The sequence below is a fragment of the Citrus sinensis genome, chromosome 8, assembly GCF_022201045.2.
Source record: "Citrus sinensis cultivar Valencia sweet orange chromosome 8, DVS_A1.0, whole genome shotgun sequence".
NCBI classification, from domain to species: domain Eukaryota; kingdom Viridiplantae; phylum Streptophyta; class Magnoliopsida; order Sapindales; family Rutaceae; genus Citrus; species Citrus sinensis.
Genome location: NC_068563.1, coordinates 8,891,257 through 8,963,345, shown reverse-complemented (window position 1 = coordinate 8,963,345; position 72,089 = coordinate 8,891,257). Strand labels below are relative to the sequence as shown.

At 34.7% G+C, this 72,089-nt stretch overlaps 4 protein-coding genes and 1 non-coding gene across 5 annotated transcripts; 3 read left to right on the top strand and 2 right to left on the bottom strand.

The window, feature by feature from the left end:
* Positions 1-9,408: 9,408 nt before the first annotated feature.
* LOC127899280 (vinorine synthase-like) lies at positions 9,409-10,671 on the bottom strand. Its single transcript, XM_052432626.1, has one exon. It carries the CDS (start codon positions 10,669-10,671, stop codon positions 9,409-9,411), a length of 1,263 nt encoding a protein of 420 aa, XP_052288586.1.
* A 28,525-nt stretch (positions 10,672-39,196) lies between these two features.
* On the top strand, positions 39,197-40,022 carry LOC127899279 (uncharacterized). The gene is made up of 2 exons (XM_052432625.1): positions 39,197-39,326; positions 39,448-40,022. The coding sequence occupies exons 1-2, from the start codon at positions 39,197-39,199 to the stop codon at positions 40,020-40,022; spliced, it is 705 nt and encodes a 234-aa protein (XP_052288585.1).
* A 31-nt stretch (positions 40,023-40,053) lies between these two features.
* Positions 40,054-41,202, top strand: LOC127899278 (uncharacterized). Its single transcript, XM_052432624.1, has one exon. It carries the CDS (start codon positions 40,054-40,056, stop codon positions 41,200-41,202), a length of 1,149 nt encoding a protein of 382 aa, XP_052288584.1.
* An 8,236-nt stretch (positions 41,203-49,438) lies between these two features.
* Positions 49,439-49,542, bottom strand: LOC127899552 (small nucleolar RNA R71). Its single transcript, XR_008051430.1, has one exon. It is a non-coding gene; the product is annotated as a small nucleolar RNA R71 (small nucleolar RNA).
* Positions 49,543-69,324: 19,782 nt separating this feature from the next.
* LOC102630081 (geraniol 8-hydroxylase-like) lies at positions 69,325-71,202 on the top strand. The gene is made up of 2 exons (XM_006487631.4): positions 69,325-70,272; positions 70,350-71,202. Exons 1-2 carry the CDS (start codon positions 69,379-69,381, stop codon positions 70,941-70,943), a joined length of 1,488 nt encoding a protein of 495 aa, XP_006487694.2. The 5' UTR covers positions 69,325-69,378; the 3' UTR covers positions 70,944-71,202.
* Positions 71,203-72,089: the final 887 nt, after the last annotated feature.

The following is a 72,089-nucleotide window of genomic DNA, read 5'->3' as shown; positions in this document are numbered from 1 at the left end:
TCCGATGACCATGATTTACTCCATGTATCTATAAAAAGGGGGCCTCCCCCCCTAATTGGATATCTCTAAATTCATTTTTGGGATCCATTTTCTGTAATTCCTTCTCCATCTTATATTTTCTTTGTATTTTAATAAATTCCCATTTTGCCCCTAGTTCAATTATGAGTGGCTAATTTTCTTTCAAGCTTGGGTTGAAGGTGAAGTCTCAACATGTGTCATGGGCTTAATTTGGTAAATTTATTTTCTCTTCCCCTCTAGTTTTTGTGGATGTTTTGACTTCTCGTCGACAAATAATAATAATCTTGTCTAGATACCGCCTTGGTTACACCAGCTCTCTAGTATAAGGTTATTATTATTTGGCACGATAAGCCCTTAGCACCATATTGATTAGAGCGTGGTTCATGAGGTGTGGATTCCCCCCTCATGATTTAATTGGCATTAATACGGATTATTTAGCCCATGATGCATGTTGATACGGATCCAGATACCCAAGTATGTCAATTTAATAGATTTTCTCTTCAATTTATTCTCTCCATTGCAATTCCAATTTTAGAATTTATTCTCGCCATTTTAATTTAAGTATTAGCATATTCCAAATCATTTCCACCATAAATCCAACTACCCATTTACAAAATTAATTCTATATATAATTAAAATCCACCTCCTCGTGGGATCGACACTCGTCACCATTAGTCTATACTACAATAGATTCGTGCGCTTGCGAGTACATTAAAATTTGCACAACACCAGGCAGCTGATGCATTGACCCCTAAACCACCACAACAAACTCCTATCCAGCCTATCCGCACCAGTCCAAGGCAACCCAGCAAACAAAAAAGCAGTACATCTGCGGGTACTGCTACAGCAACCCCAGCCACAACTCCTATCACCAGCCCTGCAGCGAAAAGGACAAAGCCATTGCCAGCCACCTCCCCAAAGGCGTCACCAAAGGATAAGCTACGCAGTGCCTCCAAGAAGCGCTGATAGCATCAACATCATGGGCTGCAGTCCCCACCACAGGGGAGTACTTTTCTCACTATTTGCCTTCTTGTTCTTAAAAAAAAAAGGGAATTGTTTTGTTTTCTTGTGTGTTTATTTTTGTTTGCTTGTGAGGACACAGCACCTCTCAAGTTTGGAAGGATTGTTTCCGAATGCATGTGTTTTATGTATGTGTTTATGTTTGTGTCGTGTGAAGCTCTATTATCTATTATTTGTGTATGGATTTGAAAACCTAATGAAGATAAATTGAGTGCTATTCAGTATTTATGAGAATGCCATGTAGAGATAGTTATAGATAGAAGTGAATTCTGTCCCAACACTTAGCCCGTGATTGAGTTGTATAAGAATGCTAGAGCAAAACCAAAAGAATAGAAAAAAAAGTCTTAAATTTTGAAGGGAGAAGCATGTTGATTGACTGTGATATTTATGAAATAAAACTCTGCTCCAATGGCTTAAGTGCTGAGTAACCAGATCTGAGTATGCACCCCATATGCAGAAATGTGTAAAAAGGCAGTGAGAGTTATGAGCAATGCTGTAGCATATATATGTTCTAAATAATAATAATAATAATAATATATAATATATATGTCCTCTATCTAAGGCATTGAGTGGCCAGGTCTGTTCATGAGCCCTATGTTCAGCCTTGAGTCAAAGATATCTTGAGATAAGACTATACCACAGATATTGTTGCAGCAACTCTGATCTGGGCATGGTTTGAGTAATTGGGTGTCATCATTACAAGTGATAGACATTCACATGAAAAATAAATGTTACAGTGAGGAGGTTGATTACCCCCAAGTTATCCATATTAAAGCTATCACAGTTTGAATATGTGGAGTTTATGCTATCCCTTGTAAGAATGAAGTATATCACTGCTGAAATTTCGGCAATTCTTTGATAATGTTACAGCATATCGGGAATTCAATCACAAAGGCAGCACACACACACTATGGACAGAAATAAGCTTAAGTCTAGAACTGATCTACTATGGGCATTTTGTATGATTGGGATTATGATCTGAAGGTGGAAGAATCTTTACAAGTTTGATAAAAGAGCTGAAATTGTGTGCATGTTTGCTTGTGGAAAATATTAGTATGTGTCATTACTTGAGGACAAGCAATAGTTTAAGTTTGGGGGTGTGATAACTCTAGGAAATGAGAGTTATTACATCTATTCTAGACTTGAATAAAGGTCATTTAGAGAGCAAATAATGTGTTTTGATTACATTTTGGTGACCTTTTGCATAAACATTCATTTTAGTTGAGTTTTAACAAGTTTTGCTTGAATCATAGTAATTTGTGCTAAAAACAGGTTTTAATTTGTAGGTTTTAAATTCATGAAAGGATGCGGAGACAGTAGATGGGAAAGAGGAGGAAAGAAGATGGTCACAAAAGAAAGAAAGCACAATCAGAAATAATACAAGTGCTGTTGAGGATGTTAGAGCAACCATTGCTGCAGCAATTTGGGAGTAACGCGGGAGAAAATATAGGCGCAGTCAGCAATTAAATCACGATCTATATGTTTCCTAATTTAAACACATGCACGCTCATGGGTTTCGGCTTTAACCTAATTTGCAATATATAAAGGAGGCATGCACCACATAGCAAGCAGCAGAGAATTATTATCATCAAAAGACAATTACAAAGGCGAGAAGAAGAAGAAGATTAAGGAGTGTTGTTCGGCATCATCGAAGAATCGAGAAGGATCCTTAGACTTTCATCGTGCTTAATTCATATTATCTTTCGTCCTTTGATTGATTGAATGTATTCTATGATCAGTATCATTATGCTTACTTTTCTCATTCAGAATACGAACTAAATTTAAGTGTAGTTGAGTGACAAATAATCCAATGGGTTCTTGACTGTTCTTATATGTTGTTATGATAATGTTGTAGCATTATACTCTAATAGTTTTTATGAACATAATTGTTATTTCGGTTGACCACCCATTTAATGGTTTCAGTTAAGATAGAGCAGCAAAAGGGCATGTCTTAGCGGACATTATTGGAGTATTACTTGATCTTAAGTTGAGTTTCCTGGATTAGGTCATCTTAAATCCCATAAGGGCAATACTTGAATTAAGATTTGTGATATCCTAGACATAGGTGTTCACCTTGCAGGGTAGAGAGATTAAAGTTCATAAAGCCATACATTAAATTTATGAGCAACTAGTCATTGTTAGTAGATTTAAAAGTATGAGATTCCCAACATGCGATAGCTGCGGAAGCAGATTTGTTCTACCCAGTGCTGCAGCACTTATTATAACAACTGGTGCTAATTCGGTAATCAACAGTCACACCATTAGGAGAGCTTGATCATTCAACTATTACCTTCTCAATTCGATCTTAAACACAATTAACTTCGTTTATTTCGTACAAGTATTATTTTATTTCTATCTCTTATAATTATTGGTTACGGAAGAATAATTTGACAAGTGTTTGTTTCGATCTTTAGTTGGTTGCATTATTGTGATTGCTTTAGCACTTTGAGTAACATTAATCCCTGTGGAGACGATCTTGAATACTCATTACTTTATTACTTGTTGTGTATACTTGCACTTTGGCATTGGTAATAAATGATTATATAAATTAACCAACAGGGGTATTAAAAATTTTTAGATTTGAAAACATTTACATAAACTGATTTTGTTATGAAAATCAAATAATTGTTTTAAAGAACTATATAAACACATGTACTAATGCAAACTACCATTAAATTGCACTAAAACATATCAGTTATTCTCTAAGTAGTATTGATTTAAGCCTAAAAGTCTCATGATAACTCTCATTTCATAGAGTTATCAAAGGGCCATAAATTGTTCCTCATACTCAACAACAGACTTCGTTCCTTCAATAAATTTCAGAAAGTCAGCCTCCATCTGGTGTTAAAGCTGCTTAGGAAAGTACTTCTCTTGAGAAACTTCTAAAAACAACTCCCAAGTGATAGGTACATCTCTTAACCCAAACCCTAAAGGACAAATGAGGCTGAAAACACCCTCTGATCATCGTTGCAACCTATAGCCACAATTATCTTCTCCATTTGTTTTAGCAATGCCTGTACAACTATAAGATCAGCCATCCCCTGAAAGATAAGTGGTCCTAATTTCTTAAATCGCTCTAAGCTCATCAAAGCTCCCTAATCTCTTCTAGCATCTTGTCTCTTAGCTGACACATTCCCATATGCCTTAACTCTACCTATATCCATATCTTGAATCAACTTACTTTATTGTTCCATTAACCTAACCATTGGGCGCATTATAAGATTACTTTCGTTGGCCATCTCACGCAAGGTGGAGTCAGTGTCATCAACGACACCTAAAGCATTTCTCAAGCTAGAGACATTCTTAGCACCTCCCTTACGTGACATCATTGACTAAACAACGAAGAATTAGAATTTAAAAAATCCATTAAATTAGTCGGAAACATAGGTCATAAATAAAGATCACACTCACGCACAAAGTACTAAATAAGAAGAGAAAAATTTGATAACAAAAATTTAAAATTGTCAACAAGATTAAACAAGTATTTCATACTATACTGATACTAGAAATCCTTTATCAAAGTAATTATCATATAGTCATAAGTCACTAAAAGGTCAAAAGGGTCTAAATCAAATTTCTTATTATAGACGATTACTCCCCATCACAAAGATCTACTCTCTCTAATAACTCAAGGTAAACAATACCATTTATGTAACTGATTGTGCTTAGACAAAACTAGCCTCAAACAAAGTCTATAAAATCCTAAACCTATGGCTCTGATACCGTAATTGAATCACCCCAAATCTAACACGTGCGGAGCACATGGTAAAAGAGGTCACTCATAAATTAAAATGCCTCAAATTTTATTTAAATAAATCCATGAACCCATATGTCTAATACTAAATATTTTCTCCTGAAGACAGAAACATGACAAAAGTCTTAAAATTCCCCAATTATGAGCTCATAAAATAAACAAACATTAAGGAAACATGAGTTTATCCTTGTTGAATACTGGAGAATGCATATTTATAAATGGTAAAATTATCAATTTGTGCTTCAAGTCCCACTAACATTTCTACTTTTATGTGTTTAAATCCTCTAAACTTTAATTGTGTGTTTTTATTATAATTTAAGTATTTTATGTACTTTATGAGTTTTTTTTCCATTTCATGATAAACGAGAAGTCATACAGCAAAACAGATGCCATTTTTTAACTCGGAATGATTGAAAACCTTAGTAGAAGCATAAAAGGGTATTTGGTACTGTTCACATATATATTACTATTCATGTATACTATATTGTTCATGTATATGATACTATTTACATATATGGTATGATAATGTGGCATTGATCGATGACGTGGCATCGACTAATGACATAGCAGCATTCTATTAAACCAATGATATGGCGGTGACTAATGATGTGACGTTGACTAATGATGTGACAACATATTATTGGACTGAAATACTAATGTAGTGTTGATTGATGATGTGTTCCCGTGGCGCAATCCTGAGTATCTGAATTGTTTTCAATCGATGACCATAATTTACTCATTGTATCTATAAATAGGGGAGAGCTTGAATTTAACTCCCTTAATCCATTTTTTATCTCTATTTTTTATAATTCTCTCTCCATCTTGTATTTTCTACATATTGTTTGTAATTACCATTTTACTCCTAGTTCAATTATGAGTGGCTAATTTAGTTTCAAGCTTGGGTTCAAGGTGAAGCCTCAACATGTTCAATGGGATTAATTTTGTAAGTTTGTTTACTCTCTCTCTATGATTTAAGTGATTGTTTTGACTTGTGTCGACAGACAATGTATCTTAACTAGATTTTGCACCGTATACCGGCTCCCTAGTTGCACATCGTTACTCTTTGGCACGATGAGCACTTAACACCATATTTATTAGAGAGAAAATTTCTCTCTAGTATTTTGTCGATCGTCTTGACTCAATGTCGACCGAGAGTACATCTAAGCTATTTAGTGGACGTTCTTGCCATGTTACTAATTGAAGGATTATTATCGTCTGGCACAATGTGTTCTTCACACCACAATTAGTGGAAGATCATTACCCTCTGGCACACAGAGGGCTTGATACCATGTTTATTAGATCGAGGATTATGAGTGGAAATATCTCCTCATAAATTAATTAGAAATAAAAAGAAATATTAAGCCCGTGGTGAAATGTTGAGTGTGAATCTAGAGACTCAAGAGCCTTATTTGCATAGATTCATCTTTGATTTAATTCCGCCATTTTATTTTAAATCTTAAGATAAAGAAATCACTTCCAATCAACTCACATACACACTTAGAAAATTAACCCTACACATAATTAAACCTACCTTCTTGTGGGATCGACACTCATCACCATAAATCTATTCTACAATAGTTTCGTGTGCTTGCAAATACAACAAAATTTGCACAACAATGCTTCTCTTATTCAACTAGCAAAAGTAAACGAATCTCTAACTCCAAAGATAAGCACACCTCTTAACAAGGTACTTAATCTGTAAAACTTAATGATGAGGGGTGAGTAGTCAATTCGGTAAATAAAAGCATTCCTAACAAGGTACTCATCACCAGAAATCTATTCTACAATAGTTTCGTGTGCTTGCGAATACAACAAAATTTGCACAACAATGCTTCTCTTATTCAACTAGCAAAAGTAAACGAATCTCTAACTCCAAAGATAAGCACACCTCTTAACAAGGTACTTAATCTGTAAAACTTAATGATGAGGGGTGAGTAGTCAATTCGGTAAATAAAAGCATTCCTAACACACTAGGCTTATCGGGTACCAAAGATATTACAAGCCTTCTTTTTATTAAAATAAATATTATAAGTCATAAATCTCATAAAATGACATTACAACAAGATTACATAAATTCATAGCAATTCAGAATATCCAAAAACATAATCAATCATGGAAGCAAATCATATAGCATATATGTAGAAAACAAGAGGTTATCTCATGTCATATAGTGCCATCTATACTCCTAGTGACTAGCCAGAAACAGAATCAGAATTGGAATATAATGTGCACACTCAGCACAGAAACCAATACGAGTCTAGAACATATTTATCATATAATACGATTAGAATCAAACTCAGAATAACTACTAACATGACCCAAAATATTTAAATTTATTTTCCATATGTAACGACTTGCACATATAACTTTGTACTGTGCCTGGCACTCTGCGGCACTTTGGCTCTCGAGAGGTGGCGGCCATATAGTCCCAAGAGGTGTCCCCCAAACAATCATAAATAATCTCGATCGTAAATGTGAACAAAATATTTATATCGAATTCATAAAAATCAACAATGATTTAGGCTTGCAAAATAAATTCCATTGTAATATTTATAGACAAATTCATAAAAGATAATCATGTAACAAAATAAATTACATATTTAAAGGCATTTCTAACATTTTATTAAAACTAAAAATAACAAAATTTTCATATTTGAAAACATTTACATAAACTAATTTTGTTTTAAATCATTTTTTTTTCAAAGAACGATATAAACACATATACTTATAATAGTATCAAAATAATCATACATATCCAGTATATTAGAAACAAAGTTAATTACCTCGATAAAAGCAATGATCTAAACACACTCTAAGCCTCTAACAACACCTTAAACAAATAAAAGATAAAACTATTAACAACTTATTCTATGAATTTGATTTTCTAATTCATACCCATACAAGTCTGATTCGTAGAATTTTAACTCTTAATCTAAAAATTAGAATGACATAATATTTTACAAAACTATTCTGGACAGCTATGGGTACCTCCCATAAATTTTTCAAGAGGATTCAACACCAAAATCATTTTCAAAACTATTTGTTTCTTGATAAATTCAAAACTATCTCATAGTTCCTTAATTGAATAGTATGGGTTCCGAGATCTATAAATTTATGTTTTGTTTATCAATAATACATGAATTTACCGTTACTATGTTAATTTACTTGTTTTACTATCTATTTACAATTCTTATGCCTTATTTTTTTTATTTTATGTTTTATTTTACATTTACTCTTGTTTACAAACCTTATGTTATATTGATAAGTTTTTTAATTTTATTCACTAATGATATATAAATTTACCACTCCAATGTTAATTTACTTATTTTACTTTTCATTTAAAAGTTTTATATTCCATTTACATTGTTTATGTTTTATTTTACACTTAATGTTAATTTATAAGTTTTATGTTATATAAATATATATATATGTATATATATATATATATATATATGTATGTATATGTATAATTTTTTTATTTGCCGATAATACACCAATTTACCACTCTTGTATTTATTTACTTGTTTTACCTTCTACTTATAAGTCTTATTTTCTATATACACATTTTATGTTTTATTTTATACTAAATATCAATTTACAAGTTTTATATTACATCTACAAGTTTTTATTTTGTTTATCAGTGATACATTAATTTACTACTCTTATGTTAATTTAATAGTTTTATCTTCCATTTACAAGTCTTATGTTCCATTTACACAATTTTTGTTTTATTTTTCACTTAATGTTGATTTACATATCTTATATTTCATTTACACAATTTATATTTAATTATGGTATTGATGCCGTAATTTTAATTACAGTATTATAGAATGATCATTTTTTAAATTATCAAATGATTTTTTAGGAAGGTGTACAATGCACATTTCATGGTACAAATATAGTCCGGCCCGCCAATTACCGTTTTCCTTTTACCAATTTATTATATACGTATTTAGTCATTTTGAAAGTGATTAGTAAGACAAATGCCCATTCAATAGTAATAAAAATTTGATTGATTACTGAATTTTAATATATATACACACATATATATACTTATATGTACACACACACGCGCGTATAAAGTAAAAGAGTTGGCAATATCTAAATTTATTTTGTTGTCACTTATCTCGCCAGGATTTAAACATGGGTAATGAGTCAAATAACGCTAACTGTTTGAAAACAGTCCGCCAGTTCAAACTAATTTTTTCTTTTAGTAGAACCTTTGAAAATGAACCGACTAGCCATCCTATAGTTGAAAATTAATCCATCACAATTCACGTTTTTTTTTAATGGTTTTATTGGCTAAAAAAATACATAAATTATATACCGTAACTTTTAAAATCAATAAAAAAAAAAACAGGGATCCGGAGACGTTATCCCTTTTATTTTTTCACTACACCAACCTTTATTTCATTGCAGCATATCATGCTGCCATCTTCAAAATCTACCATCACCATCAACTTCTTAGTATTAGCCACTGGCTAGCCAGTAGCATCGATCGTGATTCATCAGGAACACAAAAAATTCAGAATCGACAAACATCAAATAATAATGCTCGGATTCGGCGAAGCAAAGGCCAAAAACTGAGGATCATGCTCCAATACAGACATTTCTTTTTAATCTAATGTCACCCATGCCTCCACTGCATTATCATAATCAGCACTTCCTATTTCCTTAAAAATTGTCAAGTTTCGGAAAGAACCAAATTCTCCAGAAATGCCGCTCCAAATTGGATTCCCCCACCCAAAATCAACTTCATTGAATCCAAATTTGAGCCAACTGGAAGATATGATGGCATTTAAATTTTTGTGGGTAGAAACCTCTTCTATTTTTTTTATATACTCACACACTTTTGGAAAACTTTCATCACCATGCAATATTTTCAAGTACTCACGATTGATACTCCCCACAGCTTGCTTCATACGTGCCACCAATTCATGCAGCTCCATTTCTGCTGCATGCTCCATGTTATAAGCTGCGCTTGCGAACAGAAAGAGGTTCCCGACACTAAAAGTCGATAATCTTGGCTCTGTTAATCTTCGAAGGTTCACCGCTTGATGTAATACAAACCGTGAATTTGCTGTTGATCTTGGAGCCAGCATGACCGACTTCAGAATGAATGCTGACAATGCTTCAATGCGCGTTGGATTGGAGACACGTTCGCCTTTGCATTCAGACCTTAGGGATGCTATGGCCTTCGCGTTAAACACAAATCTTCTTGTCTTGGACTTGGCTTCTCTGAACCAAATCTTTTCCATTACGGATAAATGGTGATTTGGTGAAGGGTTTTGAGGAGGGAAAATGATTGATGACTCAGATAAGTTTTTGTACGTCACTGCTTCATGGCAAGCTCCACGAGAATTTGCAGCCCAACTTCTGAGAAAACCACTTGTTGTGGCACCATCAATGATCTTATGTGAGAGGCACAAGCCAAGTGCTATGCCACCACAATCAAATATGTTCAATTGTACAGCTGCTTGGGGCACTTGATCTGGATTTGGTTGGTAACTGAATGGAGGATACGGGAGACATTGGTCCAATAGTTCCATTGGAGGATTTTGAAGAAACTCAAATAAATGAGTGTTCACTCGGGTTTCAATATGTGGAACTCCCTCATCGTAATCGTTGATGATGAGATTGTCTCTCACTCTTCCTGCAAAAGGGTAAAGGCGGTCTAGGGTTTTTGAGAGTGACTCCTTGAGTTGAGTTGAGATTTGGGTACCCTTTAGATGTGTATTTCTCATGGGGTAAAATAGTATCAGTGGAGAAAAAGTTGTGGGAGTGAGTTGATCTAAAAGAGAAATTTTGAATGGTTTTAAAAGATGAACATCGAGTGAAGATGGCCTCACAACTTCTTTTGAGACAATACTAATTTCCATACTGGTAATGTGAAAACTAAGAGAGAGGTTTTAGTTGTGTACTTATAAACAGAGAAGTGCCTGTGTTTTAGTCTCCTTTGCTTCAATAACAATAAATGGATATATATAGGTAACTTCTTAAATGGAGATAGCGTTTGGCCAATTTAATTTCCATGGGGGTTGTGCGGGGGCAGTCAGAATCAAAATTTTTGGTTGACGGTTAATTTGTAGTACTAATTTGAATCCAAAAATTAAAAAAAAAAAACATTGCAACAAAAATAGCATAAATATGATTTAAATCTTAAAACATATAAAAATATAAATAAAATAATTGATATCTAATTATATATAATTATATCATCTAATTCATATATACATTAAAAGGGAAATTTACGATTCTTTCATCTCTCCAAAATCATCTATCATTGATTCTTGTGAGCAAATCACCATCCATTTAATAGATTAAATTGTCATATAAATGATCTCAAAATATTTCAGAGTCGCTATTGGTAATTTCTCAATGTATTTACATTTCGCCCAATTCTAAAATGACATTTTAAAAGTAATTTATAATTTGGGGATGCCATAGCCCTTAGACATGCATGTCGTTCTGCCTGACAGCACAATCTTCTTTGAATGAAATGTAGACTAACTCATATGGTACTAAAAGCAAATAAAAACTAGCCGTGAACCAAGCTCGGCACTAAACTACATCGGCTTGTAGAGATCTCAACCCAAAGAGTAATTTTAGAACCTGGATTAGCCTCAGTTGATTATCTGTCATTTATGTATAACAAGTCAGACGGGCATCAAGTTTGTTTGTCAAGGAACTTAACTCTGTTATTTTGTAGGCTGAGCCGAGCGGGCCACTCAACTGCTGGTCCACGGCAACCCAAAAATATAAAAGCATGCATGGATGACGTGACCAAGAACAAATAAATTTTCAGAATATAAGTTCACTTCTTCAGATCTGTAATCTTATAGAAATAAACTAACTTGAAAATCTCTTGAGGTTATCTTTGTTAGGAAATTGGTGGGTGCAGCAGGACCACAGCTAAAATAAAATTAGAAATAAAATAAAGAACAAGCACAATAGAGGACACCGAAAATTACGTGGTTCGGCTTTTGGCCTACATCCACGGGCGAAGACAGAAGGAAATATTTTACTAGTGAAATAAGGATTACAAGTATTGTAAGATTTTAGCTCACTACCCAAAACCCCAATACACCCAATCTCTCACTCACTAGACACGCAAGAGTTTATTAAACTCTTGAAAACTCTCAACACTCAAAGAAAGAAAGATTTCTCTCGATGGAATTAAATTCAAATGAATTAGGGAGCTCTTCCTTTTATAGCTAAAAAATGGCTATTAAATTAATATATATATTTATATATTTCAAATGTAGTTACCAACTTCTTCTTTTTCTCCATTTGGATGGCACCATTTTTCTTTGGCCGGCTGCACCATTTTCTTCTTTCAAATGTCAAACCCTTCTAGATGCAGCCATGCCAAACACTTCTAGATGCAGCCAACTTTGACAATCTTGACTGTATCATAACATCTCATAATGCTCCAGAAAATGAATGAAGCACCTATGTATCATTCAATTCATCCATGTGTACTACTAAATAAGAATTTAATAATGTAGCACCAAGGAAACCGTAAGACTATTTGTAGTTCGAATGGCAAGAAATTTCAGATTCGGCCCGAATCTGCAAAGATCTGTAAAATCATTGATAGTAAAAGCTCTCTTCAATTTTCACAATGGATGTAGACATAATTATGGCCAAATTGTTAGAAAAATATGCTCTTTAAAAGCATATGTGTTTATTTAATTGTAATAAATAATTTTTCTGATTAATAAAATAAATGAGGTATTTTATTCAAGTATCATAGTTGCATTAATATTTTGAGTAAAGTCCATTTAATCATATTATATGTATTTATGTGATCACCATATAGATTCACAGAAGACATAAATACAAGTTATCTTATAATTAAATAAATTAAGTTCGCAGTTGATAAATAAAGTTGGGCACTTTATTTAGGTATAGACTGTAATAAATTCATTGAATGATTTGTCTTAATCATGTATGAATTTATTGATGTAGTACGACTACATTGAACAGGATCACATATGAGATTTAATTAACTTTGTAATAACTGTCAGACTTATTAAATCTCATAGGTATTGATTTTACTGTAATTTTAATTTTGAGTTAGTTATAATTTCATGATTGTAATTGTTATTCCATTTAAGTTACCGATGGGCACGACACATACTTGTAGTCAAGATTACCCAGTATCTTGGTGGGAGCAATTATGAGTATTGAAGTTATAGATTAACAATATAGAATTTGTACAACACATCTCTTGATGGGTTTTCGGCGCTTGATCATAGAATTCTCTGGTCAAAGTGTGTCAAACCAGTAAGTATCAAGGAGTAATTAAATTGATTGGACAGTTGAGATATCGATTTAATTAATGAAGTGGTACAAATAATTATTCAGTAAAGAGATCAATGTGGCTTGGGATGAATTATTATTCGAGTATACAATTATGATTATGGAGGTCAGTTCCAATCTTATAGTGGAGTAGAGTTGGAATTAAATGATTAGACTTGTTCATTTACAGGCTTGATTGTTTTAGCCACTATTGTATGTTCCTAAATGATCCCTGGGTTAGCTCATTTAATTGATTGTACCACTACTGGACCTAAAAACAGAAAACTGGCATATTAGGTGATAAACCTAATTATAATATTTGTTAAGACCTTATGTGTTATATTTATGTGCAAATGGAGCCTTGTGTTATTTTACAAGTGGTTACACATGATCTCCACTTTCACGTAAGTGGAGAGATAATATTAAATTCAAAATATTTATTATTTTGAATTATAATAAAAGGATAATACATATCTAGGGTTTTACAAGAAATTTTATATAAGTGTATTTTTCTCAAGAAGAAAAGTTACATGATTCCAAAATACCCATTTTGAGAAAAACACTACAAAAGAAGTCGGTTGTTTTGGAAGTAGTGAAACGGATGCCCACACGTCCAGTGCTGATCAAATTTGAGTCATAGCTGGAAGATTATTTGGTGACGGATCGTGATCTCGGTGATGGATCGTGATCTAACAGGAGTGGTAGTGACGGATCGTGATCTAACATGAGTCGTGGTGATGGATCATTATTTGGAATCCTAAATTACTTTAGCAAAAAAGCAAAGTCGGATTGTCAATGTATGATTTTCTACATTACGGATTCTTATGTATTGTATGAGATCCGTCCTAAAAAGTTTTATAAGAAAAACTAATTTTTAACCAACAGATATAGACATAATTATGGCCAAACATTGTAATCTCTTGGTTAGTATTGATTTTTGATTGCTTCTCTTGGTTAGAATTGATTTTTCATTGCTTCTTTGTATAATTGCTTCTTGTGTTTTTATTAGATACTAATCATGGTCAACAAGATTAGGGTTCACACACTGCTACAAAAATGACCTTTACTGACACTTTGTAAAAAGTGTCAGTAATGGTATACATTTGGATCATTTTTTTCATTTAACAAATATTTATCATAAATCACTGGTACTAAGGTGTCAGTAGCATAAAACTCAGTAATTACTTATACTTTAGTATCAGTGATAAAAACAAATATAATTCTAATTATGTTTTTACTTGGACTCGAACTCAATATCTCCGAAGTTAAAATTTTAATTTCAAACTACAAACCACTTGTGTGCATATTTTCTTTGTTTGGTTAAACCGTATATAATTAGCTACAAACCCTTTGCTATAATTTAACACAAAATTTTTGATCTCCCTCCACCAAAATGTGTTCCCTCTCAAACAAACTAAAATCCAAATCCCTAAAATTCCAAGTGCCTAAATCCCTAACTCTCCCTAAGTGCTAACCAGCGGCAGCCCCTCTCTAAGGCCTTACCAGCACACACGATGACAACGGCACACGCAGCCCGTGCGAGGGCAGCCCAGCAGGTCGCACCACACACTGCAGTAGCTCGCTCGCTTTCACTCTCTCTCTGAAGGCACACACAGCAGCGGCAACCCCTCTCTTTCACGCTCGTTTAGTCGCTCTCACTTTCTCCGTCTCTGGTCACCATCTCACCCTCCAGTCTAAATTATTGCCGTTGCAGCCGCGTTCAGCCGTAGCTATCGCGCTGGGCGCCTGAGACAGTGAGTTGAGATTCCACTTTTTAATTTTTTCATTAATTTTTTGTCTGAATTAGATTAGTCAAATACTCAAATTAATTGAGTTGTGAGTAATATTGTAATAATTTAATTTGCCCCGCATCCCCTGAAGAAGGTAAGCAACTCCATTTTTAGGGTTCGTGTAGTAGTTGTCTTGCCTTAATCGCCTTAGTAATCATAAGGTCGATTTTCTCAAGAAGGGCAACTTCGATCTTTTGGCATTTTCAGTGCTTCTTCCGAATCTCTCTTCACTGTAGCTTGCTTCTGCATGTGATTTGAGGGCCAAGAATTTATCTTAAGGGCGAATCATATTATGTTTCAATTCTCTGTTTGACCCTTTTAACTTTTGAATTTCAACATTATGTGTTTAGTGTTCCGTCAGTTGTTTTATCAAATACATAGGCCTCTGGGCTTTAGACACTAGTGTTCAAAATTGCCATCTAGTTTTTATGGTATCTTTGAGCAGGGGTTTCGCTTCATTTGCTTGAATATATAAAAGATCAGTTTTCATTGTCATGGATCAAAAAAAAAAACAAGGCTTTGGCCAATGGTACCTCAGGAGGTCAAAGCCAAGGCTTCCAAAGACAATGTTCCCACGATCGATGTGACTCAGTTTGGCTACTTTAAGGTTTTGGGTAAGGGCCATTTGCTTGAGAACCAACTCGTTGTGGTGAAGTGTTTCCAAAACAGCCAAGAAGAAAATTAAAAAAGCTGGTGGGTCTGTTGTGTTTACTGCTTAGGTTTATTGTTATTGCTTTTATAAATTTTTTTCTGATATTTTGGTTTCAGCTTTTGAGTATTTGACTATATAGTTTTGGATATTATCATCGGAAACTTTTTGCTTTATATTAAGACCTATTATTGATTAATAATAATAATAATAATAATAATATTTTACAGAAAATGTTTTAATTTCTTTCTTCCATTCAGCACTCGTAGTATTTATTTGATTTGATATCTGTCATGGTGTGTTGATTATGCGGATGATAAGATACTACCTTGCTCCTTTACTTATGCTTGATTCCTTATACTAGAAACATACCTCTAGTAGAGTTGCCATTTATCTACTTTATTGTTGTAAAATCTGTTATAAAATGTATAAGCAATCATTCATTTGAACTCTCTTTATACGCTTAAAATCTGAATTCATGTATGAGGTGTTAGTGTCAATGTTGTTGATCATTTCAATAAGTAGTGCCAATTTATAATGACCTTGGTGCATTTCTATTCAGTTAGTAAACTTTTGTCATTTAAGTTGTTTATTTGTTTAACAAATGTATAACTAGTTTCTACAAATTTACTTTGTGTATAATAGATGATTCAAAATCTTGGCATAGAGGAAAGTGAAGTTTCTGAGGTAAATAGGGTACTTTACAAAAACTATACCACATTAATAGCTGGTCTAAGATACATTATATATGTAAGTTTAAATGCACTATTATTTATATACATATCCTTGCAAAAAAAAAAACCAATAAAAGCAGTTTCATAAACTGATGTAAATGCTGTTATTATTGTTAATTTGCAGGCTATCTGCTATGACTTCAACAATGATGACTATCATAGGTAACATTATTTTCCTTTCTAATTCATCTGAAAGTGTTAATTTGCAGGGGTTGTTTCTACTATAGAACAACAACAAGACAGCCCCTGTAAATTTCTAGTGGCTGTTTTCACTGCACAACAGCCCCTACAGATTTCCCGGGGCTGTTTTGTTGCTATTCTAAAGTCAAAACAACTCCTATAATTTTTTTGGGCTATTTTGCAATGAAAATACTTTTGAGGATTGTTGAGGAAGGAGGGGAATGAGAGCAGTAGTTTTTTAGAAGGCTTGATGAGAGTTTCATAAATTTGACAAGTTTTATGAGATTAAAGTGAAAGAAGTTTATACTAAGGCTGAAAGTTTGAGTGGGCAAATGGATGTTTTGATTGCAGATTTCTGTTGTTTGATTATAAAAAATAGGAAGTTTTTAATTAGATTGACTTAGATGTTTTGTTTTCTGTGACTTGTAGCAGGTTATCCAACATGGCTTCTTCAGACAACTTAAGCTAAGGTTCTTTATTTCTATAACTTTCAGTATTATTGTAATCTTATTTCTTATTGTTTTATTAGTTGTTGAAACATCCTTCAATTGCTCTGTTTAACTACTCACAATCAATTTGTTTTCCATAATCTATTTCCATACTAATTGATTTTATGTTGTTGTAGGTGGGAAAAAAATGAAGCTGCAGATGGATGTTGAGTGATGTTCTTGTGCTTCTTTTTGGTGGAAACTAAATTAGTACTTTGTGGTTGTTGAAAACTTAATTTAGTACTTATATTTTTCTTTTCCAGATAGTGGTGTAGTTGAATCATGTGAATTTGAGTGATGTATTTGGGATGTTTATTATGTGAATTATATTGCGACATTTTATATATTTAATATATTTTTAGCTTTCTTTTGGTTGTAAAACATTCAAGAAAAATATAATTAGAATAAAAAATATTTATTAACCAATCCTGCATAACATTATTAAATACTGACACTAAATATTTAAATTGACATGAATAATTTTTGATATTATCGAACTAGCTTGTTATTGATACTATAGTCACATAAATCACTGACATATAAATAGTATCATCAAATATTAACACTATCGTATCATTATTTTGGTGATACTATAGTGACATGAATTACTGATACAAAAATCACTGACACTAAAAATTAATGTCAGTGTGTTCTGGCTTGAGCATTACTGACATAATTAACAAGTGTCAGGAAAAGTACTTACTGACACTAATTTAGTGTCAGTAAAGCCCATTTTTGTAGTAGTGACAGGACTTGATTTAGGGGATTATTAGCTTATATCATTCTTGGAAATTCCTGAATCAAATCCTTTGTTGTTCATATATATACATACATACACACATATTCTCTATTAAGGACATCCTCATTTTAACAAAATAAAGATGCCATTAACAGACAAAACAATAAAGTTTCATTAGAGAAGGGTTATATATATATGAGCTATGTTTTATAGCAATAAGGAGTTATGTTTTTTCTTTTTTTTTCTTTTTTTCCTTGGCTATAACTTTATTTTTTTATGATCTATATACTAATTTTGTGGAAGGTACAATTGACAATGGATCAATGGATAGGTGTAGGGATATTTTCAATACTTTGTCTAGTCTATAAATTTTTGAAATAACAAAATAAAAGTAAACTCACATTGCTTATGAGAATATTTGCGCGATCTCATTTATTTCTCAAAATACCAAGAAATAACCTCAACACTCAGACAAAGTTTGAAACAAAAATTTATTAGAAAACAGCTCTACCTCAAAGCTTTTCAAAGAACACATGTCTAAATAGGATATAAATAAACATACTCAAATGATACAATTGCTACTATGAATAGAATTTAAAATAAGATACATATTTAATAAGATATTCTTATGTTGGTATCCAATTTGACATGGAATTATAGGGTTTCTTTGATCTGCATCACTAAATAAGGATAAAATTTATCAGATCACGTTTCGTCATTTTTGAAAACCTTGGTGTTTCCATGGATTTCCACAAAAAGTCAGGTGCCCTGGAGATAAACTCTCTTTAGATAGAGTTGGTAAAATTTGACACAAACACAAACACGATTAAATCGGTGTAGGTGGAGATAAAATTTACCAGACCACTTTTTGTCATTTTTGAAAACCTTGATGTTTCCATGAATTTCCACAAACTGTCAGGTGGGTTGGAGATAAACTCTCTTTAGATAGAGTTGGTATAATTTGACATAAACACAAACATGATTAAATCGGTGGAGGTATTCAAATTTGACACAATTATTAGATGGATTGTATTTGTGATAAAACACAATTAATAATCACATCAAGTTTGAGTTTAGCGCTTTTGACAGAATAACTCATTTATGACATGATTAATTATTAAGTTACATGTATTATCTCGTTTTAAATTTTATCTACCAGATAAATGTTACATTCATCATACTTTAAAATTATTTATTTATATTTAAAATATAATTGATTACATTTAAGAAGGTAGTACTACATAACTTTTAGAAAACACAATAAAAATATATGAGCCAACTTGAATTGTCACCTACAGATAATAATACACTTCTAGAGGTGGTAGTACACAATTTCAAGAAGATATAATAAATTGTAGGTGTTCAAATTTGACACAAGCACAAGCACGATTAAATTTGTGTAGATGTTCAAATTTAGCACAATTATTAGACGGATTATATTTGTGACAACTCGATTAATAATCATGTCAAGTTCAAGTTTAGAATTTTTGACACACTAATTCATTTATGACATGATTAATTATTCAATTACATATATTATCTCATATTATTTGTCATTCTTTAAAAATTATATATTTATATTTAACATAAAATTGATTAGATTTAAGAAGGTAGTAATATAATTTTTTTAGAAAAATAATAAAACATATTAAAATATGAGCCACCTTGAATTGCCACTTGTGGATAATAATACTCTTGTAGAGGTGGTAGTATAAAACTTCTAGAAAATATAATAAATTGTAAGTGTTCAAATTTGACATGAATAGGAATACGATTAAATCTGTATAAAGTTATTAGATGGATTGTAGTTGTGAAACTAGATTAATAATCATGTCAAGTTTGAGTGTAGAATTTATGATGCAATAGCTCATTTATGACATGATTAATTATTCAATTACATATATTATGCTGTTTTAGATTTTATTTAATAGATATATTTTACATTCATCATACTTTAAAAATATTTTATTTATATTTGAAATAAAATTATTAGAGTGGAAGAAGGTAGTACTACAAAATTTTTAGATAACATATTAAAAATATGAGCCAACTTGAATTGCCACTGATGGATAATAATACTCTTCTAGAGATAGTAATACACAATTTCTAGAAGATATAATAAATTGTAAGTGTTCTAATTTGACACAGCAGGAACACGATTAAATCAGTGTAGTTGTTTAAATTTGACATAATCATTAGATGGATTGTATTTGTGACAATAGTTTAAGTTTAAAATTTTCTAACACAATAACTCATTTATGACATGATTAATTAGTCAATTAAATATATTATGTCGTTTTATATCTTATTTAATAGATACATGTTACAATCGTCATAGTTTAAAAACTATTTATTTATATTTAAAACATAATTGATTAGATTTTAAGAAGACAGTATTACAAAATTTTTGAAAATATAATAAAAATATATTAAAAATATGAGCCAACATAAATTGCCGCCTATGGATAATAACACCCTTTTAGAGGTAATAGTACACAGTTTCTAGAAGATATAACGAAAACGTGTAAAAAATTTAGCCCACTTAAATTGCCACCTATAGATAATAATACACTTCTAGAGGTAGTACTACAAAATTTCAAGAAATGTAATAAAAGCATGTTAAAAATATGATTTGTGAAGAAAATAAACTAATATATTTTTAAATGGGTAGGAAGAATATGACACAATAATAAATTATTTTACAAATATTCCCTACTATATTTTCATCGATTCAAAAGTAAAACAGTTCAGTAATGCTCGTTTCAAACATTCAGTGGTAAATTTTATGCCTTTTTGGAAACCTGAATGGTTTTTTGAACATTAGGCGGCCAAAATGTATCCTTTAAAACCATGATCATCTTTCTGTAATTTGAATATTTGAAAGGTTACAATGCAATCATTGCCCACCAGCACCGTGGATCCGGATTGGTTTGGCTGCCTGTCTTAACAACACTGAAAAAATCTTCCAAAAGTATGCAACTTACCTATAATGTGTAGAGTCCAAATTGCCTTTTTGAAAGATGAATTTAATTAAGAATTTTCATAAACATCAGATTTGCATCAATCAGAGTTTCATAGACCAAGTTACTCAAATGACCAATAAGAAAGTGGCGCGTAAATCCTGAACATAATTATTTGTCTTACAAAAACCTAGCGAAAGCAAGTTCCAGCTACTATATAAGAAAGTGAAGGATTGTGTTGATGAGAGTTTCAAATAAAGAGAAATCAAAATATTGACTTCAAAGATTGATTCGTTAATTAGCTTCATACTATGGCTTGTAATCACATTGGTTTGGGTGAAGGCTTTAAGTTTCATTTCCAGAGGAAGTCTTAAACAGCTTCCACCAGGACCGAGGCCTTATCCGGTGATCGGAAACCTACTGGAACTGGGTGACAAACCTCACAAGTCACTGCTCGAGCTCGCCAAGATTCATGGCCCCATAATGAGTCTAAAACTTGCCAGGTGACCACAGTAGTGGTTTTTTCTCCAAGCATGGTCAAAACTATCCTTCTAGACCATGATTCATCATTCTGTAATCGAACAGTTCCTCATGCAATGTCGTCCCACGAGCACCGTGAATTCAGTTTGGCCTGGATGCCAGTCTCAAGGCCGTGGAAAAATATTCGAAAAATATGCAACATGCTTATTTTCACTACTCAGAAACTCGATACCAATCAAGACCTCCAGCGCAAGAAAAGCAAATAACTTCTTGCTTATGTTGAAGAAAATTGCCGTGCGAGTAAAGGAATAGATTTTGGCCAAGCTGATTTCAATGCTTCACTTAACTTGTTATCCAACACAATCTGTTCTATTGATATGGTTGATCCCAATGACAGAGAGTTTAAAGATATAGATTGGGGTATCATGAAAAAAACAAGAAAGCCTAACTTGTCCGACCGTGCTCCTCTTCTCAATATTATCCAAAAAAAAAAAAAAGTGTGGAGATTGACAGAAAATATATCAAGCACTTGTAATGGAGCTAGGCAAGCGGCGGCAGAAATTGATAGGGTAGGAAAACTAGATATCATTCTAGTATTAGACCAAGCTAACGCGATTAAGTTAGGCCTTAATTGAAGCGGCATGATTAGATCTCGTTCTAAACAAACGAATCAATGAAATTTTTAATAAAGCATAAAGCGAGATTAGATTATGCTTTAATCCAAATGACTCTACAAGAGAGATTTTGATAGATAATCCCAGGAAGAATTATAAAAAGGGGATTTTTTTGAATAATTGAATCTGAGTTATGAAAATAATTACAACACCTCTTTATTTATAATGAAGGAAACCTACTTCCCGAAGTTAACTAAAAAAGGAAAACTAAATCAAAATTCTAATAGAGATAAAATACTAAATCACATATCATAATAGACTCCAATTAAAATAGAAAGCCCTAGAATAATAAAAATTCTAAAATCCTAAATTAACATAAATTAAATCCTACATCATTCTCCCTATCTTAAAAGAAACTCATCCTCGAGTTTGAATACAATCTGGAGGATGAAACGTGTAGTGTAAGACAAAATCATCTTGTAATTCGAACTTATTGTGTTTCTCATCAATAATTCTTGAAAATTTGAAGAATCCATACTTCAACAACTTCTTTCACTTGTACATTCTTCGATTTGATGATGACCTCCAAGAACGAGCAATGATCAAATAACTCTTACCTTTTCTCAGTTGTCGTTCAATGCGCTCTCCAATAAGTTTCATCTTTCCAATCAAAACTTCTTTAAGTACAATCTTCTTGTCTTCAATGTGAATAGATCGAACCATTTCAATCATTTAAGCTTCTTCAACTTGATTTTGCTGCACAACCTCGATCGTACTATTTGCCTCAATGCTTAAATCAAGAGTAGGTTGTTCTTCTTCGTTAAAAATCTCAAATAGATCAATAACATCGTCATCTTCAATGCTTGTCTTGTCTGATAAGGAAATATCATGCACATTCTGGCAAAAATTGTCAGGTTGAAACTTTAAATCAATAATAAATTATACCTTTTCTTTTGTCATCTCACGTGAGTCTTCTTTTAGACACCTTCATAGAGACACGCCATTCCTTGATTAAATCTTGGACTTCGTCAAGTTTCTCAATCACATCATCAAAGTTTCTTTGTCGTTGTGACTCAATTTGCGGTTCGATGTACTTGGCTATATCAATTACATGCTATAAATTGTAGATAGTGTATGTAGGCATCCTTTCTTGAACATGTAAATCGAGCCCTTTCACAAATCTTGTAATTGTTTCCTCTTCAAGCTCATAATAATATTTACATCCATAAAATTGTTCAAACTCATAAGCATAAGTAGAAACGGATCTCATACCTTGTTTTAGTAAACAATAATCAAGAGGGATAAACCCAGATCGCAAAGTACGCTTCATACATCTCCATGATCGAATTTTGCATTTGCCTTGGTTAAGTCGAGAAATTAGCAACTCATCCCGCAATTCTGAAATACTTATGCTTAATATACTAGCAGCAAGCAATACTTGCTCTTCTTTATGAGTGCACCAAAATATAAACTAGTGCTCAACCTTGTCCAACCAATTAAGAAATTTGTTTGGATGAGTGTATGCAAATAATTCCGACACATGATAATTAAGAGGGCAAAGATGGTAGTTTGTCATTTATTGTAAAGTTTTCACACAAAGGCAAAATTGTAAATAATGTTCAACTCTCGAGGTGGGTGTGGCTGTGATTCAGAGTGAAGATGGTAAGAGAGGGTGGTTTTAAAAAAGTTGGGGGCTAAGCTAAAAATTGAATAAAATTATTGGGTGAAACGGTAGTAAAGTAAAAGTTTAGGTTTCCAGTGACGGTGGCCGGAAATTAAGTAAGGATGAGTGGATCTAAAAGATTTACAATCGATGAGTATAATGGTGACTGTGGATTGGCCAAATTTACGCGGTTTGGCCAGAGAAATGTTTCCAAATGGTGGTGGCTTATGGAGATGTGGCTTTCAGTTTATGGCGGTTTTACAGCGGCGGATGGCTGGGTTTATGGTCGCCGGTTGGTAAGGATTATAGTGGTGGATAAATTGATGGAAAGGGGAGGTGGTTCGGTGGCAGTGCGTGAACTCACAGGTTAATGTTTCTTACTGTGGCTAAGGGTGGCGATCCTGGGCTGAAGTTGATCGATTTTTGGTTAGCAAAGGCCAGCGAGTTCGGTGGAGGAGTTGGCTGGCAGCGATCGCAACTAAATCGTGGTGGATTGAGTGGTGAAGCTTATAGGTTTGGATGATTTTTGCAATGGATGTAGGCGGCATTGAGGGCAGCAATGGCTGGGGTTTGGCTGACGGCAGCTAGAGACTTTAGAGATTGTGTTGGCCGACAATGAACTGTTGCTGGAAAGATGGCAACGACGGTTGCATGGCAGCGACTAGGGTTTTCAATTTTGAGAATTTTCTTATTTTTGGTTTTTTTTTGTTGGTCTTTTCAGTGGTGGATTTGGTATAAATGGATATGGGTACCTAGGAAAGCTGTGTGAATTGCATAGAATCGCTCTGATACCAACTAATAGAGCAAGGCAAGCGGAAGTGGAAATTGATAGGGTAAGAAACCTAAATATAGTTCTAGTACTAGACCAAGCCAACACAATTAAATTACGCCCTAATCAAGGCGTGATTAGATCTCATTCTAACCAAACAACTCAATGAGATTTTTAATAGCGCATAAATCGAGATTAGATGACGCTCTAATCCAAAGAGAATTAAAAAAGAGGGATTTTATTGAATTAAAATTTTGATAGATAATCCCAAAGAGTATTAAGAAAGGGGGATTTGATTGAATAATTGTATCTGAGTTATGAAAATAATTACAAGACCTCTCTATTTATAATAAAGGAAACCTACTTCCTTAAGTTAACTGAAAGAGGGAAACTTAATCAAAATTCTAATAGAAGTAAAATACTAAATCACAAACCATAATAGACTCCAATCAAAATAGAAAGTCCTAAAATAATAAAAATTCTAAAATACCAAGTTTACCTAAATTAAAGTCCTAGATCAACTTGTTTCTAGTAATATTTCTTCTTAATTTCTAGTACAAATTACACGTTGACAGAAAACATATTAAGCACTTGTATTTGGTAATATTTCTCTTTCTTTCTCTTTTTCCTTTTCTTAAATTCTAGTATAAATTACAATTTAATTAACAAAGTTTGTATAACAGGATTTGTTTGTTGCAGGTCTAACACAACTTCAGTTACAATGGAATGGGCAATGGCGGAACCACTCCAAAATCCAAAGGCTTTATCTAAAGTAAAACTAGAGCTAGAAGAAACAGTTTGCAAAAGGCAAAGCAGTTGATGTTGGAAAAAATAGCATAACATGCTAATTTGAGAGCACATTTTGAGTGGGTCCCACTTAACGAAAGTGAAAAATATTGTGAGGTTCGGATTCTACTCCGTTGATACTTCAATAGTATAATTTTATTTTCTCAAAATGGTGCTTGGGTGAATGAGAAATTGTCTCTCAAAGTTCACCCTTGAAGTTGAAAATTTGAAAGGAAATGAGTCTTATCCCACATGGGAAAAAGAAGCCTAGGAATAAGTGTTTAAATATAAACACTTAACCATGCATGAGTAAGAATTATAAGGATAGAGGCTCTCTCCACACGCGCGTGCGCAGGGGGGGTGCGAATCAAAGCCCGATTTGGTTGAACTCGTGTGCGCCCGCGCGTCCTACGTACGTCAGCCCAAAATCATCCATGCAAGCTAGGCACGTTTTTAATTCCTTTTGACTTTTTTATTATAACAGTTCATGTGAATTCAAAGAATTGGTAACAACTTTTACAATTATTTTTAGCTGTTATTCACGTTTTTTTTTAATTCAATTTTGAAATCAATTCGTTAAATTGATTTGGCTGTTATAACAATTAATTAAAATGTATTGAATTCGAAAATTCAATACAAAAGCTGTTACATCCTCCCTTGAGTATAAAAAGGCACCTTCACTTCTGTTTTTTCCACTTGCAAAAACGAGCACAAAGCACACTTGTTTTCCCTTCATTCTTCTTCGTCTTTCTCTGATCGAGTTCACTGTTGTGGTTCGCCGGAATTTCCAGCCTGTGCTTGACTGGAAGTTCGTACCCGTTGCATCCTGGGAAACAGATACCATTAGACCTTAAGCACTCCGAATAAGTGGTAAATCTGTTTTAAGGAGACTGTTTTTGTGCAGGCCTTGGGTTCCTTTTTTTTATTTCAATTCGATTTCTTCTTCTTCTGTTCTTCATTTATTGTTTCTGATTGCTAGTTTACACTATTGTTTAAATTAGCTAACATATAATTTGTTATCTCACTGTTTGGTTTTCTTACAATCTTAAAACAGAATTTACACCCTGACATTGAGATGGCAACTGATACCGTTGATGACATTCCGTATGTCCTTGTTGCTGCACCATCTGTTGTGAAGGAACCAGCCTCTGTGGCAATTCCTGTCAATCATGCGGAAAGGCCTGAAAAATTCAATGGCCAGAATTTCAAACGGTGGCAGCAAAAGATGTTCTTTTACTTGACCACATTGAACCTTGCGAGGTTTTTGACCGAGGATGCTCCTAAGCCCAAAGAGGGTGAAACGGATATTCAAGTTGCAAGTGCAATTGATGCATGGCACCATTCGGATTTTTTGTGTAAAAATTATGTAATGAATGGCCTTAGTGACTCCTTGTATAATGTATACATAGGAAAGAAAACAGCCAAGGAGCTATGGGAATCCTTAGACCGAAAATATAAAACCGAGGATGCGGGTACCAAAAAGTTTGTTGTTGGTCGCTTCCTAGATTTTAAAATGGTGGATTCTAAAACAGTAATAAGTCAAGTACAAGAACTTCAAATTATATTATCTGAAATCCTTGCGGAAGGGATGCATCTAAGTGAAACTTTTCAAGTTGCCGCAATTATTGAAAAATTGCCTCCTGCTTTGAAAGATTTCAAAAGCTATTTGAAGCATAAACGAAAGGAGATGAATATTGAAGGGCTGGTTGTTAAGCTCAGAATTAAGGAAGACAACAGAAATGGAGAAAGAAGAGGGGCTATTTCTATGGCAAAGGCAAAATTTGTTGAACATGGACCTAAAGATAAAAAAAAAAAATTGGGCCCTAAAGGAGGAATTTCCAAGAAACAAACAAAGTTTCAAGGAAAATGTTATAATTGTGATAAGATGGGTCACAAGGCTTTGGATTGTAGATTGCCTAAAAATAAGCGAGAGGCGAATGTGGTGGAAAACATCACTCAACGTGTTTCAGACATAAACCTCTCTGCAGTGGTTTCAGAAGTGAATCTGGTTGGCTCTAATCCAAGAGAATGGTGGATAGATACAGGAGCAACTAGACATGTTTGCTCGGACAAAGGGTTGTTCACTTCATTTGAAGCTGTTAGCAATGGAGAGAAGCTATTCATGGGGAATTCGGCTACGTCTGAGATTGAGGGTCAAGGGAAGGTGATTTTGAAGATGACTTCTGGGAAAGAACTGACTCTGAACAATGTGCTTTATGTGCCAGAAATTCGGAAGAACTTGGTGTCTGGATCGCTGCTGAATAAACATGGTTTCCGAATGGTGTTTGAGTCAGATAGGGTAGTTTTGTCTAAAAATGGGATGTATGTGGGAAAGGGTTATGTTGATGATGGGCTATTTAAGCTCAATGTAATGACTTTGAAACCAACAATTAATAATAAAGCTACATCTTCTGCTTATTTGCTTGAGTCTTCTAATCTTTGGCATGGTAGATTAGGACATGTTAATTTTAATTCTTTGCGTAAATTAATTAACATGAAGCATATTCCCAATTTCCAAATTGATTTGAAACATAAGTGTGAAACTTGTGTTGAGGCAAAACTAACTAGGTCATCTTTCCAAATAATTAAAAGATACACCCAACCACTTGATTTAATACATAGTGATATTTGTGACTTTAAATCTATTCAAACTAGAGGTGGTAATAAATATTTTATTACCTTTATAGATGATTGCACAAAATATTGCTATGTATATTTGTTGAAAAGCAAAGATGAAGCTTTGGAAAAGTTTATTCTCTACAAAAATGAAGTTGAGAATCAACTTAATAGAAAAATCAAAGAATTAAGGAGTGACCGTGGTGGTGAGTATGTTGTTCCGTTTATATCACTATGTAAACAAAGTGGAATCATACATCAAGTCACGGCTCCATATTCACCTCAATCTAATGGGATTGCGGAACGAAAGAATCGAACTTTAAAGGAAATGATGAATGCAATGTTGATAAGTTCTAGGTTACCCCAGAATATGTGGGGAGAAGCTGTTTTGTCAGCTAATTATTTATTAAGTAAGATACCCCGAAAGCAAGAAGATAAAACCCCGTATGACTTATGGAAAGGTAGATCACCTTCATATAAATTCTTACGAGTGTAGGGGTGTCTTGCTAAAGTAGTGGTTCCTTTAAATAAAAAAGTGAAAATAGGACCAAAAACTGTTGACTGCATTTTCATTGGTTATGCACAAAACCGTAGTGCATATCGATTTTTGGTGCATGAGTCTAAAGTTCCAGATGTCCACAAAAATACGATAATAGAATCAAGAAATGCATCATTTTTCGAACATGTGTTTCCTTGCAATTCTAGAGTGGAATCGAGAGAATTGGAACAACTTCATGAAACAACACTTGAAAATGAAGAAAATGATCAAGCACCAGAAGAAGAACAAGAACAAGAAATTGAGGTTAGACGTAGTAAAAGAGCTAGAATAGAAAAGTCTTTTGGTCCAGACTTTCTGACGTATTTGCTAGAAAATGAACCTCAAAGCTTCAAAGAAGCTGTAACTTCAGCTGAAGGCACTTTATGGAAAGAAGCCATTAACAGTGAAGTTGAATCCATTTTACAAAATCATACTTGGGAGCTAGTAGATCTTCCTCCAGGATGTAAACCTTTGGGGTATAAGTGGATTTTCAAAAGGAAAATGAAAGCCGATGGATCAATCGATAAGTACAAGGCTAGGCTTGTAATTAAAGGTTATAGGCAACGAGAAGGCCTTGATTATTTTGATACTTATTCTCCTGTTACGAGAATAAATTCCATACGGATGATAATAGCAATTGCATCTTTGCGCAATCTCGAGATACATCAAATGGATGTAAAGACGGCTTTTCTAAATGGAGATTTAGATGAAGAAATCTACATGGATTAACCTGAAGGTTTTATAGCTCCAGGACAAGAAAAGAAAGTTTGTAAATTGGTTAAGTCATTATATGGCCTGAAACAAGCACCGAAACAGTGGCATGAGAAATTTGATCATACGATGATCACAAGTGGCTTTAAGATCAACGAGTGTGACAAATGTGTTTATGTCAAAGAAACATAAAATGGCTATGTCATTTTATGTTTATATGTTGATGACATGCTCATTGTTGGGAGTAATGATGACATGATTAAATCAACCAAGAATATGTTGAAGTCTAAGTTTGACATGAAAGACATGGGTCTTGCAGATGTCATTTTGGGAATTAAAATCTCAAGGGTTTCTAATGGACTTATTTTAAGTCAAACTCATTATGTAGATAAAATTCTTGGGAAATTTAATAAAGAGGATAATACTATGTCTAAAACTCCATTAGATACTAGTATTCATCTATCGAAAAACAGAGGAGAGGGTATTTCTCAAGTTGAATATGCTAGAATAATAGGTAGTCTGATGTATTTAACAAATTGTTCCAGACCAGACCTAGCCTATACTGTACGCAAACTTAGTAGATATACGAGTAATCCGAGAACTGATCACTGGAAAGCTATCGTAAGAGTACTTAGGTATCTTCGATATACTCGTAATTATGGACTGCACTATATTAGGTATCCAGAAGTATTAGAAGGATTTAGTGATGCTCACTGGATATCAGATGTAAAAGATTCAAAATCTACTAGCGGCTATGTGTTTACACTAGCAGGTGCAGCTGTATCATGGAGATCTTCTAAACAGACAATAATTGCTAGATCTGCAATGGAATCTGAATTCATTGCATTAGATAAATGTGGTGAAGAAGCAGAATGGCTACGCAATTTTTTAGAAGGTATTCCAAAATGGCCAAAGCCTGTGCCTACGATTTGTATACATTGCGATAGTCAATCAGCTATCAGTAGGGCACAAAGCAATATATATAATGGTAAGTCTAGACACATACGTCGTAGACATAATACCATTAGACAACTTATTTCTACTGGAGTTATTTCTATTGACTATGTAAGGTCAAAGGATAACATAGCGGATCCGCTAACTAAAGGGTTAAATAGAGAGCTAGTAGAAAAATCATCGAGAGGGATGAGATTAAAACCTATAGATTGATTAGTCAATAACGAAGGAAAACCAAACCTAGTAGACTGGAAATCCCAAGATCTAGGCTCAATTGGACAACCTATTTATTAAAGACTAAAGATGGATCACTGTGGGGGTTATTCTCTTGAGAGGATTACCTCATTAACCATTCCTATGATGAAACAGTGATGCCCGTGGGGAATAAGGTTGAGCTAGGCTCTTAATGATTCTTATGCGTCGAAAATTCGAGCGGAGTAATGCGGGTTACTCTTAATTAAGATATCACCTATGTGAGAGAGAAGTGGAGCCGCTTCAAAGGGAGCTATAAAGGGTTCAACTCTTAGAAACTCTTGCAGAACCAGGCAGATGTTCAAGGCCAAAACGAACATAATCATGAGAACTCAACAGTGTTAGGAGAAATACCTATGTGTAGTATAGGATCGTTTACACTAATGGCAGAACAGTTCAAAGACATCGCGTCTACTGATCAGCTAGTAAAGTAATTATACTATTACAAGGGAAGGTTCAAAGGATAACACCTACCTATCCTGTGCTAGGTATCAATCCAATAAACTCGATCATTAAGAGTCAAAAATGGTTTTGATGTCAAAATTTAGCGGTTTTCTTGTTTTACTGCCAATTTTCATTCATGTGGGGGATTGTTGGAAAAAATAGCATAACATGCTAATTTGAGAGCACATTTTGAGTGGGTCCCACTTAACGAAAGTGAAAAATATTGTGAGGTTCGGATTCTACTCCGTTGATACTTCAATAGTATAATTTTATTTTCTCAAAATGGTGCTTGGGTGAATGAGAAATTGTCTCTCAAAGTTCACCCTTGAAGTTGAAAATTTGAAAGGAAATGAGTCTTATCCCACATGGGAAAAAGAAGCCTAGGAATAAGTGTTTAAATATAAACACTTAACCATGTATGAGTAAGAATTATAAGGATAGAGGCTCTCTCCACACGCGCGTGCGCAGGGGGGGTGCGAATCAAAGCCCGATTTGGTTGAACTCGTGTGCGCCCGCGCGTCCTGCGTACACGAATGTCAGCCCAAAATTATCCATGCAAGCTAGGCACGTTTTTAATTCCTTTTGAATTTTTTATTGTAACAGTTCATGTGAATTCAAAGAATTGGTAACAGCTTTTACAATTATTTTTAGCTGTTATTCACGTTTTTTTTAATTCAATTTTGAAATCAATTCGTTAAATTGATTTGGCTGTTATAACAATTAATTAAAATGTATTGAATTCGAAAATTCAATACAAAAGCTGTTACATCCTCCCTTGAGTATAAAAAGGCACCTTCACTTTTGTTTTTTCCACTTGCAAAAACGAGCACAAAGCACACTTGTTTTCCCTTCATTCTTCTTCGTCTTTCTCTGATTGAGTTCACTGTTGTGGTTCGCCGGAATTTCTAGCCTGTGCTTGACTGGAAGTTCGTACCCGTTGCATCCTGGGAAACAGATACCATTAGACCTTAAGCACTCCGAATAGGTGGTAAATCTGTTTTAAGGAGACTGTTTTTGTGCAGGCCTCGGGTTCCTTTTTTTTTTTATTTCAATTCGGTTTCTTCTTCTTCTGTTCTTCATTTATTGTTTCTGATTGCTAGTTTACACTATTGTTTAAATTAGCTAACATATAATTTGTTATCTCACTGTTTGGTTTTCTTACAGTTGAAGTATCAAACATCACGCGATTACCTTGTCTACAAGCAATTATCAAAGAAACCTCTAGATTGCACCTAGAAATTCACTTATTACTTCCCACAAAGCCTTAGAAGATAGAGAAATCGCGAACTTCATAGCGTTGAAATGTGCAAAAGTTTTGGTCAATGTTTGGGCTACTGTCAGATATGAAAGTATAATGGATAATGCTTGCTATTTTACGCCCGGACGGCTTTTAGGGTCAGATATTGATTTCAAAGGCAAAAATTTTGAGTTGATCCCCTTTGGAGCTGGGTGGCAAATTTATCCTGGTTTACCGTTGGCTATCAAAATGTTAGATCTAATGTTGGGTTCATTTATTAATTCTTTGATTGGAAGCTTGAAGACAAGAACATGGATATGAAAAAAAAAAAAATTGGCCTAACAACATAAGAGGCCTGTTGCACTTAGTCCCATACCATAATTTTGTTTCTTCCGTAGATGCGTGATTTTTCAGCTGGTTGTAGGCAATAAAGCACTCTGTCATTGGTTGTACAGGAGACTTTTAGAAATATATATTGTAGTGGACCAGCTTAATCCACTTTTGATTGGATTAATATATATTGTAGGCAAATAATATGTAAAACTTTGAAAAATAAATGGTCATTATAAATCCTTATGAATCTTATGTATGACCACTAGTTTTGCAAATGGATGATTTATTTCCTATTTTAACTTTGGTGATAATGGGATATTTGAATAGTACTGTCATACATTGAGTGCCCTATGCATGCATTTTGCTTGAAGAAGTGTAACTAGTCTAATTCATTTGAGAATATGGTGTTTTTGCCACAATTTTCTAGCCATGATATAAAATTTTGCGACCAAAAGTTTTCATGTATTGGAAAAAAATCGAGTTGACTTCAATATAAACCACCAAACTTTGTTGTGAAAAATGCTTTCTTTAACCACACAATGTTTTTCACTAAACAAAGTTTTAGGCTAGGAGAAACAAATTCTGACTAAATGTGTTTGTTATTCTTTTAGCAAATGAGTTGTTTCTAGCCCAAAAGACAAAAAAAAAAAAAAAGGACGATAGTTATCAAAATTTGACAATGGTGATCAAAACTTGAATTCAGTCTGCTAATCAACAAAATTTTACTAGAAGATACAGGATTTATCACACCAAAAGCAGGCCCATTATTAGAAGTTGCCGACAAGAAAGATGAAGATGAATGCTTTATGAGATAATAAATTCTAATTTTTTCTTACCCTAGGATAGGTCACATGGTTACATTTTACCGTGGAAGTAATTAAAAGGTAAAGGGTTTTAAAAATTCAAGGGAATATACTTAAAGTTATGTTTACTTGCTATTGAGAAATCATAATCTGAAATTAGAATTATTAATAGCGTTTATTTCAAAAAATAATAATGGGAATCAGAATTGGAATCGTAGAGAGCACACAAATTTGGGAATCATTCCCATAGATCTAATTCTCAAGGGGGAGTTGGGAATCAAACTGTGATTCTTAAAACTTCCCATTTTACCGCTCTTGAATTTTCACATTTCACAAATTGTCTTCAATCAAGTTTTGTCATTTTTGCATTTTGGTCCTTACAGAATTTATGAAAATATCCAGAAGTTTTGTATTATTTGCAAATAGGTTCTTTATTATTTATTAATATTAATTTTATTATATTTTTTATTAATGTCATTATGATTAATATTAATATTATTATCATTAAAATTTATTAATTTTGTTCAATTTTAATTATTATTATTGTCATTAATTTCTTCTTCATCATCATCATCAAAATTTATTAATTTTATTATTTTAATTGTTGTTATTACTATTAGAAATAGGGTAAACGATAATTGCATCTAATAGTTTAAGAACTTCAGCTCTACTAACTCCTTTCATATTCTTTTTATGTTGATTATGGTCCTTCCTAATGCCTTGTTGTGCTCTCTTAGAACATCCAAGAACTTACTCTTTTGTCTATCATCAAGAGAGATGAAATGATTACTGACAAAGTGTTTTCGTTTCCCATGAATGCATACTCCAAAGCATTGGGTACTAGTTCGAGTTTGAGCTTTGGTATTGATTTCGATCATAGAATGAGTTTCTTCCTTGATGGTGTTTGTTGCTCTATTCTTGACTACATTTATTGGTATCCATGGATGGTGTTGTGCCCAATAAGGTATTGACCTCATCAATTGATCTGTCAATATCAAAATCGAAACCAAAGTGAGCTAAACATGTTTCTAAAGGATCATCATGAAAATTAGGAGGAAAAGTATAATCAACCAATTTTTCAATTAAATCAACATAAGAATTTCATCATCTTTATCTTGAGGTTGTTTAGCAATGTTAAAGATATTCAACTTCATAGTCATATTGCTAAAGGATAGCTGCATATTTCTAGTCATACACTGAATGTAGGCATTGGAATTGGTCAATAAAGGTCGACTAAGAATAATGGTGATGTGCTTTTTCGAATCCTACACTGATTGAGTGTCAAGCACAATCAAATCAACAATACCGCAAGGTATTTTCATGGATCGATTTGTGAGCTGTAACCCAACTAAAGCTAGGTGTAATTCTCCCAGTCTAAGTTTTATGAATACTGAGTAAAGCAAAAGACTTACACTAGCCCTAAGTGCAATAAAACATTCTCAAATATATGATTCCTTATACTACATGAGATAATGGGGAGCCTGGGTCTTTGTATTTTAAAGGAATTTTGTGTTGGAGTATAGAACTAATGCTTTTCTATATTATAGGGGCCTTTTTTTAAACATGAATACTTATTTTTTAAAAAAACTTGGTAGAAGAAGGAACTTGTTTTATAGCGTCAAGCAAAGGGATGTTAATACGTAACTGTTTAAAGATCTCCATAATCTAACTTATGGAATTTTCCCTCATTGCTTTAGCTAAACTCTGAGGGAAAGGAACTTTGGGGATATATTTTCATGAGCTGCTTTCTTCTTTCTTTTTTGGTGATGAGTCCTCAGAGTTTAAAGGTTCAACTTGAGTTGTCTTTTTTCACCAGCATCTGCACTTTGTTGTCGACTTCTTTGCCTTTTCACAAGATCGTGATGGCTTTGACCTCTTCATGCTGCTAAGGCAAACTAATACTAACTTCATGTACTCCTTTAGGCTGGCTAGCTTGGGAATTTGCCTTTCTCAACAGTCATTGCCAAGGTTTAAAATGAAAAGGCTAGTTGACCCATCATCCTTTTGAGGTTTAAGATCGATTAGGCTTGTGAATTTATGCTAACTCTGATCTCATTTAGTAGCTCATCAATGGTATGATTTTGTTGTTCTATTGCGGAGTGAGTCTAACTTTTAAAATTCTAGAGCACCTTTTCCCATGGTCTAGATTGTGAGTAGTTCTGATTCTGATTGTACTTTTTAAATTGTGGATGAGAAAATTGGGGAGCTTGATAAACCAGTTGTACTGGTGAAGCTAGAGCTACTATTTCATTCTATAGGTATCCTTTAAACCATGAAAAGTTGGGGTGGTTTCTACATCCAAAATTATAAGTATTGGAGCAAAGGTTGTAGTTCAATTGCTTTCTTTGACTTCTTTTATATTAGATCTTGTTTCGTCAATGTGGAGCTCATTTACTTCCTTAATTTTTTTCATATTTCTAAATGATCAGTTTTGCTGTTGAGAATTATTCGTTTGTCACTGGAAGAAATCCCAAATTTGTTATGCACTTTTGGACATTAGCTCACTTTTACTTGTTATTATTAACCATTCTTGGACATGTAGCAATAGGTCCTTCAATAAGTATTAGCATTGGTGCCATTTATCATTCTCATGATGTAGATACTTCAAGAGTAACCCGTTGAATCGCTCCAATGCTTTGAAAAATCGCTTATGTTCTATCTGAGCAAACTCTAAGATTTCCCTGCGAATAGAGTTGGTTTTTGCATTAGGAAGTATTTATTTGAAAATTTAGTTGTTCCCATGATGTGATACTATTAGCAGGCAATGGATTAAATCAAGAGCTAGCTCTATCCTTTAGAGATAATGAAAGCAATCTTAGCTTAACATCTTTATCTAAAACATTTTCATATTTCAATATTTGGCAAACAATATGAAAATCATTCAAATGATTGTATGAGTCTTTGTTTCCTAAGCCATAAATAATGGGAGATAATTTAGAACACTAGGTTTTTAACTTGAAACGCCTAGTAGCTATACTTGGGTATCTTATGCATAAGTGCTCAAATTTTGTAATGGACTGAAATAATCCTTAAATAGCCTATTTTATGGTACTTAAACTATGACAAAGCACAAATAATTAAAAAATGACTTAAATACAAAAAAAATAAAAATGTTAATGAGACTTGGAGATCAAAATGACGATTTTACCTTTATAAATATACATTCTCGAGTACTCAATAGCTATCAAATAGATGGTCAAAGAAGCAATCTTGCAAGACATTGAGGAAAGCTGTAACATGGGATTAGAGGCAATAGAGTTACGATTTCTATGGCCAATGACAAAGAAATGAACAACAATAGCAAAGAGTTAAATGCGAGGAAGTAATTCAAGGAGTAAAGCCTCGAGATTATCATCGTAAAAAGTTACCCCAGGGTGTCAATCGTGAGCTAGCACAATAGGGCGTCAATCGTGAAACAGGGCTTTAGGGCCTCAATCACAAAGTAGTATCTTAGAATTTAGAATCTGCGAGGCAAATGCCATCCTGTGCGTGCAACGATTTAAGAAGTGACTTATAAAACGATGAATCTATAAATGATGATAGAAAGTGTAGATAGAGTTCAGATTATAAGATTAATATTGATATTTTAGATTTTTATGGTAGGATGCATGTTGAAGAATTTTGGGATTGGATATCACAAGTAGATAGTTTCTTTAAATATTCAGAGATTCTTTAAAACGAGCACATTAAGCTTGTGGCATTTAAGTTGAAGGCCGTGACTTCTGTACGATGTCAACACATACAAAATTGAAGAAGAATTATAGGAAAGTCATTTATCTAATCATGGCTTAGGATGCAGAAGATGATAAAAGAGCATTTCCTACAAAAAAAATTACCAGTAGCAGTTGTATTTGAAATATCAGAACTGCAGGCACAGAAATCATAATGTAGATGAATATAAAAAAAAATATCATTTACGCACCAAAATTGATATGGATAATCCAGAGTTTTAAACATGTACGAAGTATATTGGTATATTGAAATAAGAGATATAAGATGAGGTTGTAGATTCGGTTTGGCAGTTACTAGGGCAAAGAAGTTGGAAGAATGAAATCATAGAGCTATTTTTAGAACTCAGTAGCAACAACTTACTGATCTATAGAATCGACTAAGCAATATTGACATTGAAAACAGACAGAAAACATGGGCTGCAAGTAGTCAAACACAACAAACTCCACAACAACAGCTAAGGTAGCAGCAGTACAAACCATAGATGTAAAATAACCCATAAACAAATTTTATTCTAAACAAGTGTTTGAAATGTAAGAACTAGGGCACCAATCGAGTGATTGTTGTCCTGAAATTTTGAATTTGTTAGAGGTTGCAATTAGTGAGGTAGAGGCAGACAACATTGAGAATGGGGATAACGAAAAAGCTTTAGAGTTATAAGCAGATGAAGGAAAGATGTTAAATTGTAGTGGGGAAAAGATTTTATTAGCACTAAAATTTTAAGAGGATAACGAGCTCAAAACGATTTTGACACATGGCAACAACAACAACAAAAAGGCGTGCAACTAGCAGTAACTAGAACATAGCTCCAAGGGCACTAGTCGAAGTGGTGGGACTTTCAATAGAAAAACATCTAGCACCTTACAAATAGGGTGGATAAAGAAGAGAAGAGAAACACTAGTAACATAGGTGTGTCGTATTCCTTTCTTCATTGAGAAGATTTATAAGAGTGGTGTGGTGTACATTGTGGGAGATATGGATGCATGCCATCTATTTTGTTGGCAGACTTAGGCAGTTCAATGTTGATGCAATTCATGGAGGAAAGAGTAATGTGCATGAGTTTTGGTTGAATAAATAGAAATTTGGTTCAGTGCATTTAGTGAACAAAAAGAAGAATTCTAAGGCTGAATGAACAAACTTTCTTGCTATTGTCAAAAGTCATTTGGAAGATGATTGTGATGGTTGAAAGAAGCTGGAGAAAGAAAAATAATTTTGTGTAAAAATTATCCTGAAGTAATGCAGCCATTGTTAGCTGAGTTTGCTTATATTACGCCATTAGAGATGGTAGATGGCTGCCATTATTAATAAGATATACAGCATCATATAGACCTAGTTCTTAGTATGAGTTGCCTAACATGCATCACTATCTAATAAGCCCTCACGGGCATGGGCGGACCCAATTAAGGCCCAGGAGGGGCTTAAGCCCCCCCTGAGCCTTAAAATTTTTTTAAATTTAGCCCGTAAAGGCCCTTCTAATTATTAAGTCCAATAACTTTTCTCAACAAAAATAAAGTATTTTGGGCTTTGAAATTAAATCCATTTAAATAATAAAAACTTTTTAATTTAATCAAATTCTAATTTAAAACTAACTTACAAAACTCATCATTTTATATTAATAATAAAAAAATTAAAGGAATAAAAAAACAAACCCCAAAATCATGAAACTGTGAATCACCAAATCACAAAGACTGGCCACCGCCACTGACGAACGTTTCCATTCTTGCTGCTAGTCTGCCACCAACTCGTTGTTATCTGTCGCCGCGATCGCTGATCCTTTCATGATTTCGTCCCTTGCTAGATCAGCCATAGCCCATAGATTGAAACAGGTATTGTGCTTGAATGTTGTTTTGAAGTTTGACTAATGATTCTGGCCGAATGAATGTGCTGCATCTCTCTAACTTCATTCATCAATTCTTATTCTGATAGCTATATACAAAATTCCAAAAGTAAAAGTTGATTTGTGAAAATTGAGCAATTCTTTAATATTAAAATTGAAAGGGAAAGTGGTGGGATAGTGGGTGCTCTGTGAAATGATGAAAGTGGTGTATAATTTATTATATAAATTATAATTAAAAGCAATCACTTTGTTAATGCAAATAAATGAGCAATTGAAAAAGTAAAATTTACAATCATGTATCTTTCCCGTGAGCCCCATTGAGTGTGTTGTCAAATAATGTTTTTATAATATCAAATTTGTATTAAATTAATTATTCTTGTTCATTATTTTGTTAGGATTTAGCCTTATTGTGAAATTTAATCTAATAATTAATAGTTTTATTTGATTTGAAACAGATATGGAAAATTTTTTTAAAAAGAAACCACAACTCCCATCTCCTTTAGAAGGAACTAGTCATGGTTCATATGAAGTCAATTTACAAAATTTGCCGGCTGACCCTGGCTTACGACCTTGTATTGATAGTTATAATTGTAATATTCGAGATCAAGTTCGAAGAACATACTTACAAAGGGGTCCTTTTCAACCTAAGGGGCACAATTTTAAATTTGAGAAATTTGGAAATCAACAACGACGATTTGTTTCGGATTGGTTCAAAGAATTTGGTTCTTGGCTGGAATATAGTATAAAAGAAAAGTCTGCATATTGTCTTTTTTGTTATCTTTTCAAAGAAGATAATGGTGATCAAGCAGGCAGTGATACTTTTACTGGGAAAGGATTTAAAAATTGGAAAAAAAAAAGAAAAATTAAAGATTCATGAAGGAGGTGTCAATAGTGCCCATAATCGAGCTAGGCAAAATGTGAAAGGTTGATGAATCAGAAACAACATATTGCAACATTTTTGAAAGACAATCCAAGAAAACTCAAAGTAAATATGAAACTCGCTTGAATGCTGTTGTTGATTGTATTCGATTTCTTTTAAATCAAGGGCTAGCATTTCGTGGGCATGATGAGTCTGATGGTTCAAGCAACAGAGGGAATTTTCTTGAGCTTTTACACTTCCTTGCTGATCATAATGAAGATATTAATGTTGTTACTTTAAAAAATACTCCTCTAAATCTGCAAATGACATCTCCAAAGATCCAAAAAGATATTGTAAGTTGTGTTGCAACTGAAACTACTAATGCTATTATTAGAGAGATGGATGGTGCATTATTTTCTGTTCTAATTGATGAGTCTCGTGATATATCTACAAAAGAGCAAATGGCTGTTGTATTACGTTATGTGGGTAAGAATGGATATGTGGTTGAACGTTTTGTAGGCATTGAACATGTTTCTAGCACTACAGCTGCCTCACTTAAAGAATCTCTTGATAATATGTTTTCAAGGTTTGGATTGAGTTTGTCAATGTTACGTGGGCAAGGTTATGATGGGGCAAGTAATATGCAGGGTGAGTTTAATGGTTTGAAAATGCTCATCTTAGAGGAGAATGAATCTACTTATTATGTTCACTGTTTTACTCATCAACTTCAGTTGGCTCTTATTCCGTGCAAAAAAGCATGAGGAAGTTAATTCTTTATTCAATTTAGTTTCAATGCTAGTTAATGTTGTTGGAGTGTCAGCTAAATGTCATGACATTCTACATGAGAAACATGCTCTTGCAGTTATTGAAGCATTAGGTAAAGGCGAGCTTTCAAGTGGACAAGGTTTGAATCAGGAGATTACTTTAAAGCGTTCTGCTGATACACGCTGGTCTTCTCATTATGGTACGTTAATGAGCATAATTTCTATATTTCCATCTGTGGTTGATGTGCTTGAGGTAATTGAAGTTGAAGGAAATTCTGAACAAAGATTTCAAGCTAATACGCTATTGAAGTTGATGCAATCATTTGATTTCGTATTTTGTTTATTCTTAATGAAAAATATTCTTGGCTATGCAAATGAATTGTCACGAGCACTACAAAGGAAAGATCAAGATATTTTGAATGCTGTAAAATTGGTTGAAGTTTATAAGCATAACCTTCAGAAGTTGAGAGATAGTGGATGGGATTCTTTATTTGGTCAAGTTTCTACTTTCTGTAGCAAGCATGGTATCGATGTTTTAGATATGGATGATTTGTTTTTAATTCCAGGGCGATCACGCCATAAAGCTCGAGAGATCACAAATTTACATCGGTATCGAGTTGAGTTATTTTATGTTGTCTTAGACATGCAACTTCAAGAGCTAAATAATCGTTTCAATGAGTCAAATACTGAGTTGCTTATTTGTTTGGCTTGTCTATGTCCAAATGATTTGTTTGCAGCTTTTGACAAGGAAAAATTACTGCGACTTGCTGAATTTTATCCTAAAGCTTTTTCTGCAATAGATCTTATAGCACTTGAGATGCAACTTAATGTATACATTATGGATTTACGATCTAGTGCAGAATTTTCAGAATTGAAAGGGATTGGTGAACTTGCAAGGACAATGGTTAAGACTAAAAAGGACAAGGTGTACCCGTTAGTTTACCAATTGGTTACATTAGCTTTAATTCTACCTGTAGCTACTGCCACTGTAGAAAGAGTATTTTCAGCCATGAATTTTGTGAAGAATCGACTTCGAAACCGGATGAGTGATCAATGGCTGAATGATAACTTACTTGTATACATAGAAAAAGATGTATTTGCTTGTATTGACAATGAAGATATTATTCGACGTTTTCAAAATATGAAAACACGTCGAGAACAGTTGAAGAAGTTTTAAAAATGATTATGTCAATAAAATTGAATATTTTACTTATTATTTTTTCAGTTGGCTTTTATTATCTTGTCGAATTTGTTTTAATCAATTTATATTAAGCCCCTTCTGAATTTATTTCCTGGGTCCGCCACTGCTCACGGGCATGCAATCTTACAAGGACTAGTTGATGAGTTATTACGGAAAGGATTGATTCATGAGAGTATGAGTCCATGTACTATACCAGCTTTGTTTGCATCGAAAAAGAATCAATGTCGGCATATGTGTGTGGACAATAGGTGGATTACACAATTTATAGTAAGGTACCATTTTTCTTATTCCAAACTTTTCGAGATCTGCTAGATTGGTTAAATGGTGCTCAGGTTTTTCCTCAACGTTAGACTTGCGCAGTGGATATCATTATATTAGAATTAAGCCTAGTGCTGAGCTAAAGATAGAGTTTAAAATAATTTTTAAAAAAAAGGTTGTATGAGTGGTTAGTTATACCATTTGGATTATTAAATATGCCTAGTATCTTTGTGCGCCTAATGGATCATGTTCTTAAACCATTTTCCTATAAATTTGTTGTGATGCATCTTGACGATATTTTGGTTTATTATGTTGATGTGGTGACACACCTAGAACATTTAAGAATAGGTATAGAAATGTTGCGGAGAAATAAACTTTACAATAATCTGAAAAGTGAAGCTTTCTGCAGAGTAACATGGATTTTTTGGGTTTTATAATTAATGTTAATGGGATTCGATCCATTAAGTTGAAGATACAAGCTATTAGATAATGGATTATACCCAAGACAACGCCTAAAATTAGACATTTTCATTAGCTGGCAAAGTCTTATAGGAGATTTATTCACAGTTTTAGATTACAACCATACTTATTACGGAGCGTTTAAAGAAAAAGATGTTTAAATGGGGAAAAGAGCAAGAGGCAAGCTTTGCTTTATTAAAAGAGAAGTTGTCAACTACTCCTATGCTAGTCTTGCCTAGCATCAACTTATTATTTGAAGTCAAATGTGATGCTTATGGTAAAGGTATTAAATTTTTTTCCTTCTCAAGAGGAATGACTATTTGAGTATATGAGCGAGAAGTTGAAAGAAGCATGGAAAAAGTGGTCTAATTATGACCAAGAGTTTTATGCAATCCTTAAGACATCAAAATCATGGGGGCCTCACTTGATTCAAAAGAAGTTTGTGTTTTATAATGACCATCAAGTATTAAAGTACTTTAATAGCCAGCAAGATCTAAGTTGCATGAGAGATCAGTGACTTATATGCAGAAGTTCACTTTTATTCTAAAGCACAAATCTGGGCATCAAGATAAAGTGGTGGATTTAGTAGGTGGGCAAGCACTTTTACTAGTAACTCTAGTCAATAAGGTTATTGGGTTTTGAGTGCTTAAAAGAGTTATATGTTAAGGATGAAGACTTTGTGCATTTTTTGGGATTAGTGTGTCAATCTTCATAATGTAGAGGATTTTCTCATTCAAGATGGGTATCTATTCAAGGCTAATTAGTTATATGTGCCTAAAAGTTGTTTAAGGGATCAGATTATCTTTGAGTTGCATGAAAAAGGATTGAGCAGTTATATTGGAAGAGATAAGATAAAAGCACTTGTGGAAGAGTGATATTATTGGCCGCATTTGAATAAATATGTGCGCAAGATTATCAGAGGTATCGGATTTGTCAAGATGGCAAAAGACATATGCCTGTTCTAGAGAATATTTGGTTAGATTTATCCATGATTTTCTATTAAATTTGTCTCGAACAAGAACTTCTTGAGATTCCATATTGGTTGTGGTAAAAAGGTTTTTTAAGATAATGCATTTTATTACTTGTAAGAAGACTAAAGATTTTGTCACAGTTGAGTATTTGTTCTTTTGAGAGTGGTGGATTTGTGTGGTGTTCCAAATACTATTACTTCAAATAAGGATGTGAAATTTATTGGCAAGTTTTGGCGCTGTCTCTAGGATAAGTTCAAAACACAATTATAATTTAAAAGTGTGTAAACGTAGTGTGCAGCTATAGTGCGTAAGCCCTAAAGTCCATTTAATTCTTCAGTCAATCTTTCATCTAAAGTAAACTAAAGGAAACTAATCTATCATCTAACTTTAGCTGTGAGAGTGAGTCGCTCACCTACCCTACTGCTAACCCCTTTCTCAATCCAAATAGCCAACGCCCAACTCCCTTCTCTACCGACAATTGTGTCGTACTATTACAGCTGCTGAAGGGCCTGCTGATTCTGCAGCCACCACCACTGTTGATTATGCAGCTATTGTTCTTATTGCTAACTTCACCAATGATTCTATAATTACTACCACTACTGATTCTGTAGTTGTTGATGGTGCCTCCGCTACTATTAATTTTGAATACTAGATTGTGGTTTCTTTTAAATTGATTGAAAGCACTTTGAGTTTTGATGGACTTCTGTATTTCGTACTTAAATTTGAGTAATTGTTGGATTGATGTTGGAATTTTAATTTTCATTTACATTGATTAAATTTCAAATTGAGTGTTTTATGTGCAATTTTACTATTTTAGGTTATTGTTATAAATTTGCATATTGAATATATTGTGATTTTAAATGTGGATTTTCTTGAAAAAAAAATTAAAACTTACAGTTTGGTGATTTATGTTTTGTATGGGTGCAGGTTTGGTATTGACAAACTCACAGCAAGCGGTGCCCATTACTATCTCTACCCAAAACCTTGTTTTTATTAATTTAGACTTTTTAATAAAATTCATCATTCAGAAACCTTTATTTCTTCCATTAATCCATTTTAAATGTTTTTGCCTCGTGAAATCTTCTCCAATATCAAATCCTCTATGCGTGTCTTGACATACTCCAATATCAATCATTCTATTAAAAATCCATCAATTCTCTAGCTTCAATATAAACTTCTACAATTTGCTGAAAGCATTTATTGCTTCATTATCTCTCCCCGATCTAAGCTATGGCATATCTCCCAAAAATCACACTAAACGTGTGTTTATTTAGCAACCTATTTTGCTTCATTTCACTCACTACTTCCCAAATCATTTTAAATTAAGAAAAATTAATTTAATTACTTCGTAATTGACAAATTTTGGTTAAAAGTAACTTTAAAGCAGTCACTTAGGCCATAGCGTAGTGGTAACCCATATTTTCAATAAATGGTTTAAATTTAAAGAACTTACAAATGATAACTTTTAACTCAAGCATTCTCCTCTCAAGTTTTCTCTCAACTAGTTGCTTCTCTTCCTTCAAGCTTCGGCCACTGGCATGGCACCACCCGCTGCAGGTGGTGGTCACTAGCTATTGCTGGAACACCCTCCCCCTACTGGCAACCTCCAGTAGTCACAGTAGCCTCTATCTCAACTACCTCCACTTTCTTGTGATGATTCAACCTCTCACCCTTTGTTACAAATTGTTGGTTATTTGTAATAAGCAATTACTACCAATGCCAATGTGCAAGCATTCACAACAAGTAATAAAGTGATGAGTATTCAAGATCGTCTCCACAGGGATTAATGTTACTCAAAATGTTAAAGCAATCACAATAGTGCAAATCAACTTAGGACCAAAGCAAACAATTTCAAAGTGACGTCTAATGTAATTAAGGATTGCAAAAGAATTAAATAAAATAATAGTGTAATGAAATAAACTAGATTAAATGTGTCTAAGATTCAATTGAGATCATAGTAGTTGAATGATCAAACTCTCCTTATGGGATGACTGTTGTTTATCAAGTTAGCACCAGTTGTTATAGCAAATGTTGCAGCACTGGGCAGAATAAATCTGCATCCTCAGCTATCGCATATTGGAAGTCTCATACCCTTAAATCTATTAATAATGACCAGTTGCTGAGATACTTATGGTATGGCATTATAACTTTTAGTCTCTCCACCCTACAAGGTGAACACCTATGTCTAGTGTGTCACAAATCTTACTTCAAGTATTGCCCTTATGGGATTCAAGATAACCTAATCCAGGAAACTCAAATTAAGATCAAGTAATACTCTAATAATATCCGCTAAGACATGCCCTTTTGCTGCTCTATCTTAACTGAAACTATTAAATGGGTGGTCAACCGAAATAACAGTTATATTCATAAAAACTACTAGAGTAAAATGCTACAGCAGTGCCATAATAACATATAAGAACAGTCAAGAATCCATTGGATTATTTGTCACTCAACTACAAGTAAATTTAGTTCATAATCTGAAGGAGAAAAATAAACATAAATATATTGATCTCGGAATACATCAAAACAATTAAAGGAAGAAGATAAATATAAGTTGAGCACGGTGAAAGACAAATCCAACTAATTCTGCACGATTCTCCAATGTTGCCGAAACAACACTCTTCAATTCTGATCTTCTTCTTCTTCCCTTTGTAATTATTCTAATGATAATTCCCTTGCCGCCTCCTCTGTGGTGCACGCCTCCCTTTTATATTGCAAATTAAGGTAAACAAAAGCCCATGAGCGTGCATGCGTTAAATTAGGAAACATGCGCTGACCCGCGCCTAAGTTTTCTCCCGCATTGTTCCCAGATTGCTACAGCACGGGTTGCTCTAACATCCGCAACAGCACCGCATCATTCCCGATTGAGCTTTTCTTCTTTTGTGGCCATCTTCTTTCCTCCTCTTGCTCATCTAATGTCTCAACATCCCCTCATGAATTAAGACTTTCTGAGAACCTACAGTTATGCACCTGTTTTTAGTACAAATTACTTTGATTCAAGCAAAACTTATTAGAACTCAACTAAAATGAATGTTTATGCAAAATGTAACCAAAATGTAATAAAAACACCTTATTTGTTCCCTAAGTGATCTTGATTCAAGTCTAGAATTGATGTAATAACTCTCATTTCCTAGAGTTATCACAAACCAACCTCTATGTTGTCGCTGGCATTTTGGTTGTTGTTGCTGCCACCCAAAGGCTGTTGATCTCTACCTTAACCCATCTCAACCTTATGCAGTAACCCTTTGCGTCCCACCAACTAACTGCAAATGAGGTCCAACAGCGTGGATCTCACGTTTTTTCCCAAACGGTGATTACTATGTCTTCAGCCATTAGGAACACCACCCACCAACTACCTCTGCCATCCTTGACCCAACCTAATACCATTTTACCCTCACTAACACAACAATTTCCTTTTACCCTTTCCATTTCACGTTCATAAAACTCTCGATTACAATCTTTTGGCCAACTCCAACGAGGTCTTCATATAAGGTCACTCTTCCCTCTGGCCCTTTTATGCTACCATGGTGTGTGAATTCTAATGTTATGGGTGTCAATGTGCAAGTGTACATAACAAGTAATATAATGATAAGTATTCAAGATCGTCTCCACAGGGATTGATGTTATCAGATTTGCTACAGCAATTCTGATAGTGCAATTTAGATTAAATTAAAATAAAATAATTAAATAAACTAATAATTTAACTAAATTAAAAATACAATAAAGGAAATCTTAAATCAAACACGAAGATGTAATCAATAAGAAATGAGTAGTTGAGTGATTAAACTCACTTAATAGTTTTGATTATTTTTCTAATTAAGAACATGTTGCTACAACATTTACTATAACACTAGGCAGAATCCCTCATGCATCCTTAGTTGTCGCTTGTTAAATATCATATATCCATATGCAACCTAACAGTGATCAGTTATTATGCTAACATTATATATAACATTATGCATTCTAGGTTTCAATTACTCTACAAGGTGAATCCATATGTCTAGTTCTTCACTAATCTTAGATCAAGCATGACCCTATTTAAATCGAGATTAACTCAACTTGGGAAACTCTATCTAAAACCAAGTATTGTCTTAATTTTTTCCACTAAGTTAGACATTTTTTAGGCTCCTTCTTAACTAGTAACCACTAAATGGGTGATCAACCGAAATAGGGAATTAAAATAAATACAATTAAGACAAACTGTTGTAGCAAATACAGAGCAACATGCATATGTCAGTCAAATGTTGAGTGTTAGAAAATGCATATTTATAAAGGAGAAAACCGTCATTTTACATTTTAAGTCTTACTAACAACCCTTACTTTTATATATTTAACCTTCTTGTGATTTAATTACATGTGTTTTATTTTAATTAAGTATTTTATGTATTTTAGGGGCATTATAGTCATTTCACAATAAAGGAGAGATCAGACGGCAAAACGGACATCACTTTTGAACTCAGGACGGTCGAAAACCTTAGGAGGAGCATAAAAGGAAAAATGGCACTATTCACATGTACAGTGCTATTCACGTGTATGGTACTGTATACGTTACTGTTCACGACACTGTTCACATAAACGGATGATGACGTGGCATTGACCGATGATGTGGCATTGACTGATGAGGTGTCACGATCCTGTTGGACTAAAATTCTTATGTACTGTTGATGGTGACGTGGCAGCATATCAGTGGACGAAAAATCTCGCGTACGGTGCATGCATCACACAGGATTATTTTCAACCAAACCGCGTTACTGTTCATCCGGGTCAAACCGCGTTACTGTTCAAAGTCGGGTCAAACCGTGTTACTGTTCATCCGCGTGGTCAAACCGTGGACTGTTGACTGATGACGTGGCGCAATCCTGAGCGTCCAAACTGTTTTTAATCCGATGGCCATGATTTACTCCATGTATCTATAAAAAGGGGGCATCCCCCCCTAATTTGATATCTCTGAATCCATTTTTGGGATCCATTTTCTGTAATTCCTTCTCCATCTTGTATTTTCTTCGTATTTTAATAAATTCCCATTTTGCCCCTAGTTCAATTATGAGTGGCTAATTTTCTTTCAAGCTTGGGTTGAAGGTGAAGTCTCAACATGTGTCATGGGCTTAATTTGGTAAATTTACTTTCTCTTCCCCTCTAATTTTTGTGGATGTTTTGACTTCTCGTCGACAAATAATACTAATCTTGTCTAGATACCGCCTTGGTTACACCGGCTCTCTAGTATAAGGTTATTATTATTTGGCACGATAAACCCTTAGCACCATATTGATTAGAGCGTGGTTCATGAGGTGTGGATTCCCCCCTCATGATTTAATTGGCATTAATACGGATTATTTAGCCCATGATGCATGTTGATACGGATCCAGATACCCAAGTACGTCATTTCAATAGAATTCTCTTCAATTCATTCTCGCCATTTCAATTCCAGTTTTAGAATTTATTCTCGCCATTTTAATTTAAGTTTTAGCATATTCCAAATCATTTCCACCATAAATCCAATCACCCATTTACAAAATTAATTCTACACAATTAAAATCCACCTCCTCGTGGGATCGACACTCGTCACCATAGATCTATACTACAATAGATTCGTGCGCTTGCGAGTACATTAAAATTTGCACAACAAGTTTTTGGCGCCGTTGCCGGGGAGGTAAGTAATTTTAATTCATAGAATTAATTTTTGTGAATAATTTCTTTTATTTGTTTTCTTGTATTTTTTTTATTATTAAAAAAAAAAGAAAAAAAAGTGAATCTACATTTAAAGGTTAGTATTTCTTTTCTTTTTCTCTTCTTTAAAATTTTGTAATTTAATTTTCCATTTATTTTTCTTTGTAATTTTTTTTTTGTTGTTTATCTTATTAATTTAATTTTTAGTTAATTTCTTTCACGTATTTATTTTTGTGTATTTTTATAGAAAGGTTGTAATAGCGCAATAAGGTTAGTATCATAATTTCTCACTCTTCTTTATTTTTATTTGTTTTGTTCCCATCTTTATTTTTTGTTTTGTTTGCATCTTTATTATTATTTTTTTTTTATTTTATTTATTTTGCATGCATGGTCGTAGGTCATTATTACCTAATCTTGAACCTATAGACCTTGAATTAGAAAAAACACTTCGCACACACAAACACGTTAAAAATAAAATGGATTTGCAACCACAAGAGAGGCCATTTAAGGACTACTTCAGTCCCTTAGCTAATTTGAGTACATCATGCATAAGATACCCAAATGTAGCTGCTAGGAGTTTCGAATTAAAACCTAGTGTGCTAAATTGTCTCCCCACATTTTATGGCCTAGAAAATGAGGATCCATATAATCATCTGAATGATTTTCATGCCATTTGTCAAACTTTTAAATATGAAAATTTTTCAGACGATGATGTCAAACTTAGACTATTCCCATTTTCTTTAAAGGATAGAGCTCGTTCATGGTTAAATACTTTACCTGCCAATAGCATTTCATCATGGGAACAAATGGTTACAAAATTTTTAAATAAATATTTCCCAGTGCATAAAACCAATGCTATTCGCAGGGAAATCTCGGAGTTTACCCAGAGAGAGGACGAGCAATTTTTCGAAACATGGGAGCGATTCAATGGGCTACTCTTGAAGTGTCCACATCATGGGTACGAGAAATGGCACCAATGCCAATACTTTTTGGAGGGATTACTACCAAATGTGCAAGAATGGCTAATGGCAACAAGTGGAGGAGAGCTAATGTCAAAAAGTGCATCAGAAATTTGGGAATTCTTCCAGCGACAAGCGGATAATTCCCAACAACGGAGTCGATCACTCAGGAATACTAGAAGAATTAAAGGAGTAAATGAGGTTCAAATTGGCGAATCAAGTTCAGAAATTAAAGAAGTCAAAGCGATAATTGAAGGTCTCTCTCGACAAATAGCATCATTATCGACTGCTAAATCAACAGAGCCACATGACCATGACTCATACTCAGATCAAGCCAATGCCATAGGTGTAATGAGAAAGCCATCAAATTACAACCCATACTCCAACACATATAACCCTGGATGGAGAGACCACCCCAATTTTTCATGGTCTCAAGGATTCCAACAGAATGGACCAATAGCTCCAGCTCCACCAATTCCACAAAATCCTCAAGCCTCTCAGCCACCATTTAGACCATACAATCAGAACCAGAACTACTCTCAACCTAGACCATGGGAGGATTCATTCCAAAATCTCAAGAATCTTACTCACTCTACGATTGAGCAACAGAACCGCACCATTGATGGACTACGAAATGAATTGAGAGCGGGCTTCAACTCACAAGCCCAATCAGTTTCAAGCCTCGAGAAGATGGTGGGACAACTTGCTTCTTCAGTTCAGACCTTGGCAATGACCGTTGAGAAAGGTAAGTTTCCAAGTCAACCAGTGCCTAATCCTAAAGGAGTACATGAAGCAAGTACCAGTTCACCACAACAGCATGGAGAGGTCAAAGCAGTAATGACCTTGCGAAAAGGAAAAGAAGTCGACAACAAGGTGGAGATGCCAGTGACAAAAGAAAATCAAATTGTACCTGTGAATGTTGATGACTCATCACCGGAGGAGAAAGAAGAAACCAACCCACGAGAATACGTTCCGAAAGCTCCATTTCCTCAAAGGTTAGCGAAAGGAAAAAAGGGAAAATCTACAGGTGAGATTCTCGAAATCTTCAAACAGGTAAGTGTTAACATCCCTTTACTTGATGCTATAAAGCAAGTTCCATCTTATGCCAAGTTTCTTAAAGACCTTTGTACTAAAAAGAGAAATATGCATGTTCAAAAGAAGGCATTTTTAACAGAAAACGTTAGTTCTATACTCCAACATAAAATTCCTTTAAAATGCAAAAACCCAGGCTCCCCCACTATCTCATGTAGTATAGGGAACCACACAATTGAGAATGCTTTGTTGGATTTAGGAGCTAGTGTAAATCTTCTGCCTTACTCTGTATTCATGAAACTTGGACTGGGAGAATTACACCCAACTCCAGTGGTGTTACAACTTGCAGATCGGTCCACAAAAATACCTCGTGGTATTGTGGAGGACGTGCTTATCCAGGTAGACAAGTTTTATTTTCCTGTTGATTTCATTGTAATTGACACTCAACCAATACAGGATTCAAGGAAGCACATCCCCATTATTCTAGGCCGACCTTTCTTGGCAACTGCGGATGCTCACATTCAATGCAGGACTGGAAATATGCAGTTGTCCTTCGGCAACATGACTATGGAACTGAACATCTTCAACATTGCCAAACAACCTCACAGTGCAGATGATGGAATTGTTGATGTGGATTTAATAGAAACAATAGTTGATAATACTTTTCTTTCAAACCTTAGTGATGATCCTTTACAGACATGCTTAACTCACTTTGGTTTGGATTTTGATATTGACAGATCGGTTGATGAGGTCAACGCCCTGCTTGACTCAGCACCATCTATGGACACTAATAAATGGAAGTCAAGAGTTGAACAACTAGCACCATCAGAGAAGCAACTCATTCCATCATCAGAATCACCACCGAAACTCGAGCTCAAACCATTGCCCAACACTTTGGAATATGCGTTTTTGGGAGAAGAAAGCACTCTGCCGGTAATCATCTCATCATCCCTCAATGACGAACAAAAAGGTAAGTTGTTGGATGTTTTAAAAGAGCATAAAGGGGCATTAGGATGGACCATAGCAGACATCAAAGGTATAAACCCAGTAGACTGCATGCATTACATTCACCTTGATGAAAATGCTAAATCTACTAGGGAAATGCAACGTCGGTTAAATCCTAATATGAAAGAAGTTGTTAGAACAGAAGTCCTTAAGCTATTAGACGCAGGTATCATTTACCCAATTTCTGATAGTTCATGGGTCAGTCCTGTACAAGTTGTCCCCAAAAAGTCAGGAGTCACAGTAGTTACGAATGCAGATAATGAATTGATACCCACTAGAGTAACTACAGGATGGCGTGTATGCATTGATTATAGAAAATTGAATTCTGTCACACGTAAAGACCATTTTCCTTTACCATTTATTGATCAAATGCTTGATAGATTAGCAGGCCATGAATTTTATTGCTTTCTAGATGGTTACTCAGGATATAATCAGATTCCCATAGCACCAAAAGATCAAGAGAAAACTACTTTCACTTGCCCTTTTGGCACATTTGCATATAGGAGAATGCCATTTGGATTATGTAATGCACCTGCTACATTTCAACGATGCATGTTGAGCATTTTTTCTGATATGGTGGAACGATTCCTTGAAGTCTTTATGGATGATTTTTCTGTCTTTGGTGACTCGTTTGATCAATGTTTACATCATCTAACACTAGTTCTGCAGAGATGTATCGAGAAGAACTTGGTCTTAAATTGGGAGAAATGTCATTTTATGGTAAAACAAGGTATTGTTCTCGGTCACATCATTTCGAGCAAAGGTATTGAGGTTGACAAAGCCAAGGTGGATCTCATTTCTAATCTTCCTCCACCTAAAACAGTCAGAGAAGTAAGATCTTTCCTTGGGCATGCTGGTTTCTATAGACGTTTCATTAAAGATTTTAGCAAAGTTTCTAGACCCTTATGCAATTTACTTGCTAAGGATGTACCTTTTATCTTTAATGATTCATGTCTTATGGCTTTTGAAAAATTAAAGCAATTGTTGACATCATCACCCATCATTCAGGCCCCAAACTGGAACTTACCATTTGAGCTCATGTGTGATGCATCTGATTATGCAGTAGGAGCAGTATTAGGACAAAGAGTTGATCGAATTCCCCATGTTATTTACTATGCTAGTATGACATTAAATGATGCACAGTTGAACTATTCAACTACTGAAAAAGAAATGCTAGCAGTAGTGTTTGCATTAGAAAAATTTCGATCTTATCTCATTGGTTGTAAAATAATTGTGTTCACAGATCATGCTGCTCTTAAATATCTTCTCACAAAGAAAGATGCAAAAGCTAGACTAATTCGTTGGGTGTTACTTTTGCAGGAATTTGACTTGGAATTCAAAGATAAGAAAGGGTCAGAAAATGTTGTGGCGGACCACCTCTCTCGTCTCCATTTTGACACAATTACAGAATCATTACCATTGAATGAGTCATTTCCAGATGAACAATTAATGAATGTGGAAGTATTACCTTGGTATGCTGATATAGTTAATTATCTTGTTACAGGTAAACTTCCAGAGCATTGGACCAAGCAAGACAAGATCAAATTCTTTGCGGAAATAAAGAATTTCTTTTGGGATGACCCGTATTTGTTCAAGTATTGTGCAGACCAAATTGTTAGACGATGTGTCCCAGAAAATGAAATTCAGAATATCCTTTCATTCTGCCATGAACAAGCTTGTGGAGGCCATTTCAGCGCTAAGAAAACAGCGACTAAAGTTTTACAATGTGGTTTCTATTGGCCATCTATATTTCGAGACGCTTACACTTTCTGTTCTTCATGTGATAGGTGTCAACGAATGGGGAGCATTACACGAAGGAACATGATGCCACTAAATCCAATTTTAGTGGTTGAGATTTTTGACGTATGGGGTATCGACTTCATGGGACCCTTTCCCCCTTCTTTTGGCCATCAATACATATTGGTTGGTGTTGACTACGTCTCAAAATGGGTAGAAGCAATTCCATGTAGGACCAATGATCACAAGGTGGTGATAGGATTTTTGAAAAGCAACATTGTCTCGCGCTTTGGATTCCCTCGAGCAATAATCAGTGATGGTGGTGCCCACTTTTGTAACAAAGCATTCAAAGCTCTTTTGACAAAGTATTCAATCACACACAAAGTGGCGACCCCGTATCATCCGCAAACCAGTGGCCAAGTTGAGATCTCCAATCGAGAAATAAAGCACATATTAGAAAAAACGGTGAGGCCAGACAGAAAAGATTGGTCATTAAGACTTGATGATGCATTATGGGCATATAGAACGGCTTTCAAGACCCCGATTGGGATGTCACCCTACAGGCTAGTGTATGGAAAAGCTTGCCACCTACCTGTGGAACTCGAACATCGTGCATATTGGGCCATCAAGAAGTTCAACTTTGATATGCAGCATGCCAGCTCAAAAAGAAGATTACAACTGGCAGAACTTGAAGAAATTCGCAATGACGCGTACGAAAATGCCAAGATTTACAAGCAACGAATGAAAGTCTTCCATGATAAGCAAATTATGAGAAAATCGTTCACTCCAGGTCAGAAAGTGCTTTTATTCAATTCTCGCTTGCACCTATTCCCAGGTAAGTTACGCTCTCGTTGGTCTGGCCCATTTATTGTTCATACTGTTTTTCCACATGGGGCAATTGAAATTAAAGACCCAAAGAACGGTGTCACGTTTAAAGTTAATGGTCAAAGATTAAAGCCATATCTAGAGTACCAACCACATGAAGAAGACACCGAAATAAATTTGAGTGACCCACCAAATTTGAATTGATTTTTATTCTTTTCGTTGATTTGATTTTTCTTTCTTTCTTTTTATTATTATTCTTTTGCTAATTGAAATTGTTTTTGCATAAGTGTGTTTATTTTACCATTAAGTTTTCTCTTATCATTGTTAATCATGAGTCTCATACTTAGACCGTTCCTCCTGAACATTCTTAAACCACTTCAACGTGTCAAAACTCATCTCAAAAGGCAGATTCAATTTTGTAAAACACAACGCATTTGGGCTCTACAACCACCAGAATTAGTAGCCTATGTTGAGGGTTTAGAAAGCCAACTCAGAGACATTGAGAGAAGTGTTTACGACATCCAGTTGGAGCTTGAGGTAAATTCAATAAGAGGACGATTTTAATCTTCTTTGTGTGTTTTAATTTGTTTTTCTGTTTATGTGCTTTAGTTTGTTACCCCGGTGAAGTGGCGGATAACGGTACTCCGTGACAATCAAGTCGGTTACTTCAGTTTCCCATAATAACTGATATTCTGAGGCGAAGGTATGGACAGAAACGAGATTCTAGCGAAGCTTCACAAGCGATTCCCTTCACTTCCTCAGAATGCCCTCCTTACGATCTATAAAGCTCGGTCCGAACGCATGCGATTACTCATGAGGAATAACATACCTGCTGACATCCGTTGGTTAATCGAGGCTAAAGTACGATCGGCAGGTGAGTTACCTCCAAAATTTATTGCATACATGCCTAGTTGTGGTAAAGGAAATTATGCAAGAAAACGACGAGCTCGAAGAATTTCTGTTGCTTGTCATAAGTGTGCCAGAATGAGTTGCAATAAAAACCCATGTTCTTTAGGAATGGTGTCTGATAACAGGGAAGATAAGATTCAATTCATTAGGGATGGCTTGAATAAGGAGTCATTGGATGATATCCTTTTGTCTCTTGAAACGCATCCCAGTGGATATGTGCAAGGAGCGATTCTCCAGTTATGGCCATTATTCCAGAAAGAGCATGCACGATATAGTCTCGGGAATCTGACTATAAACGACCCTGTTTGCCAGTTTATAAGAAAACTGGATAGGAAGTCTATCCTCGACCCATAGAGGGCGTTCAAGCCGTTTCTGGACGTAAAACCAGAGGAAGATGTGAGCCACAGTCGCAACTACCTGTAAATATCCTTTTACTTTATTGTTATTTTATTTCACTATTGTCTTATTGTTTGCATTATTGTCTTTAATAATTTTATTACTGTTTGCTTTTTCCTTTTTACTGTTTTCTTTTTGACTTGCGAGCCACGTGCTTTACGCGTTATTTGACACTGACATATTACCTCATACACAACCATGACCCACTATCACTAAGACTCTTAAATGTGATTTCTTTTTTGTCAAGCACTCACAAATTGTTTTTGAGAAGTATCACAATGTCAGCTACTCCCAATAGACAATTCAAGAACATTTGTGTGCTTTCTGGATTTACATATGGCAAACATAAAGAGTTCGTTGAGGCAGCCATAGATCTTGGTCGAAGCATAGCAGCGAGAAATTTACATTTGGTGTATGGAGGAGGTAACCGAGGGTTATCAAAAATGGTCTCCGAAGCAGCTTTTATCAGAGGAAGTCAAGTGTTAGGCATCATCCCAAGAGTCTTAAAACCATTGGGCAGTTCGTCTGACTCATCAACTGGAGAAGAGTTAGTCGTCTCAGGTATGCAAGAAAGAATAACTGAAATGCTTAATCATGCTGATGCTTTTATTTTCCTTCCAGGAGATCTTACAACACTAGAGGCACTTATCACGCTAGCATCTTGGGCCCATCTGCACATCCACCAAAAACCCATCGGTTTGTTAAATGTCAATAACTTTTATGATGGCTTTATCGCATTTCTTAACCATGCAATAAAAAACTATTTCATTCCCGCTAATGTGAAAAAACTCTTTATTTGTGCTCACACTGCTAATGAGCTACTTGATCTGTTACAAGCGTATAAACCGGAGCCAGACCCCTGGACCTTTGTGTTGGAGCGCCCAAATAATGATGGTAACAGTAGCAGCAGTAAGAAGTACAAATTAGATTTAACTCTCCGCCTGTAAATATTTTCTTCTGTGTTGCACCACCCAGGTGATGTCTTCTAAACTCTACTTCTTTCATTTCAAACATTGAGGACAATGTTTCGTTCTGGTTGGGGGGAGGGAATAGTCGACAATTATGAAATTTTGGTTAAGTTTTTACTAATTTTTTGTTGTAGAAACTAACTGTTGCTAACTTTTTGTGTTGAAGATGGCTGAATATGGAGTGTAGTGACTCTAGAAACGCATCTTCATCGTTTAAAAAAAAATTAAAAAAAAAAACTTAAAAAAAAAATTAAGACATTTTCTTTTTTCTTTATTATGTGTTTATGTTTATTTTTCTTCTTTTTAATTTATCCTCTATAAAAATGTATTTTCCAACTTTTGAGTCGAAGATGGCTGAATATGGAGTGTAGTTCCTCTAGAAACGCATCTTCTTTAAAAAAAATAAAAAAATCATTTTCTTTTCTATCATTTTTGTAACTTTTCTAAATTAATTTTTCTACATCATTTTCACATTTCTGCATGCATATTTTTCTTTTTTTTTATGTTTAGAATAGGTTGGGGGGTAGAATGTTGTTTAAAAAAAAAAAAAAATTTGATTTGTTTTAACATTGGGTGACATGATTAATTTAAATTTTAGTATTTGTATTATCTTTGGTCTTAAGTGATGTTACATTATGTTTGCTACTCTACATGTTGATGTTGGAGACATATATGAGTTGCTTGAAGGAATGAACATGTCATAATAAGTACCAAGTGAGTTTTTGAGCCTATCATTTTTCTTGGAGAGTAACCCTTTTGCCCATTCTTTATACAGCTTAGCAATTTATTATTTTATACACGATCTCTAAATTACTTTTGAGTTAACCCTTAAAAAAAAAATTGTAAAATAAAAAAAAGAGAAAAAAGAAAAAGAAAAAAGAGTGTGTTGCTACATTTGGAGGCCCATCTAACTAGTAGATATGGAAGATTATTTAGAGCCCTAAAAGACGATGGAGAGGCCATCTTTGATCCGTTTGAGCCTTTCAAGCCATCCCTTTTATTTAATATCCATAGTTAACCCTTTTGAGCCTTTTAAAAAAAAAAAAAAAAAAAACCTTTTCTTTGTCAACTTATCATCTTGACCCACTCCGATTTGGAGTATTACCCGATATCTTATAAGTTCCATCACCTATTTATGTTTGAGAAAATGTAAATAATTATTTTGTTCAGTGAAGTTATGCCTAATAAAAGCAAAAAAAAAAAAAACAAAAAAAAAACAAAAACAAAAACAAAAGTTGTTGTTTCAAAAGAATAAAAATAGGTGAAATCCACCTTGCAACTTCCAAAAAAAATTCTCTGCATTTTTCTCAAACATACACTTTGTTTTCCTTATTTCCCTTCTTTGTTAACCATGTCCCTAGCCTACGTTACGTCCTAATAAAAGTCCTTCTTGATTTTAGGGAACTATAGTCCGAAGTAGAAGCTAGTTATATGGGCTAAAAAGATGTAGTGATGCATAATTAAAAAAAAAAAAAAAGATAAATAAAGTGGGTTGACTAACATTTTATTTGACTTGAGATCGTATTATTTCTAAGCTGAGGGCATATTTATTTCATCTTGGTGAGAGCATGTGATATCACTTCTTTATTATTTTCTCTCTCAATTACCATTCATTGGAGTGACTATTTTTATTGGGATTAATTTATTTGTGAGAGTGTCACTACTTCCAGTGAGATTTTGGGGTTTGACATGTCATTCTTGAGAGTAGCTAAAACAAAGTCTACTGGGCTAATTCATGTGGATGGTTGATGTGGGTGTGATGTTGCTTTAGACTGGAGATAATGCTTATACTTTTATTTGATTGCTATCATTAATCTGATGGAATAAATACGAGTGTTTCTATTAAAAAAAAAAATATTTTGAATTTGAATTTTGTTTTCGCTTTATTTGCTAGGGACTAGCAATAAGCTGGTTGGGGGGTGTGTTGAGTGTTAGAAAATGCATATTTATAAAGGAGAAAACCGTCATTTTACATTTTAAGTCTTACTAACAACCCTTACTTTTATATATTTAACCTTCTTGTGATTTAATTACATGTGTTTTATTTTAATTAAGTATTTTATGTATTTTAGGGGCATTATAGTCATTTCACAATAAAGGAGAGATCAGACGGCAAAACGGACATCACTTTTGAACTCAGGACGGTCGAAAACCTTAGGAGGAGCATAAAAGGAAAAATGGCACTATTCACATGTACAGTGCTATTCACGTGTATGGTACTGTATACGTTACTGTTCACGACACTGTTCACATAAACGGATGATGACGTGGCATTGACCGATGATGTGGCATTGACTGATGAGGTGTCACGATCCTGTTGGACTAAAATTCTTATGTACTGTTGATGGTGACGTGGCAGCATATCAGTGGACGAAAAATCTCGCGTACGGTGCATGCATCACACAGGATTATTTTCAACCAAACCGCGTTACTGTTCATCCGGGTCAAACCGCGTTACTGTTCAAAGTCGGGTCAAACTGTGTTACTGTTCATCCGCGTGGTCAAACCGTGGACTGTTGACTGATGACGTGGCGCAATCCTGAGCGTCCAAACTGTTTTTAATCCGATGGCCATGATTTACTCCATGTATCTATAAAAAGGGGGCATCCCCCCCTAATTTGATATCTCTGAATCCATTTTTGGGATCCATTTTCTGTAATTCCTTCTCCATCTTGTATTTTCTTCGTATTTTAATAAATTCCCATTTTGCCCCTAGTTCAATTATGAGTGGCTAATTTTCTTTCAAGCTTGGGTTGAAGGTGAAGTCTCAACATGTGTCATGGGCTTAATTTGGTAAATTTACTTTCTCTTCCCCTCTAATTTTTGTGGATGTTTTGACTTCTCGTCGACAAATAATACTAATCTTGTCTAGATACCGCCTTGGTTACACCGGCTCTCTAGTATAAGGTTATTATTATTTGGCACGATAAACCCTTAGCACCATATTGATTAGAGCGTGGTTCATGAGGTGTGGATTCCCCCCTCATGATTTAATTGGCATTAATACGGATTATTTAGCCCATGATGCATGTTGATACGGATCCAGATACCCAAGTACGTCATTTCAATAGAATTCTCTTCAATTCATTCTCGCCATTTCAATTCCAGTTTTAGAATTTATTCTCGCCATTTTAATTTAAGTTTTAGCATATTCCAAATCATTTCCACCATAAATCCAATCACCCATTTACAAAATTAATTCTACACAATTAAAATCCACCTCCTCGTGGGATCGACACTCGTCACCATAGATCTATACTACAATAGATTCGTGCGCTTGCGAGTACATTAAAATTTGCACAACAAGTTTTAATTAAGATCATTTATACTTCATAGTCTTACAATATGTACCAATCATAATCCCATAACTCATCCTATATTTCTCTATAAACTTATTCATTCTCTACAATTCTTCTGGTGTCCCCTACGCTTCTAACAAAATGTTCTCTTTTCATTTTACCAAGCACTTCTTTTGCCTTCTCTACGTGTTTTAACTTACTCGAAGTATAAATCTAAGGCATCTATTGCTTCATTTAACTCCTTTAAAGCTCTTGCATATATCCACAAACACAAACCAAATACCCAGGAGTTTTGTACAACAAAAAATTCAAAAAGATAAAACAAGTTTTATTTTTTAAAAAAATAACAAAAGCCGAAAAAATATCAGAAACTTTAAAATTAACGTATTATTTATATGGCCACTAATACAAGGACATAAGTCTTGGGTACCACATCGGAATTGAAAATTAACCATTGGATTTTCAATGGTAAATAAAGAAGAAAGATAACCTTTGCATTACCAGCCCATCTTTCTTTCTCAATTACTCAAATCCCTAATTTTCCGATCATTGAGATTCACTCTGTTAACTCACGTGTATATATATATATATAGCAAGTCACGTGTATATATTATTGGTTGTTATATGTTTCCTAATTTGATAGGATTTCCTTTCCTTGTGAACTAGGGTACTTCTTATGTACATATAAATATTGATAAATAAGAGTGCAGACAATGACTGCAGTTTTGCATCATGAAATTCTTCATGGTATCAGAGCGTGATGGAAGACCAAACTCAAACAAAAACAAAAGATAAAGAGGCTAGTGGAAGTGGATTGGGCAAGACAATGATGTCTCCTTACTTTCTCTCGGCCAGTGATAATCCTGGAACTATCATCACTCAAGTGCAACTTCGAGGAACCAACTATGACGAGTGGGCAAGGGCTATGCGGACTGCATTGCGCGCCAAGAAGAAATTCAGTTTTGTTGATGGAACCATTAAATAGCCTGCTGATGACTCGGCTGATTTGGAGGATTGGTGGATGGTGAATTCAATGTTCGTCTCCTGGATACAGAATACAATTGAACCAAACCTGCGATCCACTGTGACTTATACAGAAGTTGCTAAGTTATTGTGGGATGATATCAAGGAAAGGTTCTCTATTGGGAATGGACCATGTGTGCAGCAACTCAAATCTGAGTTGGCGAATTGCAAGCAGCGAGGTATGACTATTTTGAATTATTATGGGAAAGTCAAGATGTTGTGGGAAGAATTGAGTAACTACGAGCAATCGCCTGCTTGTCTATGCGGTAATTGTATATGTAATATAGGTGCGGAATGGGATAAGAAACGAGATGAAGAAAAGTTGCATCAATTCTTGATGGGTCTTGATAAAGCCGTGTACAGTGGTGTGCGGTCTCATATTCTAAGCACCGAGCCGCTACCAAAGTTGAACCGTGCATATGCCATAGTCATTCAGGAGGAGTAGGTTCAGTCAATGACACGTGCTAAAGAAGAACGGAGTGAACCTGTAGCATTTGTAGTTCAAGCCGCGCAAGGATCACATAACAACCGGGATAAGTCTTTTGTACTTTGTACCCATTGCAACAAGACTGGACATAAAGCATCTTCATGTTTCCAGCTTATTGGGTATCCCGAATGGTGGGGTGAACGGCCGAAAGCCATGAGGAATGCAGGTCGTGGTCGCGGCAATTCACGACAGAATAGTGGAAATAATAGGCGTGGTCGTGGAGGTCTTGCTCGGGCCAACGCTGCTCAAGTCGCAACATGGTCTAACAATCTGTCTGGAGAACTCCCAAAATAGCCGCAAGCGGTCTCAGCGGTTTGAGCAGTGAGCAGTGGAACACATTGCTTAATCTTTTGAACAGTCAAAAAGATAGTACCTTACGGATCAGTGGTAAGCTTAATTCAATGGAGTGGATTCTTGATACTGGGGCCTCACATCATATGACAGGAAACAGAAAAATCTTACACCACATTGTTGAAATACTAACTAGGCAACCCAAGAGGGGGGGTGAATTGGGATTTTAAAAATTAAGCTAAACAAACCACACACAAATCCAATCTAATGCCTTAATAAATTCAATGAAAGCACAATAATAAATGAGCAACGGAAGAGAAAGCAAACTCAAGGATTTTTACGTGGTTCGGCAATCCCTGCCTACGTCCACGCCTCCAAGCACACCGGGCTTGAGGATTTCACTATCCAAGCCTTTCCAAGGCTTCAAACGTTTACAATTGACTTCAAGGTGTCAATGAACCTTTACAACAAGAGATTATATCCTCAATCTCTTCACCCCAAGTGTTTCTCACACTTGTACACTCACAATTTGATGAGAAATGAAAATTACAACAAAAACTCTCTTTAAGAGTGGATATACAAATGATAGCTCAATGAAGATTTAATCTATAATGATTTTCGAATTTGAAGCTCAATATAAGTTGTGTGCACTTGTTTATGCTTGCTTGGATTACCAAAAATGAATTGGTTTTGAGTTTATATAGTTTGAGCTCAAAAACTAGCCGTTATGCACATTTTGGTCGTCACCGGATTACCAGTTATGGACATCTGGACTTCCGCTTAACGTTACCGTTACAGCCAGAATTTTGAATTTCTGAACATCCGGATTGCCGCTTTGTCACATCCGGATTTCTGCTTATGCTCAGTAGCATACTACTCAACAACCGGATTTCCGTTTGTCAGGATCCGAATTTCTACTTTCAATTCGGATAGATTCTGCCTAAAATCTAGACTTTCGTTTGTCAGAATCCGGATAGCCGCTTGCTACAGTAACTGCTACAGTGAACTATTTTCCAAAATTACAGTTTGACTCCAAAACTTTATAAAACTGTACGACGGCCCAAAACGTTATAAAACTTTGCAAATAAGTCCAATTTCAGAATTTTTAAATAATACTTTGTCAATCCCAAAACTTTCTAAAATTATGATATAGCCCAAAATGCTATGACACTTTTCAAATAAGTCTTTTACCAAAATTTCAAGCAATACTTGTTTATTTCAAAGTTTTCAAAATTCTTTCAATTAAACCATAAACTTGAAAAACAACTAATTTCATAAAATCATTTTTCCATTAAATATGAAACATTTATAATGTGAAAATAATGATTTATTTAAAAAGAATAAAAACAATCAATTTCATAAAATCATTTTTCCATTAAATATGAAACATTTATAATGTAAAAATAATGATTTATTTAAAATATATTTTTCAATAATTTGAGCTTAAAAGATTAATAATTCTTAATCTTGTTTGTTATCATCAAAATCAATATTATGGAAACATATATGTTAACAATCTCCCCCTTTTTGATGATGACAAACATTTCATGTATTTAAAGAATGATTCTACAAAAATAATTTGAGCTTAAAAAATTTATCATTCTTAATCTTGTTTGTTATCATCAAAATCAACATTATGAAAACATATATGTTAACAATTGTATCAGTTATTCCCTGTTCTATTCAGCTGCCTGATGGAAACGTGACAATAACAAATACAGAAGGACCAATTGTGCTTGCTAGCCGCCTGCAACTAAATAATGTTTTATTTGTGCCAAGTTTAACTTGCAATTTAATTTCTGTATCGCAATTGATTCGAGATGCCAATTGTTTTATTCAATTTTCTGATCAATTATGTGTGATACAGGACTGCATTACGAGGATGTTGATTGGAGCGGGTGAGCAGTGAGAGGCACTCTATTATTTCTGAGACATTGGTTCGGCCACCGCTCTGTCTAGTGTTGCCAACCGAGCTTGTGATTTATGGCATCGAAGGTTGGGGCATCCTTCTTCTAAAGTTGTTCAACTGCTCCCTTTTATTGATTCGACCTATTGTCTGTCTAGTTTTCAGAATTGTGATGTATGCTTTCGAGCAAAACAGTGTCGTGAAAAATTTATTTTAAGCAATAATAAAGCTTCAAATATTTTTGAATTGATTCATTGTGACTTGTGGGGACCTTATCGCACGGCTAATTCTTGTGGTGCTCATTATTTCTTGACTATTGTTGATGATCTTTCTTGCGGTGTTTGGACATATCTGCTAGTCGCGAAGAATGAGGTTGGGCGTGTATTACACAACTTTTTAAGTATGGTCTCTAGACAATTCCACAAACTCGTTAAAATCATACGGATAGACAATGAGACATAATTTATGTATTTATCTGATTTCTTTGCTGAGCATGGTATACATCATCAGACAACTTGTGTGGGTACTTCTCAATAGAATGGTCGAGTCGAACGCAAGCATCGACACATTCTTAATGTTGCTCGAGCTCTGTGCTTTTAGGCTTTCTTACCAATTGAATTCTGGAGTGAATGTGTCTTAACTGCTTGCTACTTGATCAATCGAACAGCTTCTGTTCTTCTTGACGGACAGACTCCTTATGAACGACTATTTGGCAAGGCACCATCTTATGCAAATATTCGGTCATTTGGTTGCCTTGCCTATGCCTACAACTGTGATCATCGCAGTGATAAGTTTGCTAGTCGAAGTCGTCGCTGTATATTCATGGGTTATCCTTTTGGTAAAAAGGGATGGTATTTATATCATTTGAAGAGTGACTCATTCTTTACTTCTCGGGATGTAACGTTCGTTGAGCATGACTTTCCCTACAAGGCTCTAACAGAACCAACTGCTACTACCACGCCTGCTCCTGAGCCTGATGAACCAGTTTTAGTTGAGGATTTATCACATGATTTAAGTGCTCCTGTTGTCTCGCCAGATTCAGTTCTTGCTGCTTCACATGATACAGGCGATGCTCTTGAGACCATTAATACTCCATCACCTGTACCCGCTTCTCCTACTCTTGATGAGCATGCTTCTGACGACAGGGGGGCATTAAGGTTGTTGAGACATCATTGCAACAACAACCGGCGTTGGGGCGCCATCTTAGACAGCTGCAACAATCCATTAAGTTAAAAGATTATGTCTTGCATACTGTTCAGCATTTGAGTCCCTCTTCGCGGCCCTCTTCATGCTCACACGCTCAATCACTTCCTGCAGGTAGTCCTTATCCCATACTTGATTATGTGAATTGTAACAATTTTTCTACTCGAATTGTGCTTTTCTAGCAGCGATTACTGCAGGAGTTGAGCCTGCCTCTTTTGCTGAAGTCGTAAGAGATCCTAGATGGCGTGAGGCCATGAAGTCTGAATTGCAGGCACTGGAAAATAATAACACATGGACTGTTATGTCTCTACCACCTGGAAAGCATGCCATAGGCTGTAAGTGGGTGTACCGGATTAAGTACAATGCCGACGGTACAGTTGAAAGATACAAAGCTCGCTTGGTGATCCTTGGGAACAAGCAAGTTGAAGGAATTGATTACACAAAGACATTTGCTCCTGTCGCAAAACTTGTTACAGTTCGAACTTTTCTGGCTGTTGCTGTGGCTAGGAATTGGGAGTTTTATCATATGGATGTTCACAATGCTTTCTTACACGGTGAGCTCAATGAAGAAGTTTACATGCGCCTACCGCCTGGTTTCACCTCTTGGAATGGTTTGTCGTTTGGAATGGTTTCTCGTCTAAGAAAGTCATTATATGGATTAAAGCAAGCTCCTCGTTGCTGGTTTACAAAGTTGGCAGTGGCTTTGAAGACTTACGGCTTTGCTCAATCGAGCTCGGATTATTCTCTCTTTACCTTGCATCGGGATAGCATACATCTACTTGTGCTTGTGTATGTTGACGATATAATTATTTCGGGAAACAACAGCGAAGCTATTCGGGTATTCAAGATGTATTTGAGTGATTGTTTTTATATGAAAGATTTGGGTCCATTGAAATATTTTTTGGGTATTTAAGTTGCAAGAAATCCGATAGGAATCTTTCTGTCTCAGCGGAAGTATGTGTTAGATATTATCTCTAAGGCTGGATTACTTGGTGCAAAACCAGCCCTATTTCCCTTGGAACCGAATCATCAGCTAGCTTTGGCCGAAGACCCTTATTTTCTGATCCTGCGAAATATCGATGACTCGTAGGCAGATTAATTTATCTTTCCGCTACAAGGCCAGAGTTGTCCTATTCGGTTCATCTGCTTTCTCAATTTATGCAGCAGTCGCAGGAGCGACATTGGGAAGCAGTTCTGTGGGAGTTTGCTATCTGAAAGGTAACCTTGGTCAAGGTGTGGTTTTAAAATTAGATTGTGATTTGCAACTTTATGGGTGGTGTGATTCTAATTGGGCAAGTTGCCCCCTATCTCGCCGTTCTTTATCTGGGTGGTTTGTCATGCTTTGATCCTCTCCTATATCCTGGAAATCTAAGAACCAACACACCGTTGCGCGATCCTCTGCTGAGGCCGAGTATCGTGCCATGACAACAGTTACATGTGAGCTCAAATGGCTCAAAGGGTTGTTGATGTCTCTCGGAGTTGATCACTCACGGCCCATGCACCTGTATTGTGACAGCCAGGTTGCTCTTCATCTAGCTGCCAACCCCGTGTTTCATGAACGGACCAAGCACATTGAAGTTGACTATCATTTTATCCGAGACGAAATTCAACGAAAAAACATACGACCTACCTATATGTCTACTAATATTCAGCTAGCTGATATCTTCACAAAGGCACTTGGCAGCAAACAGTTCGAGTTCCTTCTTCGCAAGTTGGGCATTCGTGATCTCCATGCTCCAACTTGCGGGGGGGTGTTAACTCACGTGTATATATATATAGCAAGTCACTTGTATATATTATTGGCTATTATATGTTTCCTAATTTGATAGGATTTCCTTTCCTTGTGTACTAGGGTCATTCTTATGTACATATAAATATTAATAAATCAGAGTGCAGACAATGACTGTAGTTTTGTATCGTGAAATTCTTCACACTCTCAAACTATTCTCGTTATTTCTCCCCAAAAAATTCCTAATTTTCCAATACCACTATTTAATAAACTCCTATTTTCTTTTGCGCTCCACAACCACAAAAAGCCCAGACACACTCACTCACACACACCACATGTTGCCGCCACTGTCAATTTCGTTCAAGTTCACCAATGTTGCAGCTTCCAACTGTTCCTTAAGCTGATTTACTTCCTCGTTCTAGGCTTCCAGCTGATGTCGTCTTGAGTTGTTCACTTCCAATCTCGCTACTGTCATTGTTGCCTCCTTCTTCGTTTGGCATCATCAGTCGCATGGTAAGGATGTAAGAAAACAATAGATTGAAAGGATTTTATTCAGGATAGATAGAAGAGCATATAGTGATGTCGACGCCAAAATCTAGTCGTGCAGTGTGTGGGCTACTAATCAGATCCAAACACCAGTATTTGAATTTATTTATATGGAGAGACGGGTTTTTTCCCTTACCTGGCAGCCTAAACAGGAAATGGCGACCATGAATCCAACCCTGTGCTAAATGGCGACCATGAATCCAACCCTGGCTAGCACCTGCAAACACAGAAATGGTCAAAGGCGTCAAAAGTTTGTCCAGTATTAACAGTCTGTCGCTCAAGTCGATATCACAGGTTTCCATAGGAAAAATAGGGTATATGATCTTTGTGTAAAAAATGAACAAAAAATGTAAGAGCAAACTCTCCCCTTAAGTAAGGAAAAACAAAAATAAGAAATGATAGAGATGGAGTAGGAGGAAGGTTTTTTCAAAGTTCAACCCCTGAGATAATGTCTAGATTGAGATAGGATAGAGTTTTTTCAAAGTTCCTTATCATTGGCACCCTTGAGCGTTTTATAGGGATCAAACTCCTTTTCTATGGATTACGATTTTGTGGGCTTTGAGGATAGAGTTCCACTCTCCCTCTCTCCCTTGGATTATGGAATTATGGGTTTAAAGATAGAGTTCAATTTCTAAATTTTGGAGAAGATAGGCGAAGTGGTTTTAATTGGGTCTGCTTTGGGTTCAATAGTTGTTCTAAAAGCATATATCGACTGGTTATGAGACATTAACATGAATACAATGTAAACATACAATAAAATACTTGAATGGAAGAAGAATGTCAAACATAAAATTGGGGGAGAAAATAATATTTTGGGAGTTTTCAAAGTAATAAAGTTGAGATAAGTGACAATATATATGAAAATTTTAATGTCAAATATGAACATCACAAATAAAATAAGAAACAAAATTGTGTCCTTTATTATACAAACCTTTTGTTTTTTTCTCTTTATTTTGATAAAATAATATATTTCTTTCATTTTTTATGCATTTATCTTTTTTCGTTACTATTAATACTATTTTTTCAAAAATTGTTAATCAATATATTATTCTATTTTAATATTTGAAATTTAAATATTAAAACAAATAGAGCAACGGTTAAAAAAATGATTGTATATAAAAATATTTTATATACATGTATATAAATGTGTAAATAAATTTTATTCAAAATTATGTCCAATTAAATCATTTTACATTTTTACAGCAGTTTAATAGTAAGATTAACTAAACATATACGACTGTTTTGAAAAATTACATAACTTTTAAAAATAAATTTTACAAGGTGTTCAACTAATTCTCTTTACAGCTAATTATTTCTATAATACAGCTAACAGTAATTTTTAAAAAATTAAAACATTATCAAACTGGCCCTAAAACAACTAAATGACTGAAACTAAAATAATTTTTAAGTTTTATATAAGTCAAAAAACAAACAGTCATTTGAGTCCATGTAAAATTTATTTCCATCAAGATAAGTTTTTAACCTTACTATAGGATAAAACTATGTTACCCCAGTTGCACCACTGAAATTGTATGGATAAGTGTTAAAATTATTTAATCTATTTAAAATCTGAGATAATAATAAATAAATAAATAAACTTACTATTCTAAATTCATATCTCATGCTAATTAAAGATTAATGGTTATAATCCTTTTATTACTTCACATATTTCAAATTAGCAAACGACTACAACAATTATTGACTTCTAACATTTTTCTAGTGATAACAATGAAAAATTAGTACTTTGTTAATTTTAACTATGAAAAAGTAATATTTCATTTCGTTTCTGATAATTGACTCGTAAAATTTCAATATTGCCCTTATTTGATTTTTCCACAGTTGTTGGCAGTCTTGTGGACGTCATGTAATTATTTGTAGGGAAAGTGGGAACGGGGAATAACTCCAATTCAAAATATTGTAATTATTTATGATGTATTTTATAATTTTTACATTTTGTTTTAATGAAATTGAGCTTCAAAATATGAACATTCAATGTCTAAAATTTTAAATACATGTAATAAATTGACCAAATAAATATATTTATTTTAAATAATATATATTTTATAATTTCTTTTATGAAATTATTTTCCAGGCTAGAACCTGGACTTATCAAGTGGAGCCCGACCTCATCCCGAGGCCGGGTATTACTCAGCCCGCATTTTCCGAATCCGATCCGAGTCCAGACACGAGGGGTATTTTTTACATCCCAGGGGAATTGGTAACAACTCCAATTGAAAGCTCATGCGATCAAGCACTATAGACTTTCTACTCAAAATAAACGCGAATGTTTTAGGAAGGCCAAATAACTCAAGAAGCCAGCATATGAAAGGGACCTGACACGAAAATTTTTATTTAATTATGTGTTTGAAATAGTAGCGAAAGCCACTTCCAGAATCCAGCTGCTACTATAAAAGAAAGTGAAGGGACGATCCGGATGAGAGCTTCTAATAAAGAGAAATAAAAATATTAATTCAATTCAAAGATGGATCTGTTAATTAGCTGCATATTCTGGCTTGTATTCACATTGGTTTGGGTGATGGCTTTAAGTTTCATTTCCAGAGGACGACGCAAACGGCTTCCACCGGGACCGAGGCCTTATCCGGTGATCGGAAACCTCCTGGAACTAGGTGGTAAACCTCACGAGTCACTGGCCAAGCTTGCCCAGATTTATGGCCCCATAATGAGTCTAAGACTTGGCCAGGTGACCACAATAGTGGTTTCTTCTCCAAGCATGGCTAAAGCCATCCTTCAAAATCATGATTTATCATTCTGTGATCGGAAGGTCCCTGAAGCAATCATGTCAAAGACCTACCGGCGCAACGAATTCAGTTTGGTCTGGATGCCTGTCTCGGCACTGTGGAAAAATCTTCGAAAAATATGCAACACGCATATTTTCACTAATCAGAAACTCGATGCCAATCAAGACCTCCGGCGCAACAAAATCAAAGACCTTCTTGCTTATGTTGAAGAAAATTGCCGTGCGGGTAAAGCAATCGATGTTGGCCAAGCTGCTTTCAATACTTCACTTAACTTGTTATCCAACACAATTTTTTCTATTGATTTGGTTAATCCGAAAGAGAGAGAGTTTAAGAATATAGTTTGTCGTATCATGGAACAAGCAGGAAAGCCTAACTTGTCCGACCATTTTCCTCTACTAAAAGTGCTTGACATGCAGGGGATAAGGCGCCGCAGCACACTTTATGCTGGCAAGATGCTCAAGGTGCTTGATCGCTTGGTTGATCAACGATTGGAGCAAAGACAAGAACATGGTTGCCGTATTATTACCGAATGTAAAGATATATTAGATACTCTCCTCAATATTATCCAAGATAAAAGTGTAGAGATCGACACAAAAAATATCAAGCACTTGTTTGCGGTAATTTTTCTTTTTCTTTTTCTTTTTCTTAATTTATAGTACAAATTAAAAGTTAATTAATAGAGTTCATATAACAGGATTTGTTTATTGCGGGGAATGACACAATTTCAATTACGGTGGAATGGGCAATGGCAGAGCTACTCCACAACCCTGAGGCTTTATTGAAAGCAAAATTGGAGCTAGAACAAACAGTTGGCAAAGGCAACCTAATTGAGGAATCTGACATCACCCGGTTACCCTATCTACAAGCAGTTATTAAAGAAACTTTCAGGTTGCACCCAGCAGCTCCCTTATTAATCCCCCGCAAAGCCTCAAAAGATGTTAATATTGTGGGCTTCACAGTACCAAAAGGTGCACAAGTTTTTGTCAATATATGGGCTATTGGCAGAGATGAAAGCACGTGGGACAACCCTCACTCTTTTATGCCCGAAAGGTTCTTGGGGTCAAAGGTTGATTTCAAAGGCCAGAATTTTGAGTTGATCCCCTTTGGAGCTGGGCGGCGTATTTGTCCTGGTTTACCATTGGCAATCAGAATGTTACATCTAATGTTAGGTTCACTCATTAACTCTTTTGATTGGAAGCTTGAAGGCGAGAACATGGACATGGAAGAGAAATTTGGCCTCACCATACAGAAGGCTCAACCTCTTCATGTTGTACCTGTTCCCATTTAGTCCCATATTATAGTTTGTAGCCAATATATTAAGCATTTTGTCACACACACACACACACACATGCATACACACACATTCATCACTGTTGTTTATCTCCTTTTAATTTATTAGCATCTATCTAATTATTCAGCTTAATTAATCACTTTTGAGTGGATTATATTGTAAGCAAAAAATAAGTAAAACTTTGAATATAAGAAAGGATCGTTGTATATATCTTTTAATAAATCTTGCATGAACAACTAGCTTTGCTCGATGTTTTTGTCTTTCTTGGGTAAAAGTTTGCACGAATGGCATCTTGAGTATGCATTGTTTATGGGGCGGAAGGCACGATAAACTTGCAGAAAATATCGGTCCAAGTCATCAAGCTAATCTGGCAGTTGCATGATTTGGTCCGCACCAACGACATCGATGAATAATAAATTGATAGCATCGGAAGCAAACATATATGGCACAAATGTAATTGTTAAAATGTTATTGGTTAGATGAAATTAGCAAATGAAGTTGCGTACGGATAGAGGAATTGTTTACCACAAAAGCCTAAAAGTAAAAGTCTAATAATGGCATTGTATTGTCTGACCAGAAATTTCTCAAAGTATAAAAGTATTAAAGCAAGAGCCCAATAGTTTAAAGTATGAGTCTAATAATAATATATTCTGACCAGAACATTAAGGGATTCCAACCTGAGACTTTGGCCCTCAAATGATGTTAGACAAATCCCAGTGATCCGTAAGCTGAGAGATAAGTATTCAATCATAATATTAAGACAATTCTTAACATGCACAAAACATGAAGTTGTTCAATCTAGTTAAGAGTATGCAAAAGTATTTGTGAGATTGTGTAATATTGTTTTATGAGTGAGAAATTTTGTGTATGTAATTGGGATGATCTAAGAAAACAATATTGAGAGAATATAGTTGTAACAATTTTTCACATGATGAATATATCTAGTCATTTTTTACGGCTGTATTTTTTCTCTGATGGAGAAATTTTTCATGTAAAATTTATTTTTATGACTAGTACGCTTCTCCACCTTTATTTTGTTTATATGCTTGTTTGACATATTTTGCAGAGAATTTAGGTGGGAAATGAAAACTTTCCAACATTATTTCTTGCGGAGTTTCATGAGTGACATATTTTGTGTATGTA

Bases quoted from the DNA above. Each gene is read 5' to 3' on its own strand.
- LOC127899280 (XM_052432626.1), bottom strand. From the start codon at position 10,671: ATGGAAATTAGTATTGTCTCAAAAGAAGTTGTGAGGCCATCTTCACTC.
- LOC127899279 (XM_052432625.1), top strand. From the start codon at position 39,197: ATGGTGATCAAGCAGGCAGTGATACTTTTACTGGGAAAGGATTTAAAA. The intron at 39,327-39,447 runs GTTGATGAATCA...TTTTAAATCAAG, and splicing joins AGCTAGGCAAAATGTGAAAG to GGCTAGCATTTCGTGGGCAT.
- LOC127899278 (XM_052432624.1), top strand. From the start codon at position 40,054: ATGCTAGTTAATGTTGTTGGAGTGTCAGCTAAATGTCATGACATTCTA.
- LOC102630081 (XM_006487631.4), top strand. From the start codon at position 69,379: ATGGATCTGTTAATTAGCTGCATATTCTGGCTTGTATTCACATTGGTT. The intron at 70,273-70,349 runs GTAATTTTTCTT...TTCATATAACAG, and splicing joins ATATCAAGCACTTGTTTGCG to GATTTGTTTATTGCGGGGAA.